This window comes from Helianthus annuus, chromosome 14 (genome assembly GCF_002127325.2).
Source record: "Helianthus annuus cultivar XRQ/B chromosome 14, HanXRQr2.0-SUNRISE, whole genome shotgun sequence".
NCBI lineage: Eukaryota > Viridiplantae > Streptophyta > Magnoliopsida > Asterales > Asteraceae > Helianthus > Helianthus annuus.
The window spans coordinates 107,935,387-108,007,475 of record NC_035446.2 but is presented as its reverse complement, the minus strand read 5'-3'; the positions used below and the strand labels follow the sequence as shown (position 1 = coordinate 108,007,475).

The 72,089-nt window shown below is 37.1% G+C and overlaps 3 protein-coding genes and 2 long non-coding RNA genes across 9 annotated transcripts; 1 reads left to right on the top strand and 4 right to left on the bottom strand.

Moving 5' to 3' along the window:
* Positions 1–14,490: 14,490 nt before the first annotated feature.
* Positions 14,491–18,324, bottom strand: LOC118486294. Its single transcript, XR_004878321.1, has 3 exons — positions 18,193–18,324; positions 17,412–17,592; positions 14,491–14,532 (listed from the first exon to the last, which is right to left on the bottom strand). It is a non-coding gene; the product is annotated as an uncharacterized LOC118486294 (long non-coding RNA).
* A 12,735-nt stretch (positions 18,325–31,059) lies between these two features.
* Positions 31,060–34,378, top strand: LOC110908965 (RHOMBOID-like protein 9, chloroplastic). Of its 3 annotated transcripts, none has more exons than XM_022153966.2 (6): positions 31,060–31,205; positions 31,525–31,955; positions 32,045–32,210; positions 33,575–33,745; positions 33,833–33,987; positions 34,097–34,378. In XM_022153966.2, exons 1-6 carry the CDS (start codon positions 31,203–31,205, stop codon positions 34,323–34,325), a joined length of 1,155 nt encoding a protein of 384 aa, XP_022009658.1. In that variant the 5' UTR covers positions 31,060–31,202; the 3' UTR covers positions 34,326–34,378. The 3 variants fall into 3 exon arrangements, with proteins under 3 accessions (XP_022009658.1, XP_022009662.1, XP_022009659.1); XM_022153970.2 differs by having other exon boundaries at positions 31,136–31,275; XM_022153967.2 differs by having other exon boundaries at positions 31,142–31,354.
* Positions 34,379–36,025: 1,647 nt separating this feature from the next.
* Positions 36,026–41,354, bottom strand: LOC110908967 (ultraviolet-B receptor UVR8). Its single transcript, XM_022153971.2, has 10 exons — positions 41,212–41,354; positions 40,992–41,136; positions 38,852–38,962; positions 38,696–38,756; positions 38,015–38,133; positions 37,841–37,926; positions 37,544–37,745; positions 36,747–36,800; positions 36,482–36,649; positions 36,026–36,378 (listed from the first exon to the last, which is right to left on the bottom strand). The coding sequence occupies exons 1-10, from the start codon at positions 41,241–41,243 to the stop codon at positions 36,175–36,177; spliced, it is 1,182 nt and encodes a 393-aa protein (XP_022009663.1). The 5' UTR covers positions 41,244–41,354; the 3' UTR covers positions 36,026–36,174.
* Positions 41,355–43,692: 2,338 nt separating this feature from the next.
* Positions 43,693–46,287, bottom strand: LOC110905728. 2 transcript variants are annotated; one of them, XR_002573375.2, is made up of 4 exons: positions 46,088–46,287; positions 45,264–45,351; positions 44,854–44,943; positions 43,693–43,854 (listed from the first exon to the last, which is right to left on the bottom strand). It is a non-coding gene; the product is annotated as an uncharacterized LOC110905728 (long non-coding RNA). The 2 variants fall into 2 exon arrangements; XR_004878320.1 differs by lacking the exon at positions 44,854–44,943.
* Positions 46,288–48,774: 2,487 nt separating this feature from the next.
* LOC110908968 (14-3-3-like protein) lies at positions 48,775–52,544 on the bottom strand. Of its 2 annotated transcripts, none has more exons than XM_022153973.2 (5): positions 52,374–52,544; positions 49,716–50,220; positions 49,504–49,626; positions 49,302–49,418; positions 48,775–49,041 (listed from the first exon to the last, which is right to left on the bottom strand). In XM_022153973.2, exons 2-5 carry the CDS (start codon positions 50,199–50,201, stop codon positions 48,988–48,990), a joined length of 780 nt encoding a protein of 259 aa, XP_022009665.1. In that variant the 5' UTR covers positions 50,202–50,220; positions 52,374–52,544; the 3' UTR covers positions 48,775–48,987. The 2 variants fall into 2 exon arrangements, with proteins under 2 accessions (XP_022009665.1, XP_022009664.1); XM_022153972.2 differs by having other exon boundaries at positions 49,716–50,235; positions 52,374–52,543.
* Positions 52,545–72,089: the final 19,545 nt, after the last annotated feature.

Below are 72,089 nucleotides of genomic sequence, written 5' to 3'. Positions count from 1 at the left end.
CCTCAATGGATCCTCGGTAGAGTTTTAGCCGTTGGCCATTGACTTTAAATGGTATCCCATTTCGAGTTTTAATTTCTACTGCACCGTGCGGAAAAACATGGGTGACGGAAAAAGGTCCTGACCATCTAGATTTTAGCTTACCAGGAAATAATCGAAGTCGTGAATTAAACAATAGAACCTGATCTCCTACCCGAAATTCATTAGTCTTAATATATTTATCATGTAAATTTTTCATTCTTTCCTTATAAATTTCGGAGTTAGAATATGCATAATTTCTTAGTTCGTCTAATTCATTCATTTGACAGAATCGATTTTTACCGGCAGTTTCTAAATCTAAGTTCACATTTTTTATTGCCCAGTAGGCTTTGTGAGCTATTTCTACTGGCAAGTGACAACTTTTTCCATAGACGAGCTTATATTGGGTTGTGCCTATAGTGGTTTTATAGGCGGTTCGAAAGGCCCATAAAGCATCGTCTAATTTGTCGGCCCATTCCTTTTTATTTAGTCCTACGGTTTTTTCAAGTATTCGTTTTAAACCTCGATTAGTCACTTCGGCTTGCCCATTTGTTTGAGGGTGATATGCTGTTGAGACCCGGTGATAGACCCCATACCTTGTTAATATTTTTTCGAGGTGATGATAGCAAAAATGGGTTCCTCTATCACTTATCAAAGCTTTTGGTGTCCCGAAGCGAGAAAACAATTTTTTCAGAAATTTTACCACTACTCTTCCATCATTTGTTGGAAGAGCCTCGGCCTCCGCCCATTTAGACAAGTAATCGACTGCCACAAGTATATATTTGTTTCCTTTTGACGGCGGGAAAGGTCCCATGAAATCGAGTCCCCACACATCAAAGATTTCACAAACGAGAATGCCATTTTGAGGCATTTCGTTTTTGGTAGAAATATTACCTGATCTTTGGCAGGCATCACATGTCTTTACAAGGTTTTGTGCATCCTTGTAAATGGTTGGCCAATAAAACCCTGAATCAAATACCTTTCGTGCGGTACTTGCGGCACCATGATGTCCTCCGTATGGACCTTCATGACAATGACGGAGAATTCTTCGTGCTTCATTACCATGGACACACCTTCAGATGAGCTGGTCGGCACACATTTTGAAAAGATAGGGGTCTTCCCAAAAGTAATGCTTTACATCAGCAAAGAATTTCTTTCTTTGATGATGTGGCCATCCTTTGGTTACTATACCGCTAGCTAGGTAATTAGCATAGTCGGCATACCATGGTTCTTGTCTACACTCCATCATCTCCAAGGATTCTGTCGGAAATTTCTCATTGATTTGCTCGTCCCTGGTTGTTTCCAAAGCTGGGTCTTCTAGGCGCGAGAGATGACCTGCAGCATTGTTTTCTGCTCCTCTTTTGTCCTTGATTTCGATGTCGAATTCTTGGAGGAGTAGAATCCATCTGTTCAAACGGGGTTTTGCGTCTTGTTTCTTGAAGAGGTACCTGATGGCTGCATGGTCTGTATAGACTACAGTTTTGGAAAGAACAAGGTAAGAACGGAATTTATCAAAAGCAAATACTACTGCTAGTAATTCTTTTTCTGTAGTTGTATAATTTTCTTGTGCATCATTAAGCGTTTTACTAGCATAATAGATTGGGTGAAAATGCTTTTCTTTTCTTTGTCCCAAGACTGCTCCAACAGCAAAGTCACTTGCATCACACATGATTTCGAAAGGAAATTTCCAATCGGGCGCTATCATGATGGGTGCATTGACTAGCATTTCTTTGAGGGTTAGAAATGCTTGATTGCATTCCTTGTCAAAGATGAAGGGTGCATCTTTTTCAAGTAATTTTGTTAGAGGTCTTGAAATTTTTGAAAAGTCCTTGATAAACCTTCTATAAAATCCGGCATGTCCTAAGAAACTTCTGATTGCTCTTACGGAGGATGGTGGAGGTAATCGAGAAATAGTTTCTATTTTTGCTCGATCAACTTCCATTCCTTCGCTTGAGATTTTGTGACCGAGTACTATTCCCTCTGTTACCATGAAATGGCATTTTTCCCAGTTAAGGGCGAGGTTAGTTTCCTCACATCGGGATAGCATTCGTTCAAGATTATCGAGGCATTGGTCATATGAATCTCCAAAGATGGAAAAGTCGTCCATGAAGACTTCCATTGTCTTTTCTATCATATCATGGAAAATGGCCACCATACAACGTTGGAATGCTGCGGGCGCATTACATAGACCGAATGGCATGCGTCAATATGCGAAAGTTCCGTAGGGACATGTGAAAGTTGTTTTCTCTTGGTCTTCTGGTGCTATCGGTATTTGAAAGTAACCTGAAAAACCATCTAAGAAACATTAAAATTTATGACCGGATAGTCGTTCTAACATTTGATCAATGAAGGGTAAAGGAAAGTGGTCTTTCCTTGTTGCTTCATTTAATCGCCTATAATCTATACAAACTCTCCATCCTGTGACGGTTCTCGTTGGTATTAATTCATTTTTCTCATTAATTATTACCGTCATACCTCCTTTCTTTGGGACTACTTGGACGGGACTTACCCACGGACTATCAGAGATAGGGTAGATTAGTCCGGCGTCAAGCAGCTTGATGACTTCATTTTTAACCACTTCTTGAACATTGGGATTCACTCTTCGTTGTGGTTGAGTTACTGTTTTGTAGTCATCATTCATTAAATTTTTGTGCGTGCACATGGAAGGGCTTATTCCTTTAATATCTACAAGCTTCCAAGCGATCACGTTTTTGTGTTTTTTAAGCAGATTAACTAACTTCTCTTTTTCTATGTTACTTAATTTGGAAGAAATAATTACAGGTAAACTACCATCCTTGCCTAAGAAAGCATATTCCAAACCTTTAGGAAATTCTTTGAGCTCAATGGGCGGGTCTTTAGAAGACGCCGTATTTTGTGGCTCATCTAGATTAAGAACCTTAAAGGTTTGTTCTATAGCTATCTCTTCGACAAAGTGGTCATCTTCTTTAGTTGTATCGGGTGGTTCAGCTTCATCTTCAATTAGGGGGTCATTATTGCCAAAAGGATATTTCATTGAACGCTCAAGATCTATGCTCATTTTGAATGCCCCTAATTGAAGAGGTAGATTGTTGAATTTCCGGTTTTTCAATGCTTTATGAGTTTGTACAAAAGGTTTTCCCAAGACTAGAGGGGTGTCATCAAGGATGACGAAGTCGGTTGGGATTACCAATTGATTTGTGTGAACCAAAACATCTTCAACTACACCGATTGATCTTATCACTTTTCGATCGGATAGAAAAATAGGTATTTGAAGTGGAGTAAAATCACTAATACTTAATTGTTCAAAAATGTAGTTAGGCATTATGTTAACACAAAGATCTTTATCAATGGTGATATTACTAATAAATGAATTTTGAAAGAAACATGGAACTGGTGTAATGCTAATTTCAAAAGGGTCTTCTTTTATTAGCGAAGTTTGATCATTAGTTAACTTAACACTTACTAATTCTTTGATTTTAGCACTAGTGTTTAACTCTTTTAAAAACTTGGCATGAGGGGTTACTAAACAATGATTTTCGAAAGTAGGTGACAAGAGATTAATTTCTTCAAAATTAGACTCTTCTTGAATTTTAACATTATTGGACTCACCTTTTTCGTTGTTTAACTCATGTGTCGGTTTTTCACTTTCTTGTTCTTCCATTTTTACATCTTCAACTATCTCTACGTTATTATTACTATTTAACTCTTCTCTTGCGCGGGACTCCTCTTCCCTTGCGCGAGATTCTTTCATGTAACGTTCGATAGTTTTAATGTGTTCTAATATTCTATTGGTCACTTCGGTGAGAGAAAAAGAATTTGGATCCTCAAAGCTTGAATCCGGTTGTTCAATCCTTGGCTCCTCATAGTACTCATATGAAGTAGATGGTTCACACCATTGTTCTTCATTGTAAGTATATGATGGATAAGGGTCGAAACTTTGTTCTTCATAGTACTCATATGAGGTCGGTTGTTCACGCCATGGTTCCTCATAATAAGAGTATGAAGGTGGTGGCTCATATCTTGAATCTTCAAAGTATGAGTATGAAGGCTCATACATTGGTTCATCAAAATATGAGTATGAGGGAGGAGGTTCATACCTTTGGTCTTCATAGGATGTATATGAAGTTGATGGCTCGTACCTGGGCTCCTCATAATAATTGTATGAATCGGATGGTTGATATGAAGTATTATATTGAACCGAGCGTGCGTTACGACAATTAGTGCAATAATTACCCCTATAATCATCCTCATCATAGGTGTAGTTGTAGCCTCTTGAGTATTGATCCATAAGAATCACTCAACAGACCACAACTGAGCATCGGGACCAGAAAACAAAAATAAAGACGGAAACAGAAGCTGGACACGGCCCCGTGTTGGGTGAACACGGCCCCGTGTTCAGGGTCTGTATCTGGGCGTTTTAATTAAAGTTACTGGTCACATTGAGCACGGGGGCGTGTTCAGCGAGCACGGCCCCGTGGTCAGACTCTGTATCTGGGTATCTAACTAAAAATATGCAGCACGGGGGCGTGTTCAGCGAGCACGGCCCCGTGTTCAGGCTACTGTAAATGCAAACTAAACTAAAATGCAGAAAAATGTGCGCGCGTTTTGAAAAGGTTTTGAAAAACTGATTAGGCCGTCGATTTTAAGCTTTCTTAAAATCCTTGTGTCCCCGGCAACGGCGCCAAAAACTTGATGTGTGTCGGTGTATATATAATTTAGATGTATAATTAAGCCCTTTTTACACCTTTAGCCAAGTTTTAAATTTATAAAACACGATATTTACTAACACTAAACACACATATGGGCAAGTGCACCCATCGTGGACGTAGTATAGTGTTGGTAAGATACCGAGGTCGTCCAAGGACACAAGAGCTTTTAATACCGGTTTATCCTCAACGTCTAATCAAATCAAAAAGTGAGAAAAATGTTTTTAAACTAAGAAAATAAAAACTAACTAAATGCTGAAAAATAAAATAAAATAAAAACAGATAGACAAGATGAATCACTTGGATCCGACTCGTGTATTAGTATAACCTTTGATTATTTTCGCACTTTTGCACTTGTTTAAGAGATTATCTTAGTTATTGTAGTAGGCCCCTCTTTTGAAGGCGACGTTACCCTCAACCCAGTAGTTTGAGTCAGCAAGGATACAATCCTAAAGGGTCGGATTATTGGAAGATAATGAATTAAGTTATTAATGCAAACTATGGTAGGCCCCGCTTTTGGCGGTGACGTTACCCTCGACTAAGTAGTCTAAGTCAGCAAGGATACAGTCCTAAATAGCCGGGTTATAGTATTAATAGTAGTTAACTTATGAGGGGGTCAAAGAGTTTGGATCCCCACCATCCAATACCTATGGGCATTGAAGGAGATCCTACTAAATTTGACCCAGGTCCCAAGCAGGACCTCTAAACGCTGAACAAGGGCAAGACCCTTACCAAACCGTTCCCTTAACCCCCGACCAGGTAGCCAACGTACCTCCATATAGACCGTGGAGATATGAATGGTGAAAATCTTTTATTTTATATAGACAGTAAAATAATGCCAAGACACCACGGACAAACGATAAGGAAAGATCACCTTCAACATAAGCAACTAGTTATTAAAGTCATTAATACAAAACCAAATAAAAAGTGCAAAAGATTAAAAATAAAAAGTATTATACTAAACACTTGTCTTCACCAAGTGATGTAAGAGACTTAGGCAAACATGGCCTTGATTGTCAAGAACTCTTACGATCAATCTTGGATCCCGAGACGACTCACACACTCTACGATGGACAATGGATGATGGTGGTGGATGATGGTGTCGTGGTGGTGGTGGGTGGTGGATGAGGTGTGAGAGAGGTGGTGTGCCAAGGGATGAGATGGAATGAAACCAAGCACCCCTATTTATCGGCTGAACAGAAGGCTGGGCACGGCCCCGTGTCCGCTGGACACGCCCCCGTGCCCGTCTGACACTCTCTCTCCTCATTAATTGTAATTCGCAATTACAATTAATGCGCCTGCTGTACTTTCACCACGCCCCCGTGCTCACTGGACACGGCCCCGTGGTGGGCAATGGAAGCTTCTACCAGTTTGTCTTTTATGCTGCTTCTTGGGCACGGCCCCGTGCTGGCTGAGCACGGGGCGTGTTCAGGCTTCTATTTTCTCTTCTTTGCTTTGGAGGATGTCGTTGAGGGTCCGGGCAGTCTTCTTTTATTCCTTTCCTTGTATTTATGCTAGAATTAGTTGTCTTTTTGCTTCTTTTGTGAATTTGAGCTCATTTCATCCTGAAAATACAAAAGGAAGACAAAAACACTCTTTTTCCAACATTAGTACTTAAAAAGGGTTAGTTTTATCCCTTAATTGATGTGATTTATATGTTGCATTTTACACACATCACAAAGCTAAGCCTATGTTAAAGTAATTAATGTAGAAAAGACATTGGAAATCATAACTATTGAAATAGAAGTAGATTAACCTAAATCCAAAAGGGAGCATAAGCACTATAAAAGTCTACTTTTGAAGGGTAATGGGTCAAACGGACAGAATCACTCAAAGTCTACTTTTGAAGCATATAACCTCATGAATAACTTTATAAAATTTTTCATATTAGTGTTATTATGATAAAATAATTGTTTTAACCATAGAAAACAATCATTTATTTGTAAAGGAATAAAAGCAAGTAATCCGACCCGACCGCTCAAGCTTGCCACCCCTATATAATACTATCAGGCAAATTTTATCAGGATATATATATAGGAAACATATTGAATCTATATGTGTGTCTATGTATGCACATTGAAAATGAATAATGCATGACGAATCAGGTATATTAATTTGTCACACCCCCAAAATCCACCTGCGGATAACACCCGCTTCGAGGGCGTGACTGACCAGGATCCAGCCACCAATTATACTGAATAATTAAATTGTGAACAAAAGTAATACTTACTGATCATAAGATTAGCAAATATCAAGTTCAGAGTTTAAGGTTTCAAGTTCAAATAGTTAATAAGTAGCGGAAGCATAAGTAAGACAGTTTAAACAAAGTTCTTAGTTCAAAATAAGGTAACACCCAACACAAGGGTGGACAGACACTACTCATTCCCAAGCAGCAAGCTCCTTCGTCACTGGTTACCTGCAAAGCATGCAGTAAGGGGTCAACAATAATGCTGAGTGAGTTCACTAGTTGTCCAGTTTTTAATTACCAAAAACTTGTTTCACCAGTTAATTTATCCGTTTATACATGCCATGGGGAGCTACCCCAAAAGTTAGCGACTAAACTGTTTTTCCAATACCGAACACTAGGTAACCGTTGCGTTTCCGCAGGATGCCCCGATGTCAATGTTCTATCATCATTGACGGATGCCTGAGTACATTAGTTCACGACCGAACCCAAACCAGGGCACGGTGTGAGGCTGGTAAAACCTAAATAGCGCTATCAACTAATAACCCGTTCGCCTGGCCCCGGCGACTAATCGGTATTATGTAGTAGGGACTTGAGTGATAGAGTTTCGTTTAGTGCCGTTAGTTGCAATCCGTATAAACAGTAATTAACTAAAAGGTTTCCCAATACAGGGGAAGGAAAAGTAAGTTTGTTCCCAGTAACTAGGGAAGGAATGTAAATAGTATCCCCTTTTACAAGGGGATAGGGTTGTTTTAGTCTCGTGTCCCAAACCACCGGGACGCATGCTTTTAAGTTGTGAACTCACCTTGGGTTGCTCGGTAGATTTATGTTACTTGTCAAACACGTTGGTCACCACGTCCTAACATGGTTACCGGTATAGGTTAGGTTCGGTGTACAAGCATTCACGTATAATCTATACACATAACTGGCACGTAACATGCATACAAGTAAACAGTCATGGGGTTATTGGGCCGGCCCTAACATTCACACATTCAAACAGAACACAGCAACACATAGTCCAGTTAACAGATAGCCCATATTAACACAAAACGGCCCAATAACCAAAGTGGACAGCCCAGTCGCAACAAGGTGGTCTCGAGTCGCAACCAGGAGGTCTCGGCTTGTCACGTTATGGTTGCGAGTCGCAACCGCGTGGTCTCGAGTTGTCATGCTGTGGTTGCGAGTCGCAACCGTCGTAGTCTCGAGTCGCAATAGTGTGGTTTCGAGTTGTCACGCTTTGGTTGCGAGTCCCAACGGCGTGGTCTCGAGTCGTAATGCCGTGGTTGCGAGTCGCAACAGTGTGGTTGCGAGTCGGAATGCTGTCCCTTTCATGTACACGTGATGATGCAGATGCATCAGTCCAATTCGTACCATGAATTCAGAACCAAATCGGGAAACAGCCAATGAGGTTTAACTAACAACTTACCCAAACTATCTATTAATAAAAAATGGATCAAATCCTAAGGGTTTTCTCTTATTCAACCATCATTCAACGTGTTCATAACAAGTTCATCAATCCTTAGGGTTTTCATGTTAACATAACCACACATTTTTAAAACCGAAAACTACATATTTCATCAAGATCATCATGCTAGAACAAGAAACATACAACATATAGCCTAAATTTTATGTTTAACATCATCATTTTTGCAAGAAATAAAGAAGCATAGTTTGGTTGGCCATGAATTCTCTACCATTTCTAGTCATTTTAAACATGTTTAGCAAGTATTCATACATAAGGTTTAACACACATAGTCCAATCTTCATAAATCACCCTAAATCATGTATAACACTACTAACCAAGCATATTCTAGTTCATAAACATTTCATAAATTCTATGCACATAGTAACAACACTAACCGGTTGAGAAGGAGAAGAAGGAGCCGAAATAAAGGAAGAAAATGAGAGAAGATGAAGTGTCCGAGTGATGATCTTGACCGAGTCTCTTGTCCGAGATTCCTTGCTTGAATCCGAAAGTTGGAAGGAGAGGATGGTTTGTTGTTTGGGGTTTCTAGTGAGAGAGTTTAAGGAGTGTGTTTGTGTGTAAAATGAAGCAAGTGGGGAAAAGGTTGGGATTTATACAAGGGGTCACGAGTTGGGCTTGGGGGTTTCGGCCCAAGTGGTTTCGGCTCATGAGGCCCACTCGAGACCGAGTGGCCCACTCGCAACCGGGTGGTTGCGAGTCATGGTCTCGGGTCGTGGTCTCGGCTCTCATACATATATATATATATATATATTACATACATTCAACACATATCATGTAAAAGTCACGTTTCCATTTAATAGTAATTATATATACACAAATTATTACAAGGTGTTCGTTCGGAAAAACCTAGAGTGTCACATTATCCCCAAGTTTTAAGAACTTTCGTCCCGAAAGTTAAGGCAGCCACTGCCAAGCTAGCGTGTTTCAACGGGGTGTCACATCATCCCCCGTTAGTTTGGAATTTCGTCCCGAAATTCAGTTGTAGCTTCAGCGCTGGGGGTTTCGTTTGGGAACAACTGGGGATACTTGGACTTCATCTGGTCTTCCCGCTCCCAGGTAAACTCTGGGCCGCGTCGTGAGTTCCAACGAACTCGCACGAGAGGTATCTGGCTACGTTTGAGGGTTTTGATCTCTCGATCCGTGATCTCAATCGGTTCCTCAGTAAAGTGTAGCTGTTCATCAATAGTGAGTTCCTTGAAAGGAATTATGAGTGTTTCATCTGACAGGCACTTCTTCAGGTTAGACACGTGAAAAACGTTGTGCACTGCACTCAGCTCTGCAGGCAGGTTCAATCTATAAGCAACCTTACCGATTTTCTCGGTAATTTCGAATGGTCCAACATACCGTGGATTCAGCTTGCCCCGTTTACCAAAACGAACCACACCCTTCCAGGGTGAGACTTTAAGTAGAACCCGGTCCCCGACCTGGAATTCTAACGGTTTCCTACGCTTGTCAGCGTAGCTTTTCTGACGGTCACGAGCTGCCGCCATGCGTTGCCTGATCTGGGAAATCTTTTCCGTTGTATCTACCACCAGTTCTGGGCCTGTGAGTTGACTATCACCGACTTCCGCCCAGCAGAGAGGTGATCGGCATTTACGACCGTACAATGCCTCAAAAGGTGCCGCCTGAATGCTAGTGTGGTAGCTGTTATTGTAGGAGAATTCTACCAGCGGTAAATGCTTCTCCCAGTTCTTGCCAAAATCGATCACACATGCTCTAAGCATGTCTTCCAGGGTTTGGATGGTGCGTTCGGACTGCCCATCCGTTTGTGGGTGGTAAGCGGTGCTCATGTCCAAACGTGAGCCAAAGGATTTGTGCATAGCTTGCCACAACTCGGAAGTAAAACGAGCGTCTCGGTCGGAAATAATAGAAGTTGGCACCCCGTGCCTGGAGACTACTTCCTTTAAATAGATTTCTGCTAAGGCAGAAAACTTGTCTGTTTCCTTAATAGCCAGAAAGTGTGCAGACTTAGTCAATCGATCTACTATCACCCAAATAGTGTCATTCCCGCGTTGGGATCTAGGTAGCCCTGTAACAAAATCCATGGAAATCTGCTCCCATTTCCACTTCGGGATTTCCGGCTGCTGGAGTAGGCCCGCTGGTTTCTGATACTCAGTTTTGACTCTTGCACAGGTCAAACATTTGCTAACGTAAGCTGCTATGTGGGCTTTCATGCCAGGCCACCAGTAAGTGGTCCTTAAGTCGTGGTACATCTTATCTGAACCAGGATGTACTGAGTAACGGGACTTATGGGCTTCGTCCATCACCAGTTCTCGTAGGTCTCCGTAGAGTGGGACCCAAATGCGCCCTGCCACATAGTAGGCGCCGTCTTCTTTCTGTTCTAGTCGTTGTCTCGATCCTCGCAGGGATTCAGCCCTGATGTTTTCCGGTTTCAAAGCTTCAGTCTGGGCATTTCGGATCTGGGTAGGGAGATTAGACTGGATGGTAAGTTGTAATGCTCGCACGCGCTTTGGTATAGTGTCTTTTCGGCTGAGGGCGTCTGCCACGACATTGGCCTTGCCCGGATGGTACTTGATGGCGCATTCATAATCATTCAGAAGTTCGACCCATCGACGTTGTCGCATGTTTAATTCCTTTTGCTTGAAGATATGCTCGAGACTCCTGTGATCGGTGTAAATGGTGCACTTGGTACCGTACAGGTAATGTCTCCATATCTTAAGCGCAAAGATCACTGCTCCCAGTTCCAAATCATGCGTTGTGTAGTTCCTTTCGTGCGTCTTGAGTTGTCGTGAGGCGTAGGCAATAACTTTCTCGCGTTGCATTAACACGCAACCGAGCCCATGAATAGATGCATCGCAGTAAACTACGAAGTCGTCAGTGCCTTCAGGTAACGAGAGAATAGGAGCACTACAGAGGTTATCCTTTAGTTTCTGAAATGCGGTTTCCTGAGCTTCACCCCATTTATAAACCATACCCTTCTGAGTAAGAGCCGTGAGAGGCTGAGCGATCCTTGAGAATCCCATGATGAATCTTCGATAGTATCCCGCTAGTCCCAAGAATTGACGGACTTCGGTCGGAGTCTTAGGGGTAGGCCAATTCTTTATAGAGTCGATCTTAACCGGGTCGACGTGGATTCCATCCTTGTTAACCACGTGCCCAAGGAAATGGACTTCCCGAAGCCAGAAGTCGCATTTCGAGAACTTGGCGTACAGTTGCTCATTGCGAAGGAGTTCGAGGATAAAGCGTAGGTGCTGTTCATGCTCTTCTTGACTTTTCGAGTAGATCAGGATGTCGTCTATAAACACGATCACAAACTTGTCGAGGTAGGGTTTGCATACTCGGTTCATGAGATCCATGAATACTGCGGGCGCGTTGGTCATTCCAAAGGGCATAACGAGGAATTCATAATGACCATAACGAGTTCTGAATGCAGTTTTGGAGATGTCTTCATTACGGACCCTTAACTGATGGTAGCCTGATCGCAAGTCAATCTTAGAGTAGTAGCTCGATCCTTGCAGTTGATCAAACAAATCGTCGATTCGCGGGAGAGGGTAACGATTCTTGATGGTAACCTTGTTCAGCTCACGATAGTCGATGCACATTCGGAACGTGCCATCCTTCTTCTTAACAAAGAGTACCGGTGCTCCCCAGGGTGATGAACTAGGGCGAATAAACCCTTTGTCCAATAGTTCCTGTAGTTGAGTAGAGAGTTCCTTCAATTCTGCGGGGGCTAGACGGTAAGGTGCACGAGCTATAGGCGCTGCTCCGGGAGCTAGCTCGATTTGGAATTCGACCTGACGGTGGGGAGGGAGTCCAGGTAGTTCTTCAGGAAATACCTCAGGGTAGTCACGTACTACCGGAAAATCTTCAATCCTCTTTTCCTTTTCCTGCGTGTTGGTGACAAGTGCTAAGATAGCGGTGTGCCCTTTTCGTAAACACTTTTGGGCTTTCAAGAACGAGATAACGCCGGAGATTTCTCCACTTTTGCCACCTTGTACAATGAGGGGTTTGCCAGAACGACGGGGAATACGAACTGCTTTCTCTTGACAGAGGATCTCAGCGCGATGCTTGGATAACCAATCCATACCAATAACGACGTCGAAGCTTCCAAGAGTAATAGGGAAAAGATCGATACTAAATGTCTGACCAGACAACTCTAGTTTGCAGCCTTTGATAACATGTGAGGCCTCGATGCTTCTACCATTAGCTAACTCGACGATATGAGGAGAACTTAGTAACGAAAGCGGACGCTTAAGCTTCTTACTAATACGTAGGGATACATAACTAGCATCGGCACCGGAATCAAATAACACAGAAACATAACGATCATCGAGTAGGAACTTACCCGCCACGACATTGGGGTCATTCCTTGCTTCTCCAGCTCCAATCACAAAAGCCCTTCCTCTAGCACCATTCCCAGCATTGTTGTTCTGATTGTTGTTTCCAGCTCCCTGATTGTTGTTACGATTCTGATTCAGTTCAGGGCAATTCTTCTTAAAGTGCCCCTCAGCTCCACACTTAAAACATGCTCGGTCGTTTCCCTGCTGCTGTTGCTGTTGGGGTTGTTGCTGATTCTGTCTTGCTGGGAACTGACTTCTACAATCCTTGGCTTCGTGCCCCATCTTGTGGCATCGCTGACACTGGCCCTTGTTACATGCCCCATTGTGGTGCCTGTTACACTTGTTGCACTTAGGGTAGCTTCCCCGGTAGCCACCCTGTTGCTGAGTGCCTTTGTTGTTTTCAGTTTTCCTTTGCTGCGCTGGGGCCTGAGTGGGGTTAGCATCCTTGCTTTGACTTCCTTCCCACTTACGCTTGCTGTCACTAGAAGTTCCGACAGTAGCACTGATCCTTTTGGGCAACCTGCCCTCTTCTACGGCCTGATCAGTAAGTTTGTGAGCAAGTCGAACGATCGGCTGAATGGTAGTGTGGTTGGCTGAAGTTACATGGCTTCGAATTTCCGGAGCCAAACCCTTGATGTACAGTTCGATTCTTCGATACATAGGTCGAGACATGTTTGGGCAAAGAGCAGCATAATCATTGGACAATTTGGTGTAGGTCTCAATCTCTGACCCAACCATCTTAAGCGCATAGTACTCATTCTCAAGCTTGTGGATGTCATCCCGGTGACAGTATTCCTCCTTAATCATGTCCTTGAAATCCTCCCACGCAGTGGCATTAGCAGTTTCCAAACCAAACATCTGAATTTGCGCCTTCCACCAAGAAAGCGCATTTCCTTCAAGCGTAGCAGTAGCAAACTTCACCCAGTTCGCAGGGGGACACTCACAGACAGCAAAGACAGCTTCAACTTTCTCAATCCAATGTAGAAGACCTAGGGCACCCTCAGTGCCGTTGAAAGGGAGAGGCTTGCAATCCATGAAAGTTTTGAAAGTACACACTGGTGGTTGCGCAGGTGCATGATGACCTGTTCGTGAGAAGCGAAGCGTATAGACTTAGAGGCGAAAAGACGATGTGACGGTAGGATCTAAACATCCTAAAACAACGAGCTTACCTATAGGGTGAGCTGCGAAAGCTGCAGCCACTGTGTTAAGCAGGTTAGTGAATTGAGCCTGAGTCATGTTAATGTTTCCTCTTCCGCGTCCACTCATTGTCTTCATAACCAGAAAACACAGTATGAGTGTGATGTCGTAATGTAGCGAGAATGAGATAGAAGAGAGAGGTGTATCTATCTAGTTTAGGCACACTAGTACGTATAGCAAAACAGGAAACATGAGGTAAGCAAACAAGTAAACACTGGTCCGAGCTATGAGGTCAAAAGTGTCGAGCCTTGCACTTGGAGTGTAGTGTCGTCACGAGTCACGGGTTATAGTCTGGTTTTTCTCAAAAAGATTTTCCCTTTTGTAAAACCAAGTTCACTATAACCAATGGCCCTGATACCAATCTGTCACACCCCCAAAATCCACCTGCGGATAACACCCGCTTCGAGGGCGTGACTGACCAGGATCCAGCCACCAATTATACTGAATAATTAAATTGTGAACAAAAGTAATACTTACTGATCATAAGATTAGCAAATATCAAGTTCAGAGTTTAAGGTTTCAAGTTCAAATAGTTAATAAGTAGCGGAAGCATAAGTAAGACAGTTTAAACAAAGTTCTTAGTTCAAAATAAGGTAACACCCAACACAAGGGTGGACAGACACTACTCATTCCCAAGCAGCAAGCTCCTTCGTCACTGGTTACCTGCAAAGCATGCAGTAAGGGGTCAACAATAATGCTGAGTGAGTTCACTAGTTGTCCAGTTTTTAATTACCAAAAACTTGTTTCACCAGTTAATTTATCCGTTTATACATGCCATGGGGAGCTACCCCAAAAGTTAGCGACTAAACTGTTTTTCCAATACCGAACACTAGGTAACCGTTGCGTTTCCGCAGGATGCCCCGATGTCAATGTTCTATCATCATTGACGGATGCCTGAGTACATTAGTTCACGACCGAACCCAAACCAGGGCACGGTGTGAGGCTGGTAAAACCTAAATAGCGCTATCAACTAATAACCCGTTCGCCTGGCCCCGGCGACTAATCGGTATTATGTAGTAGGGACTTGAGTGATAGAGTTTCGTTTAGTGCCGTTAGTTGCAATCCGTATAAACAGTAATTAACTAAAAGGTTTCCCAATACAGGGGAAGGAAAAGTAAGTTTGTTCCCAGTAACTAGGGAAGGAATGTAAATAGTATCCCCTTTTACAAGGGGATAGGGTTGTTTTAGTCTCGTGTCCCAAACCACCGGGACGCATGCTTTTAAGTTGTGAACTCACCTTGGGTTGCTCGGTAGATTTATGTTACTTGTCAAACACGTTGGTCACCACGTCCTAACATGGTTACCGGTATAGGTTAGGTTCGGTGTACAAGCATTCACGTATAATCTATACACATAACTGGCACGTAACATGCATACAAGTATACAGTCATGGGGTTATTGGGCCGGCCCTAACATTCACACATTCAAATAGAACACAGCAACACATAGTCCAGTTAACAGATAGCCCATATTAACACAAAACGGCCCAATAACCAAAGTGGACAGCCCAGTCGCAACAAGGTGGTCTCGAGTCGCAACCAGGAGGTCTCGGCTTGTCACGTTATGGTTGCGAGTCGCAACCGCGTGGTCTCGAGTTGTCATGCTGTGGTTGCGAGTCGCAACCGTCGTAGTCTCGAGTCGCAATAGTGTGGTTTCGAGTTGTCACGCTTTGGTTGCGAGTCGCAACGGCGTGGTCTCGAGTCGTAATGCCGTGGTTGCGAGTCGCAACAGTGTGGTTGCGAGTCGGAATGCTGTCCCTTTCATGTACACGTGATGATGCAGATGCATCAGTCCAATTCGTACCATGAATTCAGACCCAAATCGGGAAACAGCCAATGAGGTTTAACTAACAACTTACCCAAACTATCTATTAATCAAAAATGGATCAAATCCTAAGGGTTTTCTCTTATTCAACCATCATTCAACGTGTTCATAACAAGTTCATCAATCCTTAGGGTTTTCATGTTAACATAACCACACATTTTTAAAACCGAAAACTACATATTTCATCAAGATCATCATGCTAGAACAAGAAACATACAACATATAGCCTAAATTTTATGTTTAACATCATCATTTTTGCAAGAAATAAAGAAGCATAGTTTGGTTGGCCATGAATTCTCTACCATTTCTAGTCATTTTAAACATGTTTAGCAAGTATTCATACATAAGGTTTAACACACATAGTCCAATCTTCATAAATCACCCTAAATCATGTATAACACTACTAACCAAGCATATTCTAGTTCATAAACATTTCATAAATTCTATGCACATAGTAACAACACTAACCGGTTGAGAAGGAGAAGAAGGAGCCGAAATAAAGGAAGAAAATGAGAGAAGATGAAGTGTCCGAGTGATGATCTTGACCGAGTCTCTTGTCCGAGATTCCTTGCTTGAATCCGAAAGTTGGAAGGAGAGGATGGTTTGTTGTTTGGGGTTTCTAGTGAGAGAGTTTAAGGAGTGTGTTTGTGTGTAAAATGAAGCAAGTGGGGAAAAGGTTGGGATTTATACAAGGGGTCACGAGTTGGGCTTGGGGGTTTCGGCCCAAGTGGTTTCGGCTCATGAGGCCCACTCGAGACCGAGTGGCCCACTCGCAACCGGGTGGTTGCGAGTCATGGTCTCGGGTCGTGGTCTCGGCTCTCATACATATATATATATATATATATTACATACATTCAACACATATCATGTAAAAGTCACGTTTCCATTTAATAATAATTATATATACACAAATTATTACAAGGTGTTCGTTCGGAAAAACCTAGAGTGTCACATTATCCCCAAGTTTTAAGAACTTTCGTCCCGAAAGTTAAGGCAGCCACTGCCAAGCTAGCGTGTTTCAACGGGGTGTCACATAATTAAACGTTAACGTCTTCAAAATTAAAATACTTATCATATAAGACAAAGAAAACAAACTTATCAAATAAAGACATTCCATTGAGTTTCTTATTTTGCTTACCAATTGTTCTTAAAAACAACCAACTTAAAAGATAAGATTATAAACACAGTTTGACTTTGAACAATTAATCATTGTATGTACTGTAAAATAAGACAGCAAAATGATTTCACACTTATAACTGGGTTCGGTTATTAATATATTTTTTTCTTGAGCTCTTTGTTGACATCTACATACATGAATTCCTCTTTCTTGGCCTAATTAGAAACATTTAACCTTGAGCCGCATAGCCAACACCTCATCCACAATGGTAGCAACCTTTTCACTAAAGGTTCTACCACACGCAATTGAGTTCTTTATAGAATGTTCAACTGTTAAAGCAATTGCAGTTATCCAACATGTGTTTTAGTCCACTACATTCACTATCGTATATTTTAGCAACATGAATAGTATCCTTTTGCACCCACCTATGTAAAACTGATGATTAACAAAACAAATTTACTAATGTATTCTTAATCAGATTATTATTCTTGGATATCTAGTCCTATATTATTCAATTAAATTAGAAACAATACACACCAAGAGGAGAGAGGCATGGAAGGAGCCCTAAAGCTGCAACTAAAATTATAAATAGTAAACATACCGAGAGGAGAGGACTAAAGCACACATGGAGACCTGCAGATGCATCTTAACTAACACGCAGGGGGGTGTTGGGTGCACCGGAAGAGCAGAATTCTTGAATCGAGTGTAAGTAGTCCAACCTCTAGAGCCTTAGTAATAAATAAGAACCCAAAATCAAGTGCAAGTAGTCCCACCTCCTGAGCCTGTACAATAATAACCACCACCTTTTTTAATAGAAAAAATGCAAGGACCCACTCTGATAATTACAAATGAGGGAATTTGGTAAAGGGAATCACTATTATGTACAAAACTATTTTTTATAACCTAATGCAATGAGTTTATTTCACTAAAGCTTATGTTTAAAAGAATACTTAAAACAAAAACTATAAAAACATGAAATATCAAGAAGCCTTTCTGAGGGATTTGTGAAATATATTCATGATTTTTTAAGCAAACTAAACCAGTCTTTTCATCTATACATCACAGGTTCCGTGTGTGTGTTGTTGATACTCAGTTTCATAGCACCGAAAGTAAAGGTACATCACAAAACGCAAGTAACTGTATTTAGAACTTGGAACTTCATTAATATTTAGTTGTTTGCTTTCTCTATTTTCTAAAAAACTTGGGTGATCAATCCTTGCACATAAGTAGTTTGATTTTTGTTCATCAAGTGTTTGACAGTCACATCTTAAATAAAACATGCTTAAGAATCTCATCAAACATAAATTAAAAACTAAAAGTTATATAACACAACTTATATAGAATAGATAAAACTTAATAAAGTATTAAACAAATGAACTTACTTTACTTGAATAGATGGAGGTGGTAGTAGCCTGCAAGGATAGCAGCGTGGGTTGCATGAGGTAGCTTGGTGGCACCACTTTTGTTTTTAGGCTGAAGTCGAGGGAAAGAACCCCGTAGTTACCGAAAGAACCCGAAAGTTTATATATATGACTTTAGCTATAAAATCACCCTCAAGAATATTAAAAATAGAATAAAACACAAATTAATCAATTTATATAGACTTTGACTGAAATTGTTAATCAGAAAACTCCATTTACAATTTATAACCCAAATTAATCCATTTATACACATGCCTTGTTACTTGTTAGTGGTTAAGTTTCAGGCCAATAACCAACTTTCCAAAACAGTTGGTTATTACAAGTTTGACCAGAGGCATATAGAGAGAGTTGACCAACCCTATATCAAGAAAAAAAACATTTGATCTGCTTGTATTTCAACGATGAAACTGATGTAGGTTACCAAACAGAACATAGGGTTTCATAACTCGGTTCTTAAGGTACAAAACAGACCACTAACATGTCTAACATGTAGCAGTGACAAATTAATCCAGCTATAAGCTCCGTAAAATTTAAAATATTTCAAGAAATGATATAGCAAACCTTTAAAGGTCAAATCATGATACGGTTTATAATAGAGACTGTAACCAGCTTTCTCCTAGCATGCTATCGTCTGTACAAATACTTTGAAAGCGGGAACTTCAAGCTCCTAGCTACCTGTACATAAAACAAAATACAAAAAAATAAATTAAAGAAAAACGACCAAAAATGTTTATAAAGAATCATATAAATAAGTTTAGGAATATCACTTTTAATGCGAGATCCTCGCTAACTGTGGACCGATATCGGGTGGATCCTTCTAGTGGACAACTTCCACCTTTGGTTATAAAATTAGCATTGCAAAGACTTGATACTTGCAAGAGAATATCAGACATAAGATTGTTTTCACCGAAAGCACCAGTTTTCACCGAAATCACCACCTAAACCCGTTGTTTCTTATGAAAATAAGAACATCAAACCCATATTATATTCATCATTTTAAGAACAACTTGATACATGTACTTATGAATTAATGATGAACCTTTAAAGACCCGATCAAGCATCTCAACGGACTCGGCGGTTCCACCTCCGATATCAAGCCCTACACATGCAACCACACTATCTATGTCAAATTCAATAGATGTTTATGTGGAACCGTAGAACTACTTATAGGCATCGCCGCTACCCACCTCCACCTCATCTCCCGTGACCCACATAACAACAACCTCAACTCTATTCTAATCTTTAAAATCACATCAAACATTCATACGATAACATCCAGTCGCAAATCAAACACTCGCTATTCTTCTTTGTTGTATACTCAAACCAGCAACCGGCAACTCAAATTCTTATGTTATCACTAAACACCAACAACAGTCCAGCTTCTCTATTCTATATTTTGATTCAGATGATCCGAAACAGTTTTAACAAATCTTCGCAACTTCCGTTCTTCTTTGTTCAGCAAAAACAAATCAAAACAACTTGTCTTTCTTCTGCGTTTTTTTTATTATGAACAAAACCTATCAATAGTCTTTACCTTTATGATTTATCGTTACTCAAGTTCAGACAACAACCTCAACTCTATTCTAATTCAGATCTGCGTAAAAATGAAGATTGCGGACAGAATGTACAGATCCGATTCATATAACTAATTCATATCTACTCTTTGAACAATCAAGTATTCACTTCAGAATCGATGTAAAGGTGTCTGATATGTTCAAAACTATTTCAAAAACAAACTGAAAAACACTGATTCTATAAGAAATCAACTGAAATTGACCGATTTAATCCGAATTTTCAATCGACACTCTAAGCTTCAATCGAAACTTGACCGAAAAATGTCCAAAACTCAGATTTCACTCAAAATATAATTCAGATCTCAATAGGCTAACAACTTCTTTACTATCGAACTCAAATTCAGTCGCAACACAATTTTCGACTAACATCTAATGCTCAAATCTGAATCAGGTTTTGACAAAAACATCAACTATAACAATAAACAAAATAACAGAAAGAGAATACAAAGAAAGTGTTTTGTACTTACAGAAGTTAAATGCCACTCAACAACCGGAATATTATAGTGGGTTACTGCAGCTACTGCTTTCTGCGATTCAGCCAACAAATGAGCTATCACAAAAGAACTGCCAGCTGGAAGTTGCACATCTATTGCACGAATTAAGTTGAAATCTATGAGCTTAGCAAACCTAGTTTTGCCCATAATGGATATGCCTAGTTCAGTAAACAAAAATTTAGTTATGACATAAAGGCATCGTATGTAAAATACAAATAAAAAAATTAATTCCATATGTACCTGGTCCATTCCACCAGATTGTGACCCAATGTGTCTTTCATAGAGACATAATCCGCCAGTGTTAAATAGTTCTTGCAAACCTTACCCCTGTAGAAAAAAAAAACCTTTCCCGCCTAAACCACCATCAGCCACCATCACCCACCTCCACCACCATCAGCCCTCAACACCCACCTCCACCTCCATCGCCGCTACCCACCTCCACCTCATCTCCCGTGACCCACATAACAAAAATCTCAACTCTATTCTAATCTTTAGAAAAATGATGGTCACTCCAAATCACATCAAACATTCATACGATAACATTCAGTCGCAAACCAAACACTCGCTATTCTTCTTTGTTGTATACTCAAACCAGCAACCGGCAACTCAAATTCGTATGTTATCACTAAACACCAAGAACAGTCCAGCTTCTCTATTCTCTATTTTGATTCAGATCTGATCCGAAACAGTTTTAACAAATCTTCGCAACTTCCGTTCTTCTTTCAGCAAAAACAAATCAAAACAATCTGTCTTTCTTCTGCGTTCTTTTTATTATGAACAAAAGCTATCAATAGTTTTTATCTTTACATCAAAGTAGCTTATGTAGTTATGTTCAAGAGCAATCTAAACTGGCCCAACAAATTACCACCAAAAAGTAAAAGATTTGGCTTATTTACACATAAATCCAAACCATAATTCCCCGACACAACAAAAATCGAAGAGGAATCAACTTTATAACATTCCAAAATCAAATAACGTGTCTTGAGTAATCCAAACCCTAATGAAGAACATGCCTCAAATATGATAATTACCAGAATACCAGTTCATAATATGCTATAAAGTTTATCTGAAAGTCATCTCCAAATAGTTGTGAATAATATGTATATGAAACAAACTTGCAAAGAAACACTGGAAGATCAATCAATTGGGACCAGATCGAATTATCCTAGATGAACGAATCACAAAACAAATCTAAAATAGATGATGAAGAAATCAAAACAACATGCCTTCGATTTTCAAAATTGTTTAGAAAAGATAGCTTGAATCAGAAATCGTTAATGTGATTTACGCAAGATCGATGGAATCAGATGTTAGTCGCCGACAGAAGAAGGATGCATGATCTCGTTTAGGGTTTGGAGAAAAAGTAAAGCGTGAATTGAGAGAAAGGATTTATAAGATCCATATTTGTTACTCGGTTTTTTTGAAAACCCATATATCCAAACCGAATGTAGTCGGATCCCGTGTCCAAAGTGATTTTGTTTGTGTATTGAGAACCAAAATGTGATTTCCCTCCTAAACTAAATTGCCACATCACCCAAGATGGCCAAATACAAATGCCACCTAGCCCAAATCCATCTCATTTATATATATATATATATATATATATATATATATATGTAGTGGAGAGTTCAAATGAGAAGAATTTTTTTGTAAGAAGAAAAAAGAAGAAGTTTCAACCAATAAGAATACTTCATTTTACTTCATTTAATATTTGCATTTAATTTTAATATAAGGGTATATTGGTAAACTTACATAAATCATTAATTTGTATTCTTCCTCTTTAATAACTAACTAAATTAAATTTGTAACCCCTTTACAAAATATATACTTTTTCCAAATTAAAAAAAACAACTTAATTTAAAGTGTAGAATAAATTACTAGGTGTGTAGGATAAATTACGAGTTGTGTAGGATATATTTCGACTGTGTAGGATAAAATTCTATAATGTGTAAGGTATATGTAGAGAAATTTTGATATGTGTAGGTTTTGTAGATTATTTGTAGGATAATTAATGATTAGTTGACTTATTAATTAAAGAGAGAAAAATTAATGATATGAGTTATAAATGAAATAGTATTTTACTAATATGTCCTTTCTTCTTTTTCTTCTCACATTAAATTTCTTCTCAAATGAACCTTCCCCTATATATATATATATATATATATATATATATATAGATTATTTTAGTTTAATCGTTTCTAATTAATTATAGATAATACTCCTACTAAATATTATTTAGTTTAATTTCTTATGGATAATTATTATTTAGTTTAATCTCCTTCTCATTTATAATATTATTTATTTAAATAATAGAGTAAATTACGATTTTGGTCCCTGTGGTTATATCACTTTTACTCTTTTAGCCCAAAAAGAATTTTTAACATCAGAGCTCCCAATGTCTTTTTTCCAAATCTTTTTGGCCCCTAACGTTTTTTTTTTCTAACCATTTTGGCCCCTAACATTTAATGGATGGGGTTAGTGTTAGGGGGCAAAAGGGTTAGAATAAAAGACGTTGGGGGCTCAGATATTAAAAAAATTCTTTTTTGGGCTAAAAGAGTAAAAGTGATATAACCACAAGGCTAAAATTGTAATTTACTCTAACTAATATTATTTATCATTTATACAATTACGGAGTTTTAAATAATGGGTTAAATTTATTAAGACTTCGTTAACCAATTTTGCTACAACAAAATAATCTATTTATATCAATCTAAATTTTTATCTATACTATACTATAATAATGTGTGACAGATGTTGTTCATTTTAGGTATTTATTTTATGATTTTCTCGCCTCACTTCCAAACTTATCTTATATTAATTAAATAATTAAATGAATAATGAGCTAATATTAAATTTTATCCAATTTTAAATTTCGAATACCATTCTTCTATTTTTCTAATAAAATAATATCCGAAATTGTAAATTGTTAATTTAAAACATTTTAAATAAAACAAATTATTATACCCTTATACAATTACCAACTTAGGGTGTGTCTAATTTATTTAAAAGTCATACCCTTTAGTTTATTTTACTCACACCCTCTTATTTTATATTATATTATATATAACTTCAATTAGCAACCATCACATCCTTTCATCTCAAGGCACCGATTCATTAATAATAATATGCAAAATGCAAACAAAAAACGGAACATGACATCATACAAACCCAAACCCGATGAATGCCATCTGCGAATCAGCACAATAATTATAAACATAGTAGCAATCGGAATTTACATCCACATTAAATATACAAATCGGAATTTACATTCAACTTGAATATACACATAGGAATTTATATTCAAATTGGATACACAAATTTACATTTCAATTAAATACATACAAATGAAACCAAACCGACGCACCGGGTAAAAACATTCCAAAAAACCGACATACCGTTCAAATGAACAAGTATAAGTTTTTTCCGGTCATCTCACAACCGCCATATATCTGCCCCTAACCGTAACCGCCAGTTTTTTAAATGTTTTTTTTCTATTTTCCTCTGGCCAATTCTTGCCTTCATTTTCCTCCTTTCGTTTGATTCTCGTATGTTCTCGCTACCATTGTTCAAACAAAGAACAGAGACTTATAGAACAAATAAAAGTGATTGTGTAGAGAAATAAATCAATGATGTATTGCATACTGATGATCCATGACTTGATACAATTGTGAGGTATGTAGACGAATGATTTGCATAGGGTTTGTTAGTATCATATATGTATTTTTTTTGGTTGTTACATATCTTTAATTTACTGGTAATATAACGAATCATAAAAACATAGATGATTACATACTAATGGCATGACTTGATACAATTGTGAGGTATGTAGACGAATGATCTGCATAGGGTTTGTTAGTATCATATATATATATAGTGTAAGTATCTATAGAAAACCCACTTTAATTTAGAAAATCCGGGAAACTCAAAGCTCCCGATGTTTTTTTTTTGAAAAAATTTACACATGTTATATACATGTTTTTAAGGGTTTTGGGCAAAAAAAATCAAAAAAGCGCCGAGTAGATATTTTTAAAAAAAATAAATAAGTTTTGGTGTAACACATGTTACATTCATCTGACATATTTGTAACATGTGTTACACCAAAACTTGTTTATTTTTTTTTTAAATATCTACTCGGCGCTTTTTTGATTTTTTTTGCCCAAAACCCTTAAAAACATGTATATAGCATGTGTAAATTTTTTCAAAAAAAAAAAAAAAACATCGGGAGCTTTGAGTATCCCGGGTTTTCTAAATTAAAGTGGGTTTTCTATACATCCTTCCCCTATATATATATATATATATATATATTGGTTGTTAGATATCTTTAATTTACTGGTAATATAACGAATCATAAAAACAGAGACGATTACAGACTAATGGCAGGTAGACGAGCAACAAGTTGCGCCGCTACCCCCTTCTGAATATCATATATGTGTTTTTATTTAATCATGTAGATGATAATCAGGATTATGTATTTGTTCATTGGTTGATGTGTATTTATATTTGTTCTTTGGTTGATGTGTATACATTATTTACCAGTTTCTTTCTGGCAACATGGGTTCGGGTCCGATTGTGGGCAATACCGGCGACGCTAGAGGAAGTGTTTAAGGCGATGGATGGCGACGGAAAGGCAGGCTTGGAGATTTTATGAGTTATATTGGCTCTGCTGGTCTAGATGATGCGATTAAAGCGATGATCAGGCTAGGTAGAGACGGCGATAATGGCGGGTTACGTTTGATGGGTTTCTAAAGATACTTGCCATTTGATTGTTCATCGCGGAAACAAGTGGGTGTGAATGGGAGTTTAACACGTTGAGAAGACACTAAATTAGACATGAATCAATTATCGGAATTCAATCATTGGATCATCGAGAATTGAAGTGGGGTTGTCTATGGTATTTCCCACTTTTCTTTAAAACCTATTGAAATTTTAAGTTTTCAATCAATTTGTGTGTTGTTATGCATTTATCTTTTGATTATAGGGGATTTCAATTCGTTTGTGTTGTCTTTTCTGTGCAAAGTGAAAGTTACAATTTTGTAGAATTTACTTTTGCGTATTGAATCACGTTCGGTTAAGCATCAAAATGTTAATTTAACTTTACCTTTCTTCAACTTTTAGGTTTCCCCGGTAGCCTTTTGAGCATTTGGGTTTTAATTTTTGATTGCTATAGCAAATGCCGTTAACGTATCAAATCAAATCAATACCGACTAAATTTCCGCATGCGTAATGCGGGATAATCCTATATATCAACTTTGTGATTCTTTTTTTTAATCATTTTTCAGAATTTTTTGTTTTGAATTAGGTTGATTTGGTCATATCCACTTTTGATTGTTGATATTTACAGATCATTCTTTTGTTATTGTGATTTTAATTACAGATAATTCATTTATTCGAGAAGATAGATAAAACATGGTGATACATATAAATTTATGATCCTGTGTAGATATTTTTATTAGTGGGATTGGAGATACCAAATTGTCCTTTTTAATTTTTAAAAAATTGTCCTTTTTAATTTTTAATTTGAAGAAACAATAATATTCTGGATATACAAATTGATATTGATATCATGTTAACACTTTAAATATATAATTTTATACTGCCAACTGATTCACGTATACGCCACTATGTTTTTTCTTACCAAATTTCATCTCAAATCTGTTTATCATAATTTTATTCAGGGTGGAAAAAAGGTATGGTTGGGGTGACTTAGAGTGTTTGAGTTTTCTCTACCCAATTATATAAAGCCATGTCAACTCTTCCCTTCACTCTCCATTTCTACTCAAACACTAGGTATGGTTCAAACACCCACTTAATTAAAAATAAAAAATTTTGATTGGTTCTTCTCTCCTCTCTCTCCTCCCTTTGCTCTTCTTAACCTTTGGTGAGTATACACCGAAAACACTCTCTCCTACTCCCCACTCCCCATTCAAACACTAGGGGTGGTTCACCGATCGGTGAAACCATTCCCCGAGCTCGGTCCCCGCAACCATACCGAGTCTCCTTAGTATCACGAATATGCCTCTACGTTTATCATAATTTTGTCGTCATGTATGGTTGTCAAATTTTAATCAACAATTGAATAAGGATTTGTTGCTTTCATCGACAATTATGTTAGATTTGTTATGAAGATCCTGAAATTTGGCATCTTTGTTGTTAACTTAGGTTTAATTTAACAAAATCAGTATATGAGACGCGGAAAAAAAATATTCTTGCTTTTATGAAAAACATGGGTTGCATTTAGTATTATAATATGAGATGCTAAACCAAAATTCTTGACTTCATGCATTATCCCGCCGCAACGCGCAGGTTGATGTTAACTCGTGTATCATGAAAACCAAACTTTGTATTAATATATTAAATATTTTTATTTTCACTATACAAAATTACATTTACTAACTTTTTATTATTTGGAATATAAAATTACATTTATTTAACTCGTGTAATAAATGAGGTTTTTTTAAAGATGTATTATTTTATTATTTGGTGAACAATATACATTTATTCAACCCGTGTAATGCATGTGGTTTTAAAGATATAATTTTTTTATTTGGTATATAAAATTACATTAATTCAACCCGTACAATATGGTTCTTATATATATAACTTTTTATTATTTAATATATAGAAATATATTTATTTAACCCGTGCAATAAAGGAAGTTTTTAAAGATATAATGTTTTATCTTCCTATACTAATAAACAAAAATCTTTTTGTACACGTGTCATTCTCTGGTGCCTCCTCCCTTTTAATAATAGTATTATTTAATTTAAATAATATAACAATAAAGCATTTACTTAGGAACGATGAGTGTTGATTTAAAATATGTTTTTGATAATAAAAATTTGTATTTCACATTATTATCTAATTTAAATTATATAGCAATAAAGCATTTACTTAGGAGACGATGATGTTGATTTAAAATATGTTTTTAACTAGTTAATGCCACCGCCCGCGTTGCGGGGCGATAGCCGAATAATTCTCAATCAATTAAAAAAAAACACTATTATAGTTTTGTTAGGAAAAAAAACTAAAACGATGACAAGACCGTAGTTCTGAGCTCAGGGCAAAACTGTAGCTTGTAAGGATTAATGAGCGAATTTTAGTAAGCTCCTTGACATGGAAAAAAATTAAATCCAGACAACTAATATAAAAAAAAACACTTTTATAGTTTTGCTAAAAAACTAAAACGATAGCAATACTGTAATTTGAACGGAGGGCAAAGTTGTATTTGTTGACTTGGGTAAAATCGTAATTTGGCAAAAGTTAAAGTGATGGCAATACTATAAATTTGAACCGGAGACAAAATCGTAATATAACTTTGCACTAAGGACAAAATCGTAATTTTAAGCCCGGGATAAAACTATATTTTTAATTTGAACTGAGGCAAATTAAAAATTTTGAACTGAGTGCAAAATCGTAATTTTGAATAGGGGGCAAAAGCATAGTTTTATTTTGAACCGGGCAAAAACATAATTTTAAACTGAAGGCGAAATCATAATTTTTGAGCAAAAACATAATTTTAAACTGAAGACGAAATCATAATTTTTTGAAACGGGGCGAAAATGCAAAATCGTCATTTTGAGTTTGGGGCAAAAGCAAAAATTTATTTTGAACTGGGGCCAAAATTGTAATTGTAATATGGGGATAAAAGCATAATTTTGAACCGAGGGCAAAATCGTAATTTTGAGCGAGGGACAAAAACATAATTTTATTTTGAAATGGGGGCAAAAACGAAATTTTATATTAAATCAAGGACGAAACCGTAATTTTAAAACGAATATAAAAGAATAAAACGTTGGTCCAATAGGGAGGTGCCACGCAGCTGCGTGGCACTATTCCTCAAACTCCCTTTTGTATATGTTTCTGCGTGGCACTATTCCTCAAACTCCCTTTTGTATATGTTGAAAATGATAAAAATTTGTATTTCACAACAAGTGTAATATTTGGTATAGCCTTATCAACGGAATAATGGGTGTTTTTTCTTTTTTAAATTTTAGAATTAAATGTCACTTTAGTTCATGTGATTTGGGTCATTTTACCAGTTTAGTCCAAAGTTTTCATTTCCAAACGCCTGATTTTTTTTTTTTTTGCCAAAATCGTCCCTGAGAATGGGGATTTTTTGTCATTTTCATCCAAAAGTTTGATAGAAAAAATAAAGCAAATAAGACGTTTAAATGAAAATTATAAAAAAATCTCAAAAGTGAAGGACTATATGATACAGTACCATTGTTTTGGATGAGAATGACAAACATGCCCAAACCTCAGAGACGATTTTGACAATTTACTCAAATCATTGGCATAAACTTAACTTCAAATCGTAAAGTCTTATCTAAACTAAAAACCATTGTTTCACTTAATAGTATATAAACGTGCATAAAAGTTTTTTTTAAATATATTTTTTTATAATTTAGTATATAAAATTACATTTCTTTCACCCTTGAATACATAGTTTTTTTTTTTTTAAATATAACTTTTTTATTGTTTGGTATATAAAATTACTTTTATTCAACCCGCAAAATACACGAGATTCTTAAAGATAGAATTTTTTTATTATTTAATATATAAAATTATATTTACTCAACACGTGTAATAAATGAGGTTTTTAAAAATATATTATTTATTTATTTAGTATATAACATTACATTTATTAAACCAAACCCGTGTAATACACGGGGTTCTAACCTAGTTATTTAGTATATAAATTTATTTACTTAACCCGTGTAATACACGGAGTTATAACCTAGTTATTAATATAGTTTATTAGATTATTATTATTGGTATATATCTTGTCTTCATATCTAGTTTCCTAGATTTGTGGTAGGAGATAATTGTATTTTCCCTATACAGGGGAGGTGGTTTATTGTTGAATGATTCACTTACACCATAAACGTCTTTTATGGTATCAAAACTCAAGTTTTAGATGTTTTAAGTCGTAATTACATTTTTTTTCTTGTAATAAATAACACTTGTCTCATGTTTGTAATTCTTGTAAACTTTCAAATAGTAAACGATTTTCTTTTTATTTGTCTAATTCCTTTACATTTGCTCCATTTGACATTATACATTGCAACTTATGAACCTCCCCAATCACGAGTAAATCTAGGTATAAATACTACATGATTCCCATTGATAATTTCTGGCAATCTGTATGAATTTACCCTCTTAAGTATAAATATTCATTATTTATTGGAAAGCGTAGCTTTTTAATTGCTCAAATTTTCTATAATTTTATTCTCTCCTTTCCCTTGTCTTTTCACGCTACCTTTAACTCTACTATTTAAGCATTATATTAATTAAATTTTACCTTAAGTCAAGTGCTACTATTTCTAAAATTTATTTCGTGTCAACTTTGATTTGATTTTCCTAGTGGATCCGAATATGTCGAGGATAATACTGAATACATAATTTTTTTTTTTTATTTATTTAACAGCACATAAGTGATAACTGATAAGATGTGTCCCTCACTTATCGCCTAGTGGTAGGAGGTTTGGATTTTCTAATGGAAACACTACACCTATCGTCTAGTGATAGGAGGTTTGGGTTTTCTAATGGAAACGCTGGTTCAAAACCTATTTGTGTCATTTTGGGGTGGATATAGACAATAAAAGATTTGAACTAGGCCTTGTGCAAGGTTGTCAGTTCGATTCCCGAGCCCACCCTGGTTTCATTCCACCGTGTGTTATGCCAGAGAGTTCTGCTCTTGTGACCAGGGCCGTCTCCGAAAATGTTTGAAAATTTTTAGGCCCTGTGCGAACAGAAAATACGGGCCCTTAAATATTTTTTTTGAAAGATGACTTTCTATGTACAGGACCTAGTGGTCACTGGGTTCATTTGCATTTAATAAATAGATAAGAAAAACAAAATGAAAAACAAAACTGAGGACACCGAGAGTAGAACCCGTGTCTTCTTATTATTAAAGTGACAAGGGCCGTCTCCGAGAATCCAACAGCCTTCTAGGGGCCTGTGCAAGTAGAGAAGAAGAGGGCCTATTTATAATCTTATAAAAAATAAATAATATGACGATATATAGGGCCCAAAATAAACCAAAACTAAACATGTTTAAGATCTTAGTGCATTATAATACGCTTTTTAGACAAAAAGTTACTAAATTAATATTGTATAACTAAAAATAGTGGGTGACATTTACTGAAAGAAAATTAAAAATAAGTGACATATAGAAAATAAAAAAATAAAAGAAAGCTATTGGGATAACTAAAAACAATGGGTGACATTTACTAAAGGGAATAAAAACAAGAGCCATAAAGAAAAAAACAAAATAAAAGAAAGCTGGTGGGAAATAGAAAAGAGATTAAACCTAAAGAATAGGTTGATGAAAACAAAAAAAAAAGGGTAAAGAACGAGTTTCGAACTTCAGCCTCTTCTATGCAATAATTGGGGAAAACCACCAGACCATTAATACATTGATGTTTAAGATTCTGCTAAAAAACTATATATACACAAAATCTATATATAATCAAAATTATGGGCCCCTTGAGAGTGTGGGCCCTGTTCGGTGGCCCACTCTGCACTTGGCCCAAGCCGGCCCTGCTTGTGACGAACGATTATCAAGTGGCAACCGACGACAAACTCTAAAGCCAGCGTGAGCCTGGTTATAACAACATATAAAGCCAAAATGGGCTCTATGATATAAAGTGTTAAGATTTCGCGGTCGCGAAAAACACAGTGGGCGGCGACATTTCTTTTCTTGAATCTTGCCCCACAAAAATCACAACTAATGGTGCACATTGATCAACAGGGGTACGTGTAACCACCTTAATGGACAATCACCCGATAAGATCTCATCCTCTATTTTGTTCCTGTTCAATTTCATCCCGTCATTAACTTTTAAATGCTTGTAACACCTCCATTAATGGAAAATCATCCTTAATTCACGAAACCTCCATTAATGGTACTTCATCTTTAACCCTTTGTCTTTTTCTCCCCTTTTAAATAACATTCTTGTTCTGTTCTTCAATCGGGTACGCTGCTCATTCTCTGTTACGTACTTACGTTTACATCAAGTGAACTCTTTGTGTTTTGCTTTCTGGTGCCCACAAGGTGTTTGTTAAAATGCCTGAATAAGCTTCTTTATTTTATTTTATTTATTTGTTTATTTATTTATTATTATTTCATGCCCCCCATGCAATTGTGTTTATCTTTAGGCATATATATTTGAAACCCGTTAAAACAATAACTGTATTATGATGGATGTTTCTATATGTTTTCAGAGGAACATGGCTGTGGCTCCAGTATGCTTCAAAACATGTTATAAAGATAAGACTATAAGCAAGGATGTATGTATCTGTCACAATTCTGTTGGTTGTGTGATGAAACCATACAGACGCATGCTCAAATGTGCAAGCTTTTTAAGATCAATCTCTGCTAATTCATCTCAAAGGGAGAAATCATCAAAGTTTGTCTTGAAATCCAGTTCTAGAGAGAAACAGTTGCAGTCACTAGATTCTTACTTTGGGAAATTCAAGGGGGGTATAGATCATAATTCTCCAAGTTCTTTGAACAAGGATGTTGCTTCCTCTGCTAGTAGAGATGAACGTTCTCACCCGACAAGATATATTGTCGAAAACAACGAGCAAGAAAAGGTGGTTGATCATGGTGGTTTGAAAACTGATAATGATGAAACTTGTGGTCTCTACTTGATGTAAAACATTCAACTTTGGTTATTTTTATTTTTTTTATAAATTCTTTATGTACATATGCATTCGTTAACTGGGTAATTTCTTGTTGCAGAAGCACAATGACTTCCATAAACATTGCGGTTTATTTGTTCGAAATTGCAAGCCCGGTTAAGAACTCTGATTTGGATCTCTTCTCACTTCCAGCACTCTATGGAGCAAAGATTAATCATTTGATCTTATATGGAGAATGGTGGCGCCTACTGACACCGATGTTTCTGGTACAAGATTGACGACTGGGTTCGTTCCCTTCTAGAGTAGTTCATTTTTACAATCAGTAATTAATATCCGTCCACACGTAACTGTAAGGTTATAAGTGGAAAATGGACGCGTTGGGTTACAGGCCAAGTATCAAGATGAGTCATTTTTTGAATGTGGAAACGGGTTGGGTTGACTAAAACACTTTTTGTACAAAATTTTGTTTTTTTTTTGTTTTTATAATTAATTAGTGTGTTAAATATGATTAAACTGAAAAGTTATATTTCAATCACTTTTAATGCATAAAATAGAATGATTTGAGGTGATTTTATGCATTAAAGATACACTTTGGGTGGCTTATGACTCATTTGTCGTACGCTATTTCTTTTTCCAATCTTTTGGCTCGTTAGGGATAAAGGATAGCACGGACCAACCATGCATAGATAAATAGGGCCGTTCAAATCGCTCGTCGCTCGTTCGGAAATTGCTCGAAAAATGCTCGTTCGATTTGAGGCTCGGTTGTAAACGAGACGCTCCGCTCGGTTCGGTTTGTAAACGAACCAAGCATGAGCAAAGGTCCGCTCGGCTCGGTTCGGCTCGAATTATTATTCTTAATTAGTATATATGTACATATACACATACATATATAAACATGTATATACACACATATAAATTATACATATACATACACACACCTATATATACACACACACATTACACATACATATATACTTAAATATAAATTAAATTTATAGTTTTATATATACCACTATATTAGATTTTGGTCCACTATATACAAATTTACAAATATATTTATACGTACTAGCCCAACCACGCTAATAAAAAAAATTAATATCAAATCTAAAAGTTAAACCCTAAACCAATAAACGATAGGCTGCTCATCGCCTCAATGTTTCATGTCGTTACCCTAAGTCGATCGTCTCCTGCTCTCAACATAATTGTTCGTGCAATATGATCATCGCCTCGTCGGCCACGACATTGTTATTCATAAGAAAAATACTATACCATGAAATGTGCATGTTTTTTAAGACATAAAAACTTGAGACCAAACATTGTCACTATCTCTCTCAGCAAATTTTAATCGGTCGACACGGTTGTCCAAATTGCTCGAACTTCGCTCGGCACTCGCTCGGAATATTTACTGCTCGAAAAACGCTCGCTTGATTTGAGGCTCGGTTTTAAATGAGCCGCTCCGCTCGGTTCGGTTTGTAAATGAGCCAAGCACGAGCAAAGGTCCGTTCGGTTCGGCTCGGCTCGTGAACAGCCCTATAGATAAATGATTGGAATTGGCACTTATACATAAGATAAATGAAAATTATCATAAGTATGCAAGTTTTAAACCTTAGAAGTCAATATTATTTTGCAGCACACAGGGATGCTCCACACGGGGCTTGGTTGTTGGGTTCTGCTGACATTTGGTCCTCAAGTATGCAGAGCGTACGGCCCGTTCACCTTTTTCTTGATATACATACTCGGGGGACTCTCAGGAAACTTGACCAGTTTTCTTCACACCGCAGATCCAACCGTTGGTGGAACAGTAAGCAAACAAGAAATCAGATATCGCTCATTTTTTTTCTATTAGATATTAGATGTTTAAATGAGCGATGAATTTTGAAATTTTCAGGGACCTGCGTTTGGTATCATTGGAGCTTGGCTCATGTATCACTATCAAAACAAGCATGCCATGAGCAAAGATGGTTTTGAAAGCATGTATCAGAAGGCAGTCGTTGCTACTGCTCTTGGTTTTGTTTTATCGGCTTTTGGTCCAATTGATGACTGGTTAGTAATATATTAAAAATATAAAATGTCCTTTTTTTTCGTTATATTTTGTATTAATTTTTTACATTAACAGAATCGATCAGACAAATTAAATTAAATGTTGTTGCAGGACACATTTAGCATCAGTTTTCACTGGCATAGCTTATGGGTTCTTTATATGCCCCACACTACAATCCGAAACCGGTGAAGAAAATGGAGTCACGTTGATCGGATATAGAGGAAATGCGGATCCTTTTAAATCCTTTGTGTTTTTCTCCATTTTTGTTTTGGTTTTGAGTTCTTTGCTTCTTGTATTTGAACCACCAGTGGGTTCACTAGCTGTAGACACCCTTGTGTAATCCTAACACCAAATGGGTATTATATATGTAATATAGGTGTATTTTGCGTGTTGTGTGGTGTGTTTCTAAAGAAATCGAGTTGAAGCTAGTGTTGGCAGAAAATGACCCTGCTAAGCGCGCTCTCTCTCTCTTTCCTAAGGTCATCCATTATGGTTTTTTTTTTTGAACGGCTAAGTGCTTTCCACGTGTAAACCCACCCTTTCGGAGCTATGTCCAAAGGCCGACTACTCGACCACTGCTAGAAAGCGTAGCACACCCCTGATGCGCAGAAACCCCGTGGAATAGGTAACTGCCCCCCCCCCCCCCCCCCAGACTCGAACCTGGGTAAAACCCCAGGCCACGCCTTCACCGAGATGGGAACAACCACTGTGCTGCAGTGGAAGACCCCATCCATTATGGTTATGTTAATGTAATCGAAAAGTGTTGCCTACCTCCACGCCATGTAAGCGGAGGGGGAAACCGCACTCACATGGCTTGAGGATTGTAATGGTCATGCGGGTGTGGAGGTTTTTGTAATAATTACTTAATTATTATTCTTAAATACATAAATATTTTTCTTGATTTGTGATTGGATGAGAAATGAGTATGTGTAAGATGCTTTAAACCAAACCTCCAGATTCTCATTCATCAATAACTCAACTTCCAGCTTCTCACATGGAAGGGTTCGGTCCGGAAGAAGAGGAAAAAGAGTTCACCTCAATTCAACGAAAACCGCACTCAATCCATCTATCTTGTCTGATTGAGAAAGCCTTTAGGTTCCAGAGTTCCGACCTATAAAGGAGTGAAACCGCTTCCAAAGACATAGCGATAGAGTAGGGCGTAGTGAGCTTGGTTTAAAAAAGCGCGAGGCGCTCCGAAGCGTTTTGGTTCCAAAAGTTTTAAGCGGAGCTTCATGTATACGAAGCGCTCAAAATTAAAAAAAAATAAAAAAAAAATATTTGTACGCATCAATATGACATGTTCTACTTGTTAATCAATAATAAAGACAAAAACATGATTAAAAAACATACCTAACACATAAAAAACATAGTTAAAACATAAATTAAAGTCGATTATTGGAGAAAGTATGAAGAATCGATGGAGAAGAGGGAGGGAGCGGCTGAAGATGTTTACTAACGTTCTTTTTTTCTAGGGTAAAGAAGTAGCGGGCCTCAATTAAACCATATAAAAGACTATTGGACGTAAATAAAAAACCCAAATCTGACCTGATTGGGCTGAAGTGTCGCTTCAAACAAATGGCGCTTCGGGCTTAAAGCGCGCTTCAAAACGCTTCACGTGATTTGTCGCCTCAGCAAAAAAGCGACAACCCTAGCGCTTCATCGCCTCGCGCTTTAAGCTCACTTTTTTAAACCAAGGTAGTGACTACTCAGATGAAAGCTTCGAAGGAAGCATGGTGTTAAACAAGGTTGGCGACGCATACGTGGGTGTTGCCACGCCCCTTGGGTTCACGCCCTTGACAGGGTGGTGTGACACGCCCAAAGGGCTGAGGTGGCACCCTTCACACACCTGCGCCACGCTCATAACAATTAGTCCAAGGGTGGTAGCAACCCATAGAATTTCTGGACTTCTTTAATGAAACTGAAACCCATATTTGAATTAGGATTGGTGAAAAATCTAATAAGCCAAATAATTTGTTTTTTATTTTTTTCCTTTACCATTATTTGACAACTTGTTTGAACTGGATGGTGCTAACTACTATGTTGAAGATCAAGAAAACATGTTACACCTGCATTGCATCAACCACTTGTTTCACAAAACTTTAAACAAGGTCACAGGAAACTTTTAACTTAAATAACTCCATAGATATTAGATAATACAATTCCTCAACATTGTTCTAATAAAACCTTCATCAGATCAACCCATCTGCCTCTGTAGCTCGCCATTCTACAATGGCAAGTGTATGTCGGCCACCACAAGCCACGTATTTAGCACACCACCGCCCTAGTCCTCCATCTTCATCTTTTGGTGGCGGCAGGTCAATAGGCACTTCTGATGGATGACCAGTTGTCACCTTTCGACCATATCCGAGTCTTCCATGGTCTCCACGGCCAAACTAACAGTTCAAATGGGTCAAAAAGAAAAAGTCAAGCTATATATTAACTAATAACTATCAAGTCAATTTGTAAAGTCAAAGGGGCTTTGTTGTTGTTACTTACAGAAAACATACGACCATCACGAGTCAAAGCAACGGAATGAGTTCCACCACATGACACCTGGATAATATCCTCTCCAGCTAGAAGCTGCACTTGCTGAGGTACCATTTTACTGCTTTTGTCGTCTCCAAATCCGAGTCTTCCGTGTTCCCCTCTACCCCACCCGTATACCTGTTGAACAAAACCGTTATGGACTTACGCCTGAACAGCTTATGACCTTAACTTTACAAAAAAAAAAGTACAAGAAAACATGTGGATCACAAGGTACCTCTCCTTCATCTGTTAGAGCGGTAGAATGCCAGCCACCAGCAGCAACATCAACCTGAAATTACATGGAGTTAGAAAATTGTTTGGCTAAAATGATCAAATGTAATAAACCAATTTGTAGTTGGGTTAATTGCATAAAACAGTAACCAAATTTGGGTAACTTAAAAAAAACTTGATAGAAAATCTCACACTTTCAGAAAAATAGTGGGAGTAATACAACTTACTAGAGGTGCAAACAAGCCAAGCTGAGCCCGAGCTCGAGCTCGGCTCGTTTATATCTATTAATTAATATATTAAATAAAAATAATATAAATAATAGACTCGTTTAGGCTCGTGAGCTCGATAAGTGAAGCTTGGGCTCAGGCTTGTTTACTAAACAAGCTTATTTATAGGTTCTGGCTCGGCTCGTAAACATGTTTAAATAAACTCGGCTCGGCTCGTTTACTAGACAACTTTAAATAAGGGGTAAATGTTATTAAATGTTACACTAAGGCTCGATGAGCTTGATGAGCTTCACATGTCAGGCTCGAGCAAATAAACGAGCTTTATTTTAGGCTCAAGCTCGGCTTGGGCTCGATAAGGCTCAGCTCATTTCGAGCGTTTTCTCGAGCCGACCTCGAGTAGCTAGCGAGCCGCTCGGCTCGTTTGCACCCCTACAACTTACGATGCAAAACTACGCATGTTACCCAAAACAGAAATCAGAACAAAGTGCATTATTTTCTCATGCAATTTGCAACTATTGACTTACTAGCTTATATAAAATTCAGTATAATATCAAATACGGTAAAAGAAAGGTACCAATTTGAGGCCGGATAATCCTTGAACAGGAACCGGCTGTGATCTGGGCTGGGTATCCCCAGTTCCGAGCTGTCCATATTCATTATTGCCCCAAACCCAAAGATTTCCATCCTCAAGAAGCGCCAAATTGTGAAAAGCGCCGACCGCAATCAGCTTAACCTTCTCAAGACCTTGTACTCTCACAGGTGTTGAAATTTGTTTTCTACATCAATATAATAAAAAAAATCAATCAACTTTTACACAATTACATAATTAAAGTGATTAACTATAAAGATCAAAAGCAAATCAGCAATGTACATGTCTCCAGGGGGCCATGGTTGACCCCATGTCCAAACATGTCCTTCGCGTGTCAGCACTACTGAATGGGTGCCACCAGCAGCTACCTGCATAGCGCATACAAGACGTGAAATTCATGTAAAAACAAAAAATATAAGTGCCTGACTTTTTGCGTTAAGAAAATGAAAATTTGACCTGGCGAACCGAAAGCTTAGGTGCGCATCTTTGAGGAGTCGAAATATCTCTCCTTAAAGTCCTACCAGAATCATCTTTCTTCTCAGGCTCTTCGCCACACTGCCCATACTCGTTTCCACCTACATAATCATAGCTTGAAATTAGCAACACCAAATTTTATCTAGTAGTTTGTTTTTTATTTTGTTTACATAAAGAGAGAATTTCAAAATCGATCTTATTAGAAAAAGTAATACGCCCCCCGCTTGCGGTATGCGCATATAATGTATATATGTGTGGGCCATCGGGGGGCAAAAGTGAAAGTGCACTAATATTAACGTTATTTTACAAATTTCGTGAAAATAACGGTAAAAGCTGAGGACAGTTAATCATGCATTATGTGGTGGAGTTGATAGCTGAAAGACAAAAGGGTACATGCACTAATCGGTCTTTGTCCCGATTGCTGAGTGTTATGTGCCTTATGTCCAAGGCTTAATGCAAAACTACCATCGAGCCGGGGGTCTCACTGGAAGCAGTCTCTCTATTCCTATGGGGTAGAGGTAAGGATGTCTACATCTTACCCTCCTCAGACCCTACCTTTGCTTTGCTATTGGTGGGATTTACTGAGTATGATGATGATGATGATGATGATGATGATGATGATGATGATCTTATTAAAAAAAAGTGAGTAGGAGAACCATATACCCCAAGCATAAGCACGGCCTTGATCATCAACAGCCAAACAATGCCAACCACCAATGGCTGCCTGAATTAACAATTAATGAATTAGAAGCTAAAACAATCACAAGAATACCACTTTCTAGTTCATGTTTACAGCCGCTAGAATTAATCACGCTTTACCTGAACAATCTTTACTTTGTTGAGAGTTTCAACCTGACTCGGAATATTCTCCGTTTTGGTTGTTGGCTGGTGCCCCAAAGTTCCTCTTTGATTCCAACCCCACGTAAACAACTAATAAACATACAATTTTCAAGAGAAAACCAGTCATTAACCAAAATCCTAAACACAAACGTTTTATTTGTTGACAATCACAATTCACAAGCATGCGGTTTCAATCGGTTTCACCAGTGCTCCAAATTTGGAGCCACATTGTCATATTCTTCCATTTCACAATATAAAACTCCGGTTATATACAAATATATCACAAGACAAATACGATTACAGGTCAGAATTAGATGTGAAATTGATCTCCGAAAATTCTACAAGGCGGCCTCTTTAAAGCATGGAACATTGAACATAAGTATATATATCTTAAATCAGTTCGGCTAATCCAAAACTAAATAAAGACTCAGTCTTGACCCAAAACTCTTAAGAATATGACTCCATAAATAAAAACTCCTAAAATAAATAAATTTAACTTAAAATACGCTTATACCCCTGACCCCTTCTGTTACGTGAACAAAATGGTTATGTTCAACATTTTGTAGGTGTTATCATACATATATTCTAAAGAAATTAACCCAACCAACAAATATGTGTACAAACTAAAAACAGATTAGCAATTTTGAGCAATTTTTTATCTAATGCATATGCTAATCAACAATGTTTTAAAAACTGGTTTAAACCGGCCAGTATTACTGGTTGAACCGGCCATAGTTATCAAAGGCGCTAGGCGTACTCAAGGCGCATAGGCCTCACCTGGGGCCTAGGCGCATAGGCCTCACCTGGGGCCTAGGCGCAAAGTGCAAAAAAAGCGAGGGCCTGAGAAAAATAAAGCGCACTTAAATGAAAAAGAAAAAAATATATTATGTTAGATAATTATATTAGTTTTATAAATATATGTAGAGAATAATGCTATTACTCCATTACTCTCTAGATATTTTTTATAAAACTAATATAATTAGATGTTAAAATCATCTAACTAGCATTAAAAAAAGTTAAAACCTTGTAAAATAGTCAGTATAACTATAATACTTAAAAATATTTTGAACCTTATGTAGTCTGTTGTCTTTTCTGACCCTTTCTGCAATACAGTGACCAAAACTATGTGGTGTCACTGTTTTAAACCAAGTTCTAGGTCTATAGTTTTCAGCTTTTCATTTTCACATCTTTCTTCTCTCTCTCTCTCTTCAAATTTCTGCTCTCTGTGACTGTGATGCAACCAAAACCACAGAACTGTCCAGAAGAAAGTTGGCATTAGTATGCAAAAGTTCGTCGGAATCTGACCGGAATACTTGCCGGAAAGTCGTTTTTGGTCGGATGCTCACGGGAAGAGCACCCTTTTCATGTCTCTTCTACTCCATCTCTTCTCCTCCACCCAAAATTCCAGCTATTTAAACAGAATTTGGCTGGAATCTTAACAGAACATGGCCGGAATACTCGCCTGAGCCGCCTTGATGGAGGCAAGGCGGTATGGCTGCGCCTCGCCTGGAAAATGCGCCTAGGCACATGAGGCGCTCGAACCGCCGGAAAACCCGGTATTACCAGTGCATACTGATGAACCGGTTCATACCAATGCTCAACATCGAGTTTTAACTTTTACTTTAAGCGCGGATAGTGAATTTCGTCTTTTAAGCAATCGTGAACTTGATGCATTCAACACTCCAATGCCATAAAACTATTGTAGACTTTTATTTAAAAAAATTTGTTGGAAAATTGATTTGTGATTATGGAATTACGTAGATTTGGATTATCTTTTGAGTTGATGTTGTAATTTTTTGGAATTATAGGATTGACGAGTCACCCAGTTGACCCGCCGGTAAGACCAGTTGAACCGTTTCTAGGCCCAATCATAAAAACCGGTTTTTAAAACATTGCTAATCAATGAGTAACTTATAATAATAATAAAAATATATAATATGACATTCACACTTCTGGAAAAAAAAAACCCTAGCACAGTGACCACTAACAATTGCAAACATAAGAATAAAAAATACAATCATTAACCAATAACTTTTCATAAAGTCACTTTTCAGCAATCCAGTAAAACAACTGTAACGGCAATCGTAACGGAGAGTAATGAAATAAAAGTAACAGATACCTTGCCGTCATCGCAAACGGCGAGAGAGTTACGGCTACCGGCGACGACGGAGCGAACGGCGACGGAAGCGAGAGATGTGACCGGAGATACCCATTCTTTCTCCTCGTTGTCTCCTAATCCTAGTTGCCCGTCTTCTCCGGAACCCCTGAAACAAAAAAAGGTTGAGAAAAAGTGAGATTGACGGTGGTGTGCGGCGGCGATAGGTGGCGGAAGGACGTACCAGGCGATGACGGCGTGACTATTGACGGACATTGGAAAGAGTTTGAAAAAAGAGTTTACGGAAGTGGTGGTTTGCTGCTTGTAGGAGTGTTTTTGGGGGTGATATATTCCTCGTGTTTTTAGTTTTTTTTTTTTTCTTTTTGAGTAAACTGCCATTTTAGTCCCTGTGATCTGGGCACTTTTGCCATTTTAGTCTAAATCTTAAACTATTTACATCTGGGTCCCTGTGGTTTCGTTTTTGTTGCCATTTTGGTCCAAAACTCAAATCAGATCAGATTTCTCAAAAAAAAAACCCTGCTATTTTGTCCTTTTCTGAAGGGGCATTTTGGTCATTTTCAAAAAAAAAAAAAAAACCTATCTGTCTCTCTTCTCTCTCTATTTGCAGATCATCACCAAAAAAACCCATCTTTCTCTCTTCTCTCTCTATCTACAGTCTGAACTACCTTCATCAAACCCAGTTCCCTAAATAAATCATCAGTTCCCCAAATAAATCATCATCATCATAAACAACAATGGCTACCACCGCCATCTTCATCATCATCATAAACAACAATGGCTACCACCGCCACCTAGAGATAAAGCTAACAATTTATAGAAATTTACCTCAAAAATAACAGAAAAAACAACTAAATTTCTGGCAGTTCTTCTCCACCTCAAAGATCTCCTTTTCAACCTAGAATGCAGAACTTGAAATCGAGCAAACAGGTCATCTACATCTACATCTTCATGAGCGGCGGCGATTTTAGGTTTAGGTTTGGATCTGAGAGCTTGAAATCGACGATCGAGATCTGGATCTATTGCGTTGGAGGATTCAGAGACGAAATCGAATTCAGGGAAGGTTAGCTTGAGAAGAAGGTCGGTGCTTGTTCCTGTTCTTTCTCGTCCGGAGCTCGTGGTGGTGTGGCGGTGTTGATGGAGGTGGTTGTGCGGTGGTGATGGTGGTGGAGGTGGTGCAGTGGTGATGGTGATGGTTGTGGTGCGGTGGTGGTGGTGGCTTTTGTTGAGAGAGAAAGTTAGGGAGAGAGTGTGATTGTTGTGAATCTGTACATTGTATGTTTATACACTGTATTTTTGTGTGAAGAGTTGATATGGGTTTGATGAAGGTAGTTCAGACTGTAGATAGAGAGAGAGAAGAGAGAGAGAGATGGTTTTTTTGGTGATGATCTGCAAATAGAGAGAGAAGAGTGACAGATAGGTTTTTTTTTGAAAATGACCAAAATGCCCCTTCAGAAAAGGACAAAATAGTAGGGGTTTTTTTAAGAAATCTGATCTGATTTGAGTTTTGGACCAAAAAGGCAATAAAAACGAAACCACAGGGACCCAGATGTAAAAAGTTTGAGATTTGGACTAAAATGACAAAAGTTCCCAAACCACAGGGACCAAAATGGCAGTTTACTCTTTCTTTTTTTTTTTTGAAACTTTTATTTATTTTGTTTTGTTTTTTTAAGTGGTGGGGTTCTTTGCTACCCAACCATGTTTAAATGATTGTGATATTAAGGGAATGTTTGGCTAAGCTTTTTGAAACAACTTATTGATTTATTGGCTTTTTGAAGAAGTCACTATGGAGTGACTTATTGACTTTTTTCCCTCACATACACCCTCATTGCCAAACATCATTTTAGAGCTTATAACTTTTCAAAAAGTCAATAAGTCAATAAGTTGTTTCAAAAAGCTTAGCCAAACATGCCCTAAGTTTATTATTGTTAAAGCAAATACCATAAAAAACAATATACTTTCTATTTTTTCTCATAAAAGTCCCTCAATTTTTTTTTTTGCATATAAAAGTCCCTTAACTTCTTAAATTTGAACATTATTGTGATTATTTTAAAAAAAGAGAACTGGTAACCGGTTGTCCCGATAGTTTTGGTTACGTGGCTTTAAAAAAATAAAAAAATGGATTTCACATGATAAACCCTAGCAACTGAAACGTCAAAGAAGGAGGAAACGAAGCGTATCGGAACTCAAACTCGAAGAAATACTTGAAATCAATTACAGGTACGAAATCAGTTTCTTGTGAACATAATCGACATCACCATTCTTTTAATCCACGTTGCTTGATTAACATCATGTTTTTAATCCACGTAGCACGATACTCAATTTTTTGTTTTTTTGTTATGGATTATATATGCATGTTTTTGTAGGATAGAGTCATATTTGAATGAAGAAGATGATGATTTTAGTGATGCTACTTATGAAGCAAGTACTGAAGAATATGAATTGTCAGATTCGTTGCCATTAGATCTTGAAGATGAGGATTTTGTTTCTATTTCAAATAGGACAAACGATGATCCTTTTTTAAATAAACTTAGTTACGAGAATATGCAGCCGCATTATGGTAATGATGTTGACAACGATGTTGGTGAAACTTTAGTCGAGGGTGACGATGATCTAAACATTTGTAACACCCGGTCTTTTATTTCAAGGTTTAACGTAAATTTTACGTAAAACAATTCGTGTAATTAAGATTACATAAACATTTGGAAATACGGGTTTATTAAAACTTTTAATAAATCATAAGTTATTCTATATAACGTGATCGAATTCGTTGTTTAAAAATTACAACGTAGCAAAATGCGGAAGCGTGTATCATTATCGTGTTCGGTTCTTCGCTGAGCTTGATCGTCTTCCGGCATCCAAGGTGTACCTACATTTCATAAACATGAAATGCTTTAGTCATACGGGGTTTAAATCATGTCCGAACGATGTCCGGGAAACAATTGATTTTCAAATGAAAAACAAAATATATAAAAGAATATCTCCACCGTAAATTACGGTGGGACCGTAATTTACGGTGGCACCTGGGTTCAAGCTTTTCTACCGTAAAACAGTAGACCTTCACCGTAAACAAATCATCTCCACCGTAAATTACGGTGGGACCGTAATTTACGGTGGACACTGGGTTCAGCCTTTCCATTTTGCCGTAATTTGACACGAAATCTTTCGTATCTTTCAAACCGCTTATCCGTTTGACCTACCGTTTCTTCCTACATGTTTGTAATTTAATTCTCCATTATATGGAGTTAAGATCTGACATCCGGATTAAATAAAATTGAGACTTTTAAGCCTTCGGCTTATTATCTTTTCAACAATTTTCGACCCGACTATGTGATTATCAAACAAACATGTTTGTTTGACCACCATTCATCATGAACCCTTAAATTCTAATATTGTCAATCATATTAAGTACTGAACACGGGTTTCTACACAATTATTTACTCGTTTTCGTTTAAAATCTTATTTTGACCCGTTAAGGGTATTTACGACCATTTTAGCACGAACGGTGCTCATTTCTCATGTACCTCATAGTTCCACCAATTTGTTATTAGCTAGTCTTCCACCACAACTATGAATGTGGTGGATTTAACGAAATGGACTATTTATTCCGAGTTTAATCCTACGGATGTGTTATTTTTGCGGCAACACACAATTTAAGCATTTAACTTTTGAAAGTTTATGTCTACAACTTGCGCGTCTAAAGGTTACAAGATCGTAAGATAAGTTCCTAAACAACCTTTATAAGTTGTTTGCTCAATTTACCCTTCAAGGGCATTTTAGTCGACATTAGCCCCTCCTTTACTACGAGGGGCTTTCACTACCTATTTGACCAAGTTTGTATGTTAACTATAATCGTATGCATACGTACCTGGCTAGGGTCAACATATAGACCCAATTTATACCTTGCTTTTATCATCACACTTAGTGTGGGCGAAATTAACTGAATCGCTAATCGCTCCTGTTAACACAAGACTTAACAATCGCATTAGTCGATATTGTCAAATAGTGTTATCACCACCATTTGACCCGTTCGGCCTATATGCCCAACGTTGCCTATTAAATCAAAAACATGGTTTTTGACTTCTAATTCATACATCCATCCCGTCCCGGATTTCATTACCGAATCCCCTTTTTGCCATAAACATGGTTTTTATCATCTTTATATGTTCCGACTCGTATCAATCACGTCGGAAATCCATATCTTCAATATTAGCATTATTGCATCTATAACGTATAGAATGAACAAGTAATCTACACAATTATGTAAGTTTCACTTACCTTGCATCCGAGCTATTCTTTTCTTCCATGCTTGACTTGTTTGACCCGCTTTCACTCCAAGCTTCCACCTAGCTTGTTACGCGTCAAACTATCATCATCGTTTTCAAGGTGGTTAGTTTAATCATATTCTAATACGATTATTCCACCTTATGTATTTCATAACAAAATTGCTATTTATCGTATTATAGGTCAGTTTGACCTTTTTAATAGTCAAATGCCCATTAGTATACAAATTTGCATTTTCGAGTTATCAACTAGTTTTAGCACTCTTTAACTACTCGGTAGGCGTTATCTTTGGACCTCCGTTTTAACCAAAGTTCTAATCGCGTTTAACACATTTAGAACTCTCCTTAATCACTTTTTGCATAATAGTCGAAACATCACAACTAGGTGTTTTAATTACAAAATTCTAGTTTCGAGCCTTCTTTGAGGCATTTCAACGAACACCTTAAGGGCAGAATTTTACATGTTTATTTATGATGTTCATAACTTGTCATATAGCCAAATCTAACATCAAACGGTCTATTTTATATAAAGGTTAACATCAATAAATCAGAAATCGCTTCATAATATCAAATTACACTAGAACAACATTTGAAATCCTAGTGTTCATCAAGTTCTACATAACCCACTAATCACCTACAATGGTGTTCATGGATTTTACTAAAATTTCACATGATTTCAACTTGTATTTGTCTAGGGTTTGTCCCTAGACACTATATTGTTCTTAATTCATCATAAAACAAACATGCAACCATGAATTTCAGATTTTTCCCAATTTCATGAGAATTTTGAGTCGAGAGTTTTCATCAAATTTTACATACCTTGTAATCCTCTTGTGATGAGGATCAATAATCCATGCTTGGATTTCGATTTAGGCTTGATTTCCCCTTTCAATTTTGTGAATTCTTGGAGTTTAGGGTTTGAGCTCTAGAAGCTCTGTGGAAATCGCAGGAACACACGTACGTGTGTGTTTTTGTTGAGTTAAGTTTGATTAAATCCAAACTTTATTACATTTGCCCATGTTTAGTCCCTCTAGTTTCATAGTTTATAAAAGGGTTATCTATTTTATGTTTCTTTTATTGTTTTTACCACACTTAACTAACTAGGTTGATATTCCTAGTTACTTAGTGGGTTCCGGGAAGTCATAACCGTTTTATTTTTAAGTCACGTTAATTCGGAGTTCTTATAAACCTTATTTACTTAAATCCCAATATTTACCGGGTTACTTTCACCACTAACGGTATTTTACCCACTCTTTTGTATTAATGAGGTTTAATTACTAAACCCGTTTTGGGGGTGTTACAACATTGACGAAGATAACGAAGGTACACAACACGTTGAAAAAGGGAAAGTATATCCAATTCATGGTCCAAACATGAATTGGAAAGACATGCGGACGATTCTTCGGGATAGGTATGAAAGTCCTACACAATTGAAGTTTGCTATATGTTGTTATGGAGTAGTAAATGGATATATGTTAAGTTATAAAAAAAATGAAACAAAAAGGCTCTTAGTTGTATGTGGTAACAAAGATGTTGGTTATTCTTGTCCGTTTAGATTATGGGCATCTTGGATGAAAACTGAGAAATCTTTTCAGATTAAAAGCCTTAATGATAATCACAACTGTAGTAGAAATTACAGTTTAGAGTCCCTAGTGACAGCCTCATGGATTGCAAAAATGTACCTTAGAGAACTCATTACAAGACCTTTTGTTAGAATAAGAGACATGCAAGCGGATATATTGCGTGTCTACAAGGTTAAAGTAAGTAGAGGTCAGCGTTGTCGAGCAAAATCTATGGCAATGTTTGAAATAGAGGGTGGACTGAAAGAACACTATGCACGGATATGGGAAAATGCACATGAGATTTTAAGATCCAATCCCGGAAGTTCTGTGAAAGTGGGAGTAAATGGTATGCTAGATGGAAGTAATGTGTTCAGTAGGATTTATATATGTTTTAAAGCTTTAAAAGAAGGTTGGGTTGCATGCAGGAATGTAATAGGCTTAGATGGAACATTTTTAAAGGGTTATGTAAAGTGAACTTTAACAACAACAGGTCGAGATGCAAATAACCAGATTTATCCCATAGCTTGGGCTGTTGTGGAAGTAGAGAACAAAGACAACCGGAAGTGGTTCATTGAATGCTTAAAAGATGATATTGGCATAAGTGATGGGAGGGGTCTTACAATTATATCTGACTAACATAAGGTACAATTGGTTTAACTTATGTAATCACTATTTTTAATTATATCTCATTTACTTATATCTTATTACGTAATCAGGGACTTGTAGAAGTTGTAAAAGATTTGCTTCCTCATGTCGAACATAGGCAATGTACAAGGCATATATGTGTTAATTTAAAGAAGTAACATAATGAGGTGGAATTTAGAAATTTCTTTTGGGCAGCATTCAAAACAACTCTTGAGCACGAATTTGTCTATATTTTGGATAAAATAAAATCTATTAGCATTGAGGCATATAATCATCTAATTGAGAAAGATCCAAATACATGGTCTAGGGCGTTCTTTGAAACTGATAGAGCATGTGAATCTGTAGAGAATGGGATTAGCGAGAGCTTTAATTCAGTGATTATGAATGCAAGAAGAAAACCAGTTATCACAATGTTGGAAGAGATTAGAATGTTTATTATGGAAAGGAACTATGAACTAAGTAAAAAAATCATTGAAATGGGAAGGTAATGTATGCCTAGCTATAAGGACGAAGATACAAGAATGGTCAAAAGAATCAAGGTAAGTCGATACTTGTTTTTCTGTTTTGGACTTTTTTTGCTGTTTATAGTTGTTTTTGTTGTTTATGGTTGTTTTTTGCTGTATTTTTAGCTATTTATGGGCTGTTTTTGCTGTTTATAGCTATTTTTAATTAGTTTTATATGATTATATTTAAGAAATGGATCGTTATCCAAGCAACGGCAATGTGTTTGAGGTACGGGATGGAAATGAAGCTTACAATGTGGATCTAGATAACAGAGAATGTAGTTGCAGATTGTGGCAAATATCTGGATTACCATGTTTGCATTCAATAACTGCTATATACTACAACAAAAAATCCGGAGGATTATGTAAGTGACTGGTTCAAAGTTGAGAAGTTCAAGGATACTTACAAGCACAATATGAAACCGTTAAATAGAAGCAAAATGTGGAAGGTAACATCTTACATTATGAAACCGTTCTTATTTTACCCAATCCCTATATATATAGGTTATATTATCTTTGTTCTAAATTCCTCGTTTATGATTCTAATGAGCAAGTTTGAACCCATGAAATCACATAAGAACTTAGTGCGAAAACGAGTATTTAGACAAGATATACTTTCATGTACTTATACTTTTATATACTTAAATTCCGAACCCGTATCACCATTTTGTTGTCGTTCATATGAACTATACTGACCCATACCACTCCTAATAATATGTTCATATGACCTGTACTGACCCATATTGCTTCTATAATATGTCAGATGCTCCGGTGTCCATTATTGAGAGTGGTGCAATAATGAAATTAATAGAATAATATTGATATGAGCTAGATAGATAATAGAGTTTTAGAGCTTTCAACTTGAAACATCTAAAGTTGCAATTAACAAAAACATGACACAACCAAATGCCAAAACTCCAACAAGCTTACAATCTATGAGAAACCAGCAAGCAGCAACCCTAAATGAAAATCTAAAAACCAACAACTATTGTCATTTCACTTATAAATATCACTGTTTTTCCTCGGGATTTGAAGTTTCCTTGATCTCGTCCCCTGTCTCGTCCTGCCACAAATAAAATCAACTTCAACAAACGAACGTACATACGAATTCATATGATAAAACACAAGAACAAGTGGCAGTGTGGCACTAACATTGTGCAAAAAAAAAAAAAAAAATTATACTTCCACCACACAATGTCAGCAATAACATTTTGATGCCACACATATTTCGATTAGGATATTTGACTATTAAACATTTAAAACACCCTTTAATTTTTTCAACCCGACCACACACACACACATGAGAGAGAGAGAGAGAGAGACCGCAACATCAGACGTCCACAAAGTGAGGTTATCCCGCAGAAGTTGCATGATCAACGTGCTATCTTTGTATGAATCCTCACCAAGTGTGTCTAACTCAGAGATGGCTTCATCAAATGCCTGCAATTAACCACAACCAACGTTTAATAAAAAAATACACTGGAAAATACATAATCGAATCGGTTTACCGAATATACTGATTTACCTGCTTAGCAAGACTGCAAGCACGGTCAGGTGAGTTGAGAATTTCATAATAGAACACCGAGAAGTTGAGTGCAAGACCCAACCGTATCGGATGGGTGGGAGCCAAATCAGCTAAAGCAATATCCTACACAGTAAAAACAATTTCACAAAATCAGGGTATTAAAAAATCAAACAAACTTAACGATCATCATCAGCATTCAATAATTCATATACCTGAGCAGATTTGTATCCTAATAAAGTATTCTCAGCAGCCTCTTTCCTTTCGGCTCCCGTCTTAAACTCAGCTAAGTATCTGTAATAATCACCTTTCATCTTCAAGTAAAACACCTTAGACTCAGCAGACGACGCTGACGGAATAAGATGAGACTCGAGAAGAGCCAAGATGCCGTCACAGATCTTGCTCAATTCGGTCTCGATCTTACCCCTGTAGCTCTTGATTGTGGTAACGTGATCTTCGTTCCCACGGCTTTCTTCTTTCTGTTCGATGGAGGAAATGATCCTCCATGAAGCTCTCCTAGCACCGATTACGTTCTTGTAAGCTACGGAAAGAAGATTTCTTTCCTCCACTGTCAACTCTTCGGAATCCACGATCTTCACTACCTTCTCCATGAACTCCACCATTTCTTCGTACCTTTCGGCTTGCTCTGCTAGTTTAGCCATGTACACGTTTTCTTCACGAGACGCTTCGGTTTGCACCATTTTTTTGGTTGATTACTCGCTATACAAAATCAATCTAACAGATAAACAATCAATGAAAGATCTATGATTCTATATAAGATCGAAGTATCAAATGTGTGATGTTTGGGGTTAGTAAAGAATCAAAAGTGTATAGGTAATTCAATCCGATTGACAACAAGATCATCATCAGCATTCAGCAAAGATGTGGTGTTTGAAGAGGAAAGAGGTTTGAATTGGAACATTTACCCGATAACAAGCCAAGATGAGCTGCTATGGAAAGATGTTCGAATTGGAACAACACATGAACCAAACACGAAATTTGTGGGTTTGGGTTTAGTCTAAACATGTGCGGGTCAGTTTCAAGTTGAACCTGCGAACACGTTTAGTCAAATGGGTCGTGTCCGTATTGAACCCAGGTTGACCCATTTAACCCTTTAATATTATATTCTGTTTTTTTTTTTTTCCAAAAGGTGTTTTTATGTCACAACTCATAAGTTAAATTGGTTGGGTATTTTATGCAACAATTATATTAAAAAATTGACATAAGATTTTATAATTAAAATTAATTTTTTTATATACATTTGTAATTTTTGTTGTTAAATTTTATTTTGAAATTACTACTATGCAAAAAAAAAAATGGTTAAACGGGTAGTGTTCGGGTCAACCCGCGACTATTCATGTCGTGTTTGGGTTCATCTATCTGACATGATTTTCGGGTTTGGGTCATGTTCAGGTTCGTGTAAAATTTCGAGTTGGGGTCGGGTTGGACCCGTGACTCGACCCGTTTAGAACCCCTACACTGAAGCAGAGTTCGTAAAAGCAACAATTTGTGCTTGTCAGGTAACATGGCTTAAGAGGATACTCGAAGTCTCAAACACATTGGTTTAATTCAAGACGCAAGGACTACCATCTTCTGTGGATTGTGATTAAATGTCAACTATTAAGCTATCAAAAAACCGAGTTATACACTATGAAGTTAATGCTGTAAAATATCGGATATCGGTCAAGGACCGATATTTGAAATATAGGTTATCTCGGTGAGATATTGGTGGGATATCGGTAATTTTAATATAATGCAGAATCTATACTATATAATAAAAGAAACCATTGTACAAATGAAAAGTAGAGGAGCATGCTTGGGATGTGTGAAGTGTCTGAAGTAAACTAAATCAAGATGTTTTAGTTTAGGAGAAGGATTGTAGGAGTCTGGAGACTAAGGTAGTGTTTGTTTTTCTAAAAAAATCTGCGCAGGCTCTTCTGTCTGCGCCACCCAGACCACGCGCAGACATTGCCACCTGCAGACTGTTTGTTTTTCCGAAGACGTTTCATTAAAAAAATGTGTGTGCGAGCTCTTCTTGGTGCAGACTTGGCTCAGCCACTTCTAAGATCTTCTAAGGTCTGCAGAGAGTTAACACCCACCCACCACCACCATCCACCACCACCAGCGTCCACGTCCACCATCCACCACCCACCGTCCACGTCCACCACCACCACCGTCCACCACCATCCACCGTCCACCACCACCAGTTTATTTTAGAAGTCTACATACGTTAAAAAACAAACAACCTTCTTCTTGCAGACTGCAGAGGTTTGGTCCACCTCTTCTTCTATAGATGTGGTCCGCAGACTGTAGACATTTTACCTCTTAAAAAACAAACTGCACCTAAGTCGTGGGTAGTTTAGCTGGTATAATAAATCCATGATCCATTGTATTTAAAGAGCATATGCTCACCTAAATAAGCTATGCAATTGATCACTCTGTTTGTATTCATTTTATTAAGTGTGTGTGATACCAAACACTAAGTTTTACGGAACACATTGTACACTCACTTATACAATAACAATGAAGCAGAGTGAGCCAATTTCTAGCTACAAAAGTACAAACTAATCTAAACAAACTACATAACCATACCGTTATTTTCTTTTCTACAAAATCTAACAATTCGGTAATGTTTCGATTCACATATCTTAATAGCTTTCGCTCGGTGATTCAAGCAGTTCACATATTGAATCAAATGAAAGTTAATAGATCTACATGAATACAGAGTTAACAAGCCCCTAAAACCAGTCGAAATAGCTCCATACACAGGCGGAAAATATATATATATATATATATATATATATATAAACAAACTGGTGACAGTGACACGAGTAATGAATGAATCGTGAAGCAGGTAACTATTACAAAAATACCTGGATCGATAGGGGCGAGAGCTGCGAGTGCGTATCCAAGGGTTTGTGACTTGTGAGTGTGGTTTCTGTGCCGATAGTGATGGGGAAAAGATTTTAGGGTTTATATACGCGGCCACCTTTTGAGACCAGAGAGAGGGTGAATACACCCAATTAGATGACGGCAGGTGGCGGTCAAAGGATCCAATGTACTTATTCAGATATAATTGGACCAAATTCAATCAAAATTCTCCTAAACCCTATAAATACTAACCCACTTCAATCTTTTTATTTTTCAAACCCAAAACAACTCCCACTACATTACTCTCCTAAACCCTTCAACTCGTCTAATTTTTTACCCAATCTTTAAAAAAATGGATTTCGAGTTCCCTTTTTTTCTCTCCTGCCCGACTTTCCCGACGATGAAGATTCATCGTCAAGCGATAGTAGCTTAATTTTCTTCCAAAATCTCATCCAACAAGCGGAGCTACTAGACACGGCATCGTCTAGTAAAAAAAAGTTGCCCGTCGAGATCGTGTGGGAGGCCACGAAACACTCATGGCCGATTATTTTGTCGATAATCCAAAATTTAATGCCGATATTTTTTGTCAGAGGTTTCGTATGTCCAAGTCTTTGTTCCTAAAAAATGTTAGTGACGTGGAAGCGAATAACGAGTGGTTTCAAGTGGGCTTGGACGGGAGAATGAAGAAAAGTTTCACGCTGTTGCAAAAGGTTACTTCTGCGATTAAACAACTTGCAACTGGTAACCCACCAGTTAGATCTACCTCACCTTGAAGCGAATTCCGACGACGAGTAGTTTGTTTTTTTTTATTTTTCTAGTTTGAATGTAATTTTAATTTTTAATTTAATGAAATGTCTTTTCTTAAATTTTATTTAATTTTTATTAATATTTGTTTAATTTATAATACATGCATAATTACAAAAAATAAAAAAAAAAAAAACAAAGAAAAAGCAAGTCCCCCAAGAGAGGAGTGCCGCCATCAAATTGAGGGTGTGGGGGGAGTTAAGTGGGGAGTTGACGTGGCGCGTGCTGATTGGCTGTGGGTAAGAGAGGTCACTCCCCACTTAGAGGAGTGCCCCTTACACCCTAATGACCGGCTTGATTGGATAACCGAACCGAGAAACCAAATAAAGGTACATGTCTAAGGGATTTTCTAATGGCACACCCCCTGTCTATCTACACACTTTTTCAATTCAATACGCATCGTATAGGCCTATACGATACGTATTGAAATAAAGTAAAAAACATGGCAGGCTGACAGGTGCAGGTTATGTCTGGCGGCGGGCTTGATACGCATCGTATAGGCCTATACAATGCGTATCGGCCCCTGTTTTTTAAAATTTATTTTTTGTTGTATTGTATCGAATGCGAACCTGAGAAACGAAAGGGATTTCGAGCAGTTGGTCGATGATATGATAGATAAAGATCTTGACACGATTATTTCCATTTTCAAGTATTATTAAAACAATTCAAGCCCACCAGTCTACAATGTGATTCCTAATTTGCGGAACATAATCGCAGATTGTCTAAAGAAATGATTTTATCATGTGTCATGGGGTAAACAAATACCAAGGGTGTATACAGATCTCTATTCGGTCATCATTCCAAACTTTCACACACGAATATGTGGTTCCCAATTTGCGGAACATAATCCCAGATTGTCTAAAGAAGCGCTTTTATCATGTGTCATATTAGATGTGTTATGGTGAGATTTTTCAAGTTTGCACAGTGGGAGAAAAGACCAGCACCTCTGTCAGTATTGTCCTTTAAATTCGCATAAACATATATTCGTTTCATAACCTCCTACTATAAATTAACCACAACTCACCCGATACGTCTTCAATGATGATTCGAAACATTCACGAACCACAATGGACTCGAACTCATACTACTCTAATATGACACATGATAAAAGCGCTTCTTTAGACAATCTGGGATTATGTTCCATTTTATGACACATGATACGGCACGCTTACCTTAATCACATCTTCCATAGAGTCACAGATCCGACAATAGGGCCCACGGATCTTATGCCCACCCAAGACCGACCTCTGGATCACACATGATAAAAGCGCTTCTTTAGACAATCTGGGATTATGTTCCTTTTTATGACACATGATACGGCACGCTTACGTTAATCGCATCTTCCATGGAGTCACAGATCCGACAATAGGGCCCACGGATCTTATGCTCACCCAAGACCAACCTCTGGATCACACATGATAAAAGCGCTTCTTTAGACAATCTGGGATTATGTTCCGTTTTATGACACATGATACGGCACGCTTACCTTAATCACATCTTCCATGGAGTCACAGATCTCACAATACGATGCATATCGGCCCCTGTTTTTTTGAATTTATTTTTTGTTGTGTTGTGTCGAATGCGAATCCGAGAAACGAAAGGGATTTCGAGCAGTTGGTCGATGATATGATAGATAAAGATCTTGACACGATTATTTCCATTTTTCAAGTATTATTAAAACCATTCAAGCCCACTAATCTACAATGTGGTTCCCAATTTGCGGAACATAATCCCAGATTGTCTAAACAAACGCTTTTATCACGGGTCATGTGGTAAACAAATACCAAGGGTGTATACAAATCTCTATTCGGTCATCTTTCCAAGCTTTTACACACGAATATGTGGTTCCCAATTTGCGGAACATAATCCCAGATTGTCTAAAGAAGCTTTTATCATGTGTCATATTAGATGTGTTAAGGTGAGATTTTTCAAGTTTGCACAGTGGGAGAAAAGACCAACACCTCTGTCAGTATTGTCCTTTAAATTCGCATAAACATATATTCGTTTCATAACCTCCTCCTATAAATCAACCATAACTCACCCGATATGTCTTCTATGATGATTCGAAACATTCACGAACCACAATGGACTCAAACTCATACTACTCTAATATGACACATGATAAAAGTGATTCTTTAGACAATCTGGGATTATGTTCCATTTTATGACACATGATACGACACGCTTACCTTAATCACATCTTTCATGGAGTCACAGATCCGACAATAGGGCCCACGGATCTTATGCCCACCCAAGACCGACCTCTGGATCACACATGATAAAAGCGCTTCTTTAGAAAATCTGGGATTATGTTCCGTTTTGCGACACATGATATGGCACGCTTACGTTAATCACATCTTCCACGGAGTCACAGATCCGACAACAGGGCCCACGGATCTTAAACTCACCCGAGACCAACCTCTAGATCACACATGATAAAAGCGTTCCATTAGACAATCTGGGATTATGTTTCGTTTTATGACACATGATACGACACGCTTACCTTATCACATCTTCCATGGACTCACAGATCTGACAATACGATGCATATCGGCCCCTGTTTTTTTGAATTTATTTTTTGTTGTGTTGTGTCGAATGCGAACCCGAGAAATGAAAGGGATTTCGAGCAGTTGGTCAATGATATGATAGATAAAGATCTTGACACGATTATTTCCATATTCAAGTATTACTAAAACCATTCAAGCCCACCAGTCTACAATGTGGTTCCTAATTTGCAGAACATAATCCCAGATTGTCTAAACAAACGCTTTTGTCATGTGTCATGTGGTAAACAAATACCAAGGGTGTATACAGATCTCTATTCGGTCATCTTTCCAAGCTTTTACACATGAATATGTGGTTCCCAATTTGCGGAACATAATCCCAGATTGTCTAAAGAAGCGCTTTTATCATGTGTCATATTAGATGTGTTAAGGTGAGTTTTTTCAAGTTTGCACAGTGGGAGAAAAGACCAGCACCTCTGTCAGTATTGTCCTTTAAATTCGCATAAACATATATTCGTTTCATAACTTCCTCCTATAAATCAACCACAACTCACCCGATACGTCTTCTATGATGATTCGAAACATTCACGAACCACAATGGACTCAAACTTATACTACTCTAATATGACACATGATAAAAGCGCTTCTTTAGACAATCTAGGATTATTTTCCATTTTATGACACATGATATGGCACGCTTACCTTAATCACATCTTCCATGGAGTCACAGATCCGACAATAAGGCCCATGGATCTTATGCCCACCCGAGACCGACTTCTGGATGACACATGATAAAAACGCTTCTTTAGACAATCTGGGATTATGTTCCGTTTTATGACACATGATACGGCACGCTTACGTTAATCACATCTTCCATGGACTCACGGATCCGACAATAGGGCCCACGGATCTTATGCCCACCCGAGACCAACCTCTGGATCACACATGATAAAAGCGCTTCTTTAGTCAATCTGGGATTATGTTCCGTTTTATGACACATGATACGGCACACTTACCTTAATCACATCTTCCATGGAGTCACAGATCTGACAATATGATGCGTATCGGCCCCTGTTTTTTTGAATTTATTTTTTGTTGTGTTGTGTCGAATGCGAACCCGAGAAACGAAAGAGATTTCGAGCAGTTGGTCGATGATATGATAGATAAAGATCTTGACATGATTATTTCCATTTTCAAGTATTATTAAAACCATTCAAGCCCACCAGTTTACAATGTGGTTCCCAATTTGCGGAACATAATCCCAGATTGTCTAAAGAAACGCTTTTATCATGTGTCATGTGGTAAACAAATAGCAAGGGTGTTTACAAATCTCTATTCGGTCATCTTTCCAAGCTTTTACACATGAATATGTGGTTCCCAACTTGCGGAACATAATCCCAGATTGTCTAAAGAAGCGCTTTTATCATGTGTCATATTAGATGTGTTATGGTGAGATTTTTCAAGTTTGCACGTTGGAGAAAAGACCAGCACCTCTGTCAGTATTGTCCTTCGCATAAACATATATTCGTTTCATAACCTCCTCCTATAAATCAAACACAACTCACCCGATACGTCTTCTATGATGATTCGAAACATTCACGAACCACAATGGACTCAAACTCATACTACTCTAATATGACACATGATAAAAGCGCTTCTTTAGACAATCTGGGATTATGTTCCATTTTATGACACATGATACGGCACGCTTACCTTAATCACATCTTCAATGGAGTCACAGATCCGACAATAGGGCCCACGGATCTTATGCCCACTCGAGACCGACCTCTGGATCACACATGATAAAAGCGCTTCTTTAGACAATCTGGGATTATGTTCCGTTTTTTGACACATGATACGACACGCTTACGTAATCACATCTTCCATGGAGTCATAGATCCGACAATAGGGCCCACGGATCTTACGCCCACCCGAGACCGACCTTTGGATCACCTATGATAAAAGCGCTTCTTTAGACAATCTGGGATTATGTTCCGTTTTATGACACATGATACAACACGCTTACGTTAATCACATCTTCCATGGAGTCACAGATCTGACAATACGATGCGTATCGGCCCTTGTTTTTTTGAATTTATTTTTTGTTGTGTTGTATCGAATGCGAACCCAAGAAACGAAAGGGATTTCGAGTAGTTGGTCGATGATATGACAGATAAAGATCTTGACACAATTATTTCCATTTTCAAGTATTATTAAAACCATTCAAGCCCACCAGTCTACAATGTGGTTCCCAATTTGCGGAACATAATCCCAGATTGTCTAAAGAAATGCTTTTATCATGTGTCATGTGGTAAACAAATACCAAAGGTGTATACAGATCTCTATTCGGTCATCTTTCCAAGCTTTTACACACGAATATGTGGTTCCCAATTTGCGGAACATAATCCCAGATTGTCTAAAGAAGCGCTTTTATCATGTGTCATATTAGATGTGTTATCTTGAGATTTTTCAAGTTTGCACAGTGGGAGAAAAGACCAGCACATCTGTCAGTATTGTCCTTTAAATTCGCATAAACATATATTCATTTCATAACCTCCTCCTGTTAATCAACCACAACTCACCCGATACGTCTTCTATGATGATTCGAAATATTCACGAACCACAATGGACTCATACTCATACTACTCTAATATGACACATGATAAAAGCGCTTCTTTAGACAATATGGGATTATGTTCCATTTTATGACACATGATACGACACGCTTACCTTAATCACATCTTCCATGGAGTCATCCGACAATAGGGCCCACGGATCATATGCCCACCGGAGACCGACATCTAGATCACACATGATAAAAGCGCTTCTTTATATAGTCTGGGATTATGTTCCGTTTTATGACACATGATACGACACTCTTAAGTTAATCACATCTTCCATGGAGTCACAGATCAGACAATAGGGCCCACAGATCTTATGCCCACCCGAGACCAACCTCTGGATCACATATGATAAAAGCGCTTCTTTAGACAATCTGGGATTATGTTCCGTTTTATGACACATGATACGACACGCTTACCTTAATCACATCTTCCATGGAGTCACAGATCTGACAATAGGGCCCACGGATCTTTCTTCAAGATTTACGTCTGATGTCCAAGTTTGATCACATTTGACTTCATCTGCGGCAGTCCTATGACTTTCTTGGTTTAATAATCCGTTCAATTTCGAGACACGAAAGGGATTTCGAGTAGTTGGTTCAATAATCCGTTCAATATCAGCGTTGTTTATCACCCTGTGTGAGCATTGGAAGCCCGGCAAATAGTCTTGCAATTACATCTTCAATCGAGACCGCATTATTAATTATAATGAAGCAATGAAGATTGAATGTGCAAAACCACAACCGTTTTTTACTACGGAAACGGTGGTATGGGAAATACAAACCTGACACGAACCACAATAGACTCAAACTCATACTACCCTTGTCGTTCCGTATTTTCTCCTTTTCTAATTCTCGAATAATCTCTTAACGTATGACATATGATAAAAGCGCTTCTCTAGACAATCTGGGATTATGTTCCATTTTATTACAATTGTGAGTTGGTCAAACCTTTCTAAAAGTAGAAAAAATTAAAACAGAAGAAAGTGTTCCTCTTTGTTACCAAGCATGTCATCTGAAACAATTAACAGGACATTGTTAAAAGGGAGAATCTATTGGAACACCTGATTGAGAGAAACTTCTTCGAGCTAACTGCCGATATCTCATCCTTATGTTGTTCAGTACTTCTGAGATGATTCAAGTGAGTCCTATGAAGCAAGTGTCTGAACCAACCGAAATCCACAAAGGTATGCCTGTTTGATTCAAGTGAGTCCGAAGCTGTTATTTCAGTTATTTCTATTGATTCAGTACTTCAAGGCATGCCTGTTTGATTCAAGTGAGTCCTATGAAGCAAGTGTCTGTCTATTCAATTGAGAGGAAAGATGACCGAATAGAGATCTGAACCAACCGAAATCCACAAATTCCAACAAATTGTGTCTAATGCAAGGATCTTTGAATGCGGTGTGTACGTTAAATACTGTTCACCGCTTTTTTAGTTCCTTCTCTTGTTAAGTGAGACATTTCATAGAGAACAAGTTCACAGAAGAATGAAACCGAAGTTTTTATTTCTGTTGTTCAGTACTTCCGAGATGATTGAAGTGAGTCCTATGAAGCAAGTTTCTGTCTATTCAATTGAGAGGAAAGATGATCGAATAGAGATCTGAACCAACTGAAATCCACAAATCCACAAATTCCAACAAATTGCGTTAATGAGATGTTAAATGTTTACATAGTTGCTTGTAATAACACTATTCAATTGAGAGGAATCATTATAAGGATGCATTCCACGGTAAACGATGCAACTGATGAAACCAAAGCTGTTATTTCTGTTGTTCAGTACTTCCGAGACGATTCAAGTGAGTCATATGAAGCAAGTGTCTATCTATTCAATTGAGAGGAATCATTGCATTACATCCCCGTCGAAAACAAGTGGTTGTAATGATGGAACCCTTGATTTGAAACACATTTTTGAGAAATTTATAGTTCAATACGCATCGTATAGGCCTATACGATGCGTATTAATCGATGAATTTACTGAAATACCCTGTTTTTTTTTTGATAAATTCAGGGGTATTTTTGAGAAAATTCAAAGTTTAATACGAATCGTATAGGCCTATACGATGCGTATTAAGCTGATATACGATACAACATAGGCCTATACGATCGTATATGACATTATTTCAAATTTAGTTTTATCGTGTTTCCCTCGGTTCGACGCGTGTACGTCTCGTTTTTTGCCGAACTTTCGCATATTTTGTCGTTTTATGACGTATACCTTCAACATAAGTCGTTTCGGTGTCGTTCGGTTGCGTGCGAATATCGTATTCCATGATTACGTACAGTTTAGTTTGAAATCCACTTAGACTCCATAGTGCTGTGTTATATGTATACGTGTATGTAAATATCGTTAGTCGCGTATTTGACGTATTTTTACGTATTCTATGATATTGTTGCGTATTTAATAGTATTTTTGACGTATTTGAGCGTATTCTAATGTATTTTAGCATATTTTAGCCTATTTTAGGGTATTTTTTACGTATTTTAGCGTATTTTAACGTAATTTAACGTATTTTAGCGTATTGTAACGTAATTTATCGTAATTTAGCGTATTTTAACGTATTTTAGTGCTTCTCAATCAGATATTATTTTATTGAAACATAACTGAAACAGTCGGAAAAAAAAAACTAAAACAATAAGATATTATCTATATGTGTGTGTCACATCCATCCTGTTATAGTGCTGTTAATTTAGTGCAAAAGAATGCATACACAAATAGTTCCAAGATCAATTCCAATTGCAGTTTTTGAATGTGCAAATCGCAACCGTTTTTGACTACGGGAACGGTGGCTATGCGAAATACAAATCGTTGTGTATTTGCTTGCTGATTTGGAATGGGAGAAGCGTTGTGTATTTGCTTCTGATCTAGAATTAGAGAACCGTTGTGTATCTGAATCAGGTTCTTAAACAAACACTACTAATTCTTGAAATAGATCTCGATTTTTCAGTACTTTCATGATAAATACAATGTTCATCTTCGTTATCCTTTGCTTTCTGCAATTCAAGCAGGCACGAATGCTAAACGTACTGTTATTACATCCGAGATAATTCAAGTGAGTCCTATGAAGCAAGTATCGGTCTATTCAATTGAGAGGAATCATTGCATTACATCTCTGTTGAAAAAGATAATCGATAAATTTAGGGAAAATGGGGTTGAAAGATGATAACCCAACAATAGAGGATCTCATTCTACAGCTTCGATAAATTCAGGGGTATTCTCAAATAATGTTTCCTAGATGTTTGAAGACCAACAAATGTCCAAAGTGCTGCTTTTTCGTTCGCGTGACAGGAAGCTACCTTGCAAAAATTAAAAAATTAAATCGACACCCTCAATACGCATCATATAGGCCTATACGATGCGTATTACTTTTTGGTAGGGGACAATGGCAGCCTTTGGCAGACATAGAAGTTTGAACCCATCTCAATACGCATCGTATAGGCCTATACGATGCGTATTGAGGGTGTCGATTTAATCCCCCAAGGTGTGCCAATAATATGACCCCATGTCTAATATGGATCGGACAATCAGTTCAGTTTGGTTTTCCATAAGGGTAAAAATATTCAAAACCAAATAAACCGATATCCGTATCGATAAGCACCCCTACACTTTACCATATATTTTTTATGAATATAAGATTACTCGGAGTGGAGAGTCTTGAAGGGAGGGCGTGGAGCGACACATGGTTGTCACGTAAGCGGAGGAGGCAAGCCAAAAAATACATGAGGTGGAAGGGGCTTAAAGGGGGTGTTTTAAAAAAATAACCAATTAACAAACCACAAACCACCAATCAAATCACGTCAACTCACCCCATCTTTACCCCCGTGTCGATGAGGATTCCGCCGCCCCTCCCCCCACACCACCCCACGGGCCGGTGTGCCCGACGTGGAAGGGCTTTTACGTCACTTCCAAACCTCGTACCGTGCAGTCTAACAACTTTTTGTTCTTTTAAAAAAATATAAGATTTTCTACACATATCAAAAGAAAAAAATGTGAGTGTCAAACAAGTACACTAAAAAAATGTGAGTGTCAAACAAGTACACTAATAATTGTCTAATTTGTAGATTAATATTAAAAAATTGTCACCATCAATAATAACGATTAAACTTTTATATCATTTGGTGATTAAAAAAGAAAATCATTTACATCACTTTATATTCCTTCATTTTAATTCACTTTATTTTATAAATACTCATAAATTTTCAAGTACAATGATCATCTATATGAATACAATGTGTGCTTAAATGGTTAAAGGATTAATCCAAAGTTAATTGCCGTCTCCCGTATCCCTACAACAAGCAAGCGTGCAGAGGGTTTAAAGGTTGGAAATCTTGGATACCATTTTAACTAATGAAAGAAGATAAAAAGTTCATTAAGAAAGTTTAAGGTTTTTTGTTTAATTATGAAGGCTTAGACCTTTTATGGAGACCGCCTTTGGCATGGTTATACTATGAGTCGAGTCGGGTTTTGGTTCATTTTAATTCTATGCATGGTTATACAATTGTGTCTCGTACACACTGGGTGTCCATTACTCATTACGCATCAATCCTTTATAATATTACGTAGTTAAAATTTATCTTTAGGATGTTCATTCATGAATTTTATCTTAAACTCGTATAACAAAAACAACATGAAATATCAAATACTCAACCACCTTTATACTAATTCTATAATTTTAATACTTTGAAGTTTCAAACAACGTCAACACCATTAATTATAGTTTTAAGTTTTTATAGTATATTTGGTTTCAATATTAGTAAACATGTTCGACTGATCCGGCGAAGTATCACCTATTTTATAAAACTAACCACATACCCGTTCTAAATGTTTTAAGTTTCCAAATAGAGTTTGGATTTATTTTACCATCCCTAAGCAAGTATGAATGATACATTTATTTTACCAAATACTCCTCCTAAGTGTTTTGGGTTTTCAAACCCGAGTACATTTGCCCATGAAACACTATTAGAAAAAAAAGTTTTCGTTGAGCCAAAACACTGATAATTATATAATTTGTATTTTAATATTAAAACATTGCCACTTATATTATATACTAATTACTTGATACAATCATAATGGCAATTTATCACCTAATATTTTAACAAGTATACTTTCATATATAAACAATATCATTTACATCATATCTTATTCTTTCCTTTTCACTGTGCTTTATTTCATATATATTCATACAGTCTATTAATCATCGATTAGAATACTAGAATACGATGTGTGCTTAAAGGATTCGTGGATTAATACAAGGTTAATTGCAATCTCTTGTATCCATAAAACCAAACTAGCAAGCATGTTAGAGGGGTTAAAAGACTAGGAACCTTGCAAACCATTCTATTGAATGAATGAATGAAGAGTAATTAAAGTTTAGTGACAAAGTTTAAGGTGTTATGTTCCTGTATGAAGGAAGGCTTCCCTTTCATCGTTGTCTTCTAGGATTATACGAGTATCTACTTTCATACGTAAAAGAGACGCTCCTAGCTTATACTTGTGGGCAGTCAAATGAAGTAATAATTATGTGCATGAATAGAATCATGAAGGTGAATATATGAGGTCCAATTGTGATTACAATAACTGAAATAACCCAAATTTTACACACATTTTTTAATTTTTATTTAGGCAATAATTTTTTCAACAACTGCTTGAATAGTAATGATAATATGAACACCTTTTGTCCACAAAGCTTGAAAATAAATTGAAGGAATTTCACTACAAGGCAAACTAGTGCTAAATCGATTTGGCATATGGACAAGTGGGAGAAGTTGCAGGTAGATAAGGTTTGTAGAAACTTATCATGTGGTTGGGATTTCACTTTTGGATTGAAGTATATGTATATATCAAAAATAAAAAAGTGAAAATAGGATACGTATATGAGAAACCTCATGCAACTTGATATAATTGATTGGATGTGATTAAACATCCTACATGAATCATTATTTGTCAACAAGATATTCGACAAAACATCACAATCATTTGAAAATTTTGAACTCAACTTGCCTATGACTAGAAACCTGATCGTTTGTTTTCACCATCACGTGTTCTTCATACCCCACTCCTCTCTTTCTACTCGTTTCATCTCTGACAAAGAAAATATGGTTTCGACGATAGTAAACAAGACCAAACACCTTATCTGCCATCACCAAGGTATTTTCCAAACTTAATATTTTCACGATTACATAATACTAGTTATTATAATAGTAGTAATAAGAATAATATTAGTAATCAAAATATTGATGCAGACACTGTTGATAATAATGCAAATAATAATAAACACGTTTTGAAATATGGATTAAAACGAGTAATGACCATTGAACCTTCATGAATGAATATTAAAGATAAAACTTCAAAATCTCATTAAACACTTTCTTTTAACTTATTTAGTTAACTCTGGAACTAGTTCTGAACTCAAGTCAAGTTTTCTAAATTGTTTCTTAAGTCTGGTGAACTAATTTTAAAGTGACTAAACTAGTTCTGATAAGTTCAGATAACTTTTGCTAAGTTCTGATTAAGTTCAGATGACTTTTGCTAAGTTCTGATTTAATTCAGAAGACATTTACTAAAGTATGAGTTTTTTCAACTAAAATTGTTGTCTTTAAAGTACATCAAAAGTGGTTCTAACTAAACTAGTTTTTATCCATGTCACGCGCTGCGGCGACAACCTAGCGTTTGGGACTTGTGGTGTTGCTTGATCAATATTTGTTCTACGGCATTAGTAGTGTAATTACACTCAATATTTTTAGATAGTTGAAGTTATACGTTAGTATTTACTTCATTATCATTATGGTATAATATCAATATGGTTCCAACACTCCGTACCTATTTGTGTTTATGTTTCTCCAAAATTTAAATTACAAAGACATTCCAATTATGTTTACATTTTTTAAGTTTACTATTACCTATTGTATCTTCATTTACTATTTTACTATGGACACTTTTTTTAACTTTACATTAGCATTCTACGTAGTCTTATTCTATAAAAGCAATTGTTTTTGGTTAAATATATGTTACAAAATTTTTAGTTAAATATTAGTAGTTCATCTTACCAAATTATTAGACTATAGATATCAATTTATTTGTAATATTTTATGAAATTACGTGCAATTAATTGTCAGTAAACCTTTTATTCTCAATTTCTTTTTGAATCTCGATAATTTCTTTTTCCCAATTACTTTTTCGAATCTCAATAATTTTATTTTCCCCAAGACAAGCGATCATTTTTTATCAATCTTTTATACAACATTTTTTCTCAATTTCTTTCTGGAACTGTCTTCCGATTTCATTGTTCAAAGCAATCTCTTTCATCCTTTATCAATTTCTACATGGTGGCATCCCACCGATTCAAACCCCTGTAAAACTTTCATCCCAACCAATTCACTTTCATTAAAAACACTCTGAAATTCTCCTTCAAGATTCATCAGTTTTTAAACTTTATTAAATACTCATTACTAATTCATATTCAAAGTCAAGGCAAAAAGTTTAAAACTTCATCAATACACACCTCTGATTCTTTCTTCCAAATTTCATTAAAATAATTCTTATATGAAATAACTAGGTTAATGCCCGCGTAATACGCGGGTTTCAACCAAAACCATATTATCTACTTTGAAATGAAATGTTGTGTACAAATACATACGTTGGAAGAAAAAAACAGAAGACTATTCAAATGCTGGAAAATTTTTACATGCCGCTAAAGCCATGAAAACAATAAAAAATGATAAAAAAGAAAAAAATAATCTACACACAAGTACAATAACATATATTTGATGGTTGTAGGAATTAATACGACTTTTAGCACAAGCGCCTTAGGCGCCTCATTGATGAACCTCTCTCCATTGATGATCTTAAGAATACTTCCACTTTATCAATGATTTGGCTTTGCAGATGTTTGATGAGTGGCCTACACAAAAAGTACTGGTTCTTAGAAAGGCATCGACAGTTAGTCGCCAACAACCATATACACAGCTATTGCATGACTGATACTTGAATACACCATACATTACAGACAACATGTATTATTTCTATAGCATATAATATAAATAATCTACGCTAGCAAAAAAAAAAAAAAAACAGAAAAAATATTCAATTGGTAAAAAAAGCTAATAAGGTAACTACCGAATAATAAAAATTATGAAAACCTATAATGGTACAAACAACCCAAGTCGTCAAATTATTCTCCAGCTCTGTTTTGAACTCCCATTATTATCTTTCAAAATGCCTTGACGATCACAGTTCCAGCCAACAACCTAAGATTATATGGCTACAACAAAAATCATAATTAAAAGTTGAAATTATGGAAGGCTAATAGCACGTATGACGATATTATTCATTGCAATTTGAATATGAAATTGATCAAACACATTCTTGTAACTTGTCTTCATTTAAAAGTAACACATTTTCACCAAATACATAAGGCTAAAGGGTGTGGTCATGACCCTCATGACCACCATGATCCTCCACATAGGCGTCATGTCACTCACCTCTAATCCACCATCTAAAACCACTAACCTAAGGGTGTGGTCATGACCCAAACCACAATGCTCTTTATTTTTTAAGTATATTAAAGAAATTTTATAAATACGATTAAAGGTGTTCTTTTTTCTTGAAATATGATCAAGTTTTATAAAATTTTACAAATTTTATAAATATGATCAAATTTCTAATTGATTTTTTTTTGTTTGCTTTAACAATACAGGGTACCTCATTTTCTAAGTTTCTTCTATTCAGGCAGTCGGGGCATTAAACTCAGACAAATTTGCATTTACTGTGCTCCATAATCGCTCCTCTTCAAGAGATCATGTAGCTATGACTGCCATGAAAAGTAAAGGAATGAAAAAAGCACATATTTTTCTCACAAACGGTATAAAGTTAAATACAACCTGTTTTGACCCATTACTAAACCAACTGTTTTGCCCGAAACAAACTCGACCCATTACTAAAAATCTTTTTTTTTTGCCAGAACTTGATTCGACCCGTTACTTAAAACAAACTTTCTAGCCTGAACCTGATTCTACGCATTACTAAAGACCACCCTTTTGCCCTGAATCTGATTCGACACATTACTAAAAGCAACCGGTTTTACCCGAACTTGATTCAACCCAATATTAAAAACAACTTTTTTAGCCGAAGCTAATTCGAACGTTACTAAAAGCAACCCTTTTGCCTGAACTTGACTCGACCCAATAATAAAACAACTATGTTGGCCGAAGCTGATTCGAACATTACTAAAAAAAACCATGCCACCCACAGCAACCAGTATAATGCATATTCTGAAAAGTACAATTGCTACCCTTAACATTTTTTGCCATGAAAAGTAAAGGAAGCTAAAAAAGCACATATTTTTCTCACAAACCATATAAAGTTAAATACAACCTGTTTTGACCCATTACTAAACCAACCGTTTTGCTCGAAACAGACTCGAACCCATTACTAAAAAACTTTTTTGCCAGAACTTGATTCGACCCGTTACTAAAAACAAACTTTCTAGCCAAAACCTGATTCTACGCATTACTGAGACCACCTTTTTGCCTGAATATGATTCGACACATTACTAAAAGCAACCGTTTTTTCCCGAACTTGATTCCACCCAATATTAAAAACAACTTTTTTTGGCCTTAACACACTAACATCATAAAATCATCAAATTTATGAAAACAACCAACGATTAAAATTTAAGCGACCAAAAAGTGTCTAACCTTTATTCAGCAGCGAGTAGTGAGACCTTATTTGCTGCATCTCAAATTACATGATCAAATTTAACCCTTTATTTTTTAAGTATATTAAAGAAATTTTATAAACAGAGAATTTATAGGAATTTATAAATAATACTTCAATTTGAAAAACAACTTACTATATGCCGCACGAATGAATTTCCATGCTATTCGAAAAGCCTGTGCCTCGGTATTCAAGAATGTAGATAAAAGGCTATCCACAATCTACACAACACATGCAAACAGGAAAAAAACAAATTCAAAAAAGAACCATAAATATGATCCTAACAGTAGATGATGGAATGGATTTTCTAGTTTAGTTTCCATGCCTATTCGTGAACTTCAACGATTTGTACAATCTCCTTAACCGAGTACTGCAAATATCTACAATAATAAAAAATCCACATTAAAAAATCACAAATCCTTGAATTGTAAAGAACAGGTTCGATTAAATTAAACAATAAAGAAACTAAGCAATCAAGAATTGCGATTGGAGACTGTTACTAACCTGTTTGAAAACGACTACCAAACTGCAATTAAACCAAATCGAATGAGAAAAATAGATGAAAACTGTTAAATAAAGAAAAAATTGATATACACAATCGACAAAACCAAACAACCTTAAAACATCAATGTTTAAATTACATGAACAGAAAGATAAAAATTAGAAAATCATTACCAAATCCATTACCGGAAAACCTCTGATCATCTCTGTCATCGGGTTCTAAGCGGATCCAATCTTGATTGACCTACTGGTATCACTGATCCCCAAAATCCATTGTAATGTAATCGAAAATCTGACTTAAGAATCCATATTATCAACAAAAAAAAAGATGGAGATGAAGATAATTCTAAGATAAACATCAAATCAAATCGGTGAAACAGATCGATGCAAGATAAAATCACCTTGGAGAGAAAGAGTTGTAAACCCTAAGGACGTTCAGGAAGATGGATCGGCTTAGAATTGCTTCACAATGATGTGTGAGTCATCTTTAAGAGGAAGATTTGAAAACCCTAAGCTCTGATGAAGGTTGATCGAATTGCCGTGTTCGCCAGAGATAGAGAGAGATTAGGGTTTTGAATGAGAAGGAACGATGATTAATGATAGAATGAGAGAGAGAGAGAGAGAGAGAGAGAGAGAGAGAGAGAGACTAAGAAACTTACCAAAGAAGCTAGATTCAATCCTCAACTATGAGATATGCCACATGTGTGCTGACATGGCTGCTTATTTGGCTTAAACCAATGGGTGACAAGTGTCCCCCAATGGTTTTGTTTATTATATATATATAGATACATATAAGATATGAAAAAACCAATTTATACCTCCACGGTCAGCACAGGTACTAACACCTCCGTCGTCAGCGGTGGTTTTGCTTGAACAAAATCACCATCGCCCCATTACTGTTCGAACCCTAACCTCTTCCACATCACAATCCCCTAATATTATTCGGAACCACTGAACTCGGGCACATGCTGCCCTTGATCGGCGCTGGTGCTTCTCACCGGAATCCATGCCGGTAGTCTCAAAACCCTAGTCTCCTTTACAAGCAAAGGTTCCATCTGGAAGTCGTTGCCGTAACACAAAACCTTTAATCACCGCTGTCACACCCCGATTTCCACGTGTCTCACCGGTGGGCCCGGTGGGGATTACCGTGACGTAGTTGGCAACATTATAGTCAAACCACACAATATAAATGAATGCACAACGGAAGCATAAAGATAATTATATTTCAACGTTAAGTGCAATATCAATGTATCACCATTGTTGAAATAATAATCCACAGGGGATTAAATAGAAATAACAAAAGTATTGTTCAACAGACTTCAGGCATCTTAAGCTTGCGAGACTTCTAGTGATGCTAAGGAGAAATCCCAGCCAATTACGCATAGTACCTGCATTTAGTCTTTTTGGGGAAAATACGTCAGTTTACAGTGGTAAATACATTCAACTGACACTTTTGTAAAAATGTTTAATAAATTTGTTTAAATATTCAAAGCACAAACTCTTTATAACTTGGGATAATTTATAATCAAATCTTGTAAAGAATTACATGTTACTATGCGTTCGGTTGCCCGAGTCGTATCGGGTTAAAGTTTAATAGACACACCACATAGTATAAAACCGTGGCGGGTAACCAACGGCTACACTTTTATAGTTATAGACATAATGCCGGGTGTACGCCTACACCGGGATGTCAAGGTCGTGGCCATTCATAAATGCTGCCAAGCATATCCGGGACATGGTCATTAAGCCCCCAAAGGCGTTAAGCCAACAAAACAAGTTTTTAAAAGGGTCACATTGATAATACCCAACTACTAATGAGTTGGGGTCAATTGCCCGACCAAGCGGTATTTTAAATACCGTAACCCAAGCCCGTATAACGGAAAAATAAGTTAAATGTATTTACCTTTGCAAGTATAATTCCTTAAATTGAAATAAATTGCAGATAGCTTTTACTGGTCCCTTAATCTGGAACGAAGGTTTAAATTAACCTATTAGAATCCTAACGGGTCTTTATTTTAGCCGTAGCCTAGACCGGTCAGTTTCGAAGGATAGTTACGGTTTAATCGCGTGAAAGGCGGAAATCGTGAATGGAGTGTGACTTTGACCCAACAAGTTTGAAGACTTGTTTTATATGGGTATAATAATCATACTCTGGAATTTGTGGTCAAAACAATATGGTTTGACCCGTTTCGGCTCATTTATGTAAACTAGTCACATAAGCCGAACCGTGCGCGCAAAAGGCGCAACGGGTAACCGTAAGAGTCCTACACTGTTTTCCTAAGTCAACATGCTTTAAAGAGGTTGTGGTATTAGTAGGATACCTTCCATAATGCCCGTAACGAGTTTAAGTTCATATTATGCCCCGTAGGGGTATTTCGGTCTTTTTAAAGATTATAAAAGAGGTTTCTGAGTTCTACAGGAAATCTGAGTTTCCCAAACAGTTTATAAAGTCTAAGATACTTTTATTATTATTTAAAATCAGTAGCAACTGGAATCGGGTCAAAAGACCTTGTAGAACTCAAGTTATGGCCGAAAGGGCATATTCGGTATTTACCGAACCGTTGCCATAACCGTAGGTTATGTGTGACACTCGAGGTTTTTCCGAACGATCACCTTGTAATATTTTGTGTGTATATAAATATTATTAAATGAAAACGTGACCTTTGTGCATGATAAGTGATGTATGTATGTATCATATATAAATATATAAGAGCCGAGACTACGACCCGAGACCATGACTCGCAACCGGGCGGTTGCGAGTGGGCCGCTTGGTCTCGAGTGGGCCTTGGGCCGTAACCGGTTGGGCCGAAACCCCCTTGGCCTACTTGATGCTTGGTGTATAAATTCCAACCTTTCCCACACTTGTCTCATTTGGTTGCACAAACACTCCCACACTTCTCTTACTCTCTCTCAACTAGAAAACCCTCAACTACATTCCATTCCCTTACAACTTTCGGTTCAAGCTTGGATCTCGGTCAAGGAGTATCGGACAAGAAACTCGGTCAAGACTATCACTCGTACACCCCATCTTTTCGGTTCTCTTCTCTTTGTTTTCGGCTCCTCCTTTTCATAACCGGTTAGTGTTATCTTTTCGGTACAAGATTTAGGCATGTTGTATGAACTAGAAGATGCTTGGTTAGTAGTTTATGCATGATTATTAGGTTGTTTGGTAAAGTTTGTGAATATGTGTTGACATGACTAAAATGACTTGATATTGGTAGTTACAAGTGTTCATAGCCAACTACACTATGCTTTAAAGTTTCTTGCAAAAATGATGTTGATAAACATAAGATTTCGGCTATAAAGTGTATGTTTCTTTGTTCTTGCATAATGATCTTGTTGATATATGTGATTTTTGGTTCATTAAAGGTATGATTTGTTAAAGAGAAAACCCTAGAAAAATATGAATATAGGATGAACTTGTTGAATGTCGGTTTGAAGATTCAAAATGGCAATGTTTGATCCATATTTTAGTAATGACAGTTTAAGAAAAGTGTTTGTAGAAATCCTATTGGTAGTTTCCTAATCTGGGTCTGATTTTATGTGTACAATTTGGACTGTCTTTTCTGCATCATCA

What these genes read in the sequence shown, in the direction of transcription:
- LOC110908968 (XM_022153973.2), bottom strand. Translation starts at nt 50,201, where the DNA reads ATGGTGCAAACCGAAGCGTCTCGTGAAGAAAACGTGTACATGGCTAAA. An exon ending in TAGGATACAAATCTGCTCAG is followed by an intron (nt 49,627 to 49,715) that starts GTATATGAATTA and finishes TTTACTGTGTAG; the next exon opens with GATATTGCTTTAGCTGATTT. An exon ending in TGTGGACGTCTGATGTTGCG is followed by an intron (nt 49,042 to 49,301) that starts GTCTCTCTCTCT and finishes TATTTGTGGCAG; the next exon opens with GACGAGACAGGGGACGAGAT.
- LOC110908967 (XM_022153971.2), bottom strand. Translation starts at nt 41,243, where the DNA reads ATGTCCGTCAATAGTCACGCCGTCATCGCCTG. An exon ending in CCGTTTGCGATGACGGCAAG is followed by an intron (nt 38,963 to 40,991) that starts GTATCTGTTACT and finishes TATGTTTATTAG; the next exon opens with TTGTTTACGTGGGGTTGGAA. An exon ending in CCATGGCCCCCTGGAGACAT is followed by an intron (nt 37,746 to 37,840) that starts GTACATTGCTGA and finishes ATATTGATGTAG; the next exon opens with AAAACAAATTTCAACACCTG.
- LOC110908965 (XM_022153966.2), top strand. An exon ending in ACTTGTGGTCTCTACTTGAT is followed by an intron (nt 31,956 to 32,044) that starts GTAAAACATTCA and finishes TTCTTGTTGCAG; the next exon opens with AAGCACAATGACTTCCATAA. An exon ending in TTTGGTCCAATTGATGACTG is followed by an intron (nt 33,988 to 34,096) that starts GTTAGTAATATA and finishes ATGTTGTTGCAG; the next exon opens with GACACATTTAGCATCAGTTT.